The sequence below is a fragment of the Diabrotica virgifera genome, chromosome 1, assembly GCF_917563875.1.
Source record: "Diabrotica virgifera virgifera chromosome 1, PGI_DIABVI_V3a".
Taxonomy (NCBI): domain Eukaryota; kingdom Metazoa; phylum Arthropoda; class Insecta; order Coleoptera; family Chrysomelidae; genus Diabrotica; species Diabrotica virgifera.
Window position 1 is genome coordinate 148,672,534 of NC_065443.1, and position 72,089 is coordinate 148,744,622.

General features: G+C 32.7%; 2 protein-coding genes across 2 annotated transcripts; both read right to left on the minus strand.

The window, feature by feature from the left end:
* Nucleotides 1–11,611: 11,611 nt before the first annotated feature.
* On the minus strand, nt 11,612–16,800 carry LOC114331888 (facilitated trehalose transporter Tret1-like). The gene is made up of 2 exons (XM_028281575.2): nt 16,709–16,800; nt 11,612–13,402 (listed from the first exon to the last, which is right to left on the minus strand). Exons 1-2 carry the CDS (start codon nt 16,758–16,760, stop codon nt 12,069–12,071), a joined length of 1,386 nt encoding a protein of 461 aa, XP_028137376.1. The 5' UTR covers nt 16,761–16,800; the 3' UTR covers nt 11,612–12,068.
* Nucleotides 16,801–36,417: 19,617 nt separating this feature from the next.
* LOC114331894 (facilitated trehalose transporter Tret1-like) lies at nt 36,418–52,487 on the minus strand. The gene is made up of 2 exons (XM_028281582.2): nt 52,232–52,487; nt 36,418–38,202 (listed from the first exon to the last, which is right to left on the minus strand). Exons 1-2 carry the CDS (start codon nt 52,281–52,283, stop codon nt 36,869–36,871), a joined length of 1,386 nt encoding a protein of 461 aa, XP_028137383.1. The 5' UTR covers nt 52,284–52,487; the 3' UTR covers nt 36,418–36,868.
* Between the last annotated feature and the right edge of the window lie 19,602 nt (nt 52,488–72,089).

The following is a 72,089-nucleotide window of genomic DNA, read 5'->3' on the forward strand; positions in this document are numbered from 1 at the left end:
ACGTATGTGGTAAAAGTGCGAGCATAAGACCTGATTGATTTTGTAGCAATTGTTTTTGTTCAATATCTCCGCCATTTTCAACTTTTCGACAAAAAGTGTAAGAACTAAAATTGTTGCAATTACGATTTACTACAATTTTTCGAGAGAACCAGTGGCAGGTCTACAAGGGGGGAAATGGGAAAATTCCCCCAACAGGGTCCAAAATTAAAAAAAAAAATTGATGAAACATCACAGTATATTAGCTGACATAAAACTTAAAATATCGACAGACAAATTCAACCAATAAAACCCGCTAGTTAATAAAATTAAGTGAATTTAATGCATATAATGTCTTTTTATGTCTTTTATATATTTAGTTTGGTTGATCTTTCATTGGAAGTTTCAAAAATTGTATAAAATATAATTCTCTTTATTTTTGTTTATGTACAATTATGTCGTAAAGTTAATAATAAATGAGACAATTCAATAATTATGCTTCCCCTCCGCTTTCATTATTTTCCCCCTTAATTTGGAGAATATTGATCGTATAAAAAAATTGTAGGAAATTGCATTTCCAACAATTTTCTTTCCCACCATTTATGTCGAAAAGGTGAAAATGGCGGAGATATTAAGCAACAACAGTTCTCATTTAAAATCAATATGGCGGCTAATGCAACCGCGGAATTCAGTCGAGATTTTAAATTTACACTACTATTGATCTCTCCTAAAGGATAGAATTATAAAATTTGGGGCAGCTCGGAAACAAAATTCAATTCAATAATTATGCTCCCCCCACCACTTTTTACTATTTTCCCATGTAACTCGGAAAATATCAACCGCATGAAAAAAATTGTTAAAAAGAAATTGTAGGAAATTATATTTTGAACAATTTTAGTTGGAAATGGCGTAGATATTGAACAAAATCAATTGCTATAAAATCAATCCCGTCTTACGCTCGCGCCATTACCGCATACGTAGTACTACCTTAAATATTAATTTTATCAAAAAAATGAAAGAGACCAAAATTGTGTAGAATTTAATTCTCTTCATTTTTGTATAAGTGCATATTTGTTGTAGAACTAATAATAAACGAGATAATTCAATAATTCAATAATTATGCTCCAACTCTCACTATCTTCCCCTCATAACTCGGAAAATATCGACCGCACGAAAAAAATTATAATAAATGAAATTATTCAATATTTTCACAATTTCAGTTTGTACACTTTTTGTCAAAAAATTGAAAATGGCGGAGATATTGAGCAAAAACGGTTCTCTTTTAAAATCAAGATGGCGGCTAACGCAACGGTGGAATTCAGTCGAGATTTTAAATTTATACTAATATTGAACCTCCCTAAAGATTAGAAAAATAAAATTTGGGGCAGCTCCTAATGCAAGCTTAGGCCTGTTATTCGTCTAACCCGACTGGACTATTCATACTGAAGTAAAGTGGCTACCTAAGATGCTTGAAAAGATTTGTGACTCAGTTTTATCCTTTTTGAAAAAGTTTGAACAGTTTCGTTGACTCAAAACATGTGAAGTAACTGATACTGCTTTACTTGTTATTGCCAATCATCTGAATATTCTATCGGCTGATTTCAAAGAACGATTTTTTGATACAAAACATATTGATTTTAAACATGGATGATGCAGCCAATGTTAGAGGATTTGCCTGATATGTATATCAAATGTGAAGTATCAAGAAGAACTCGCAGAATTGCAAAATAATGAGTCAGGTAAAAGTGTGTTTAAAAAAAAAGCGAGGAAACAAGAATAAATATCCAAATTCAACAAAATGTTCAAGAAAGCTACTGCTACCATTTCCATCTTCATATTTAGCTGAATGTGAAATAAGTGCTGTAAATGATATGATTTTCTGGTAAAAAAAAGAAATCGGCTGGATATGACACAACGTCAAGACTTGAGACTGAAGCTTACCAATTTGAAACCTAATATAAAATCTCTGTGCAGCAAGCATCAAGTACAAGAATCTCGCTAAATTAAAATAATAAATTAATATAGAATAATCGATGAACAATAATTAAATTATCCAATATAAAATATTATATTATGTTACATATGGGCGGCGAGGGTGCATAAGAATTTTAGAAAAGCTAACGGAATACATGGCCCAAAAAAGTTGGGAAACACTGATTTAGATGATTTTATGTTTAAGCGTTTTTAAGGTTCTAGGCAAAGCAAGAACAAGGCACGTACACGATGCATTATGGAATAAAACAATCGATTAATCTGCACAAAGTTATAAAAGAACCTGATTGAAATTAATAATAAAGCAAATCTGAAATTCCAGCACTTAATGACAATGAGATACTGCTTACTAATAATTTTAATATTATCGCTTAAGGCCATCGGTACATAATTCGCAAATATTTTACGGCTATCCCTACATTTTCTGTCTTTACACGGCAAATTACGTGTAGTACAATTCACACTGATATGGATATGTAAACATTACTAGTAGAGAGTATTCTACTTGACAATGTCATCATTAACTTTAAAGACGGCTTTTGAATGTTCTTGGATAACTGTTATTTGTATAATTGTATATTATTAATTCAGTTAATAAATGTGATAATTTTTTCACTAACTATGTATTCAGTGATTGTAATAATTTATATGTATAACAAAAACTAATACTCAATCGAGAAAAGAGGAAAAGTGTTAAACTGATTTTTTAATAATATATTGTTACTATGGAACGCTTATAATTTTGAACATCTTTAACAAAAAAGTACTTGGATCACAGAATATATCCTGATCTATTCTCTGCTTGGATCTTCCATAAATAATAATCAATAAATAGCTTTTTATTAAGTGCACGTCTTAAATCAATATTATTTATCAAATACACTATCAATATTATTTAATCAATAACTCAAAATACTCCGGATGCCATGTCAAATATTTAAAACTGTCACTGTCTTGGCATCATATTCTATTTGACTCAGTGCGTTGTATGACAAAGATAGCGCTATAATCGGAAAAAACCATTGTTGGAATTTTTCTCACTTTATGGAAAACTTAACTTAACTTTTTTTGGTTTTATGACCTACTCTTCACAACCCAATAGGTCCCCATAACGCTCGAATAACTGCAAATTTAGCATCCTTTCCCCCCTCCTGTTAGTAGTTTTTTCCGATTTTTAATTTTAAAATTTCATTGTGTGCAGTAGCGGCGGCGCGGGCGTTCGCGATAAAATCTAACAAAAACCGCAAGAAAAAATTGGACGAAAAAACGTACAAAATATAAATTCTAATAGACTCATCTTAGTCCTGTCGTCAGTGGGGGTACAACGGCCTCCTTAATTCAGATGGACTTACCCAAGTTTTTTTATGTATTTTGACCCGTAGAACACGAATTTTTTGGGTAACAGTCGATCCGGATGTCGATAAGATTGTTATAAGAAAAGAACTTGAGGAATCACATAACAGCGATTTTTTGCAATCAAAACATTTTTTTGTATATTTGGGTCATTCTATGCAAAAAATGTTTTTACAAGTTTTTTCGTAGAATGCATAGTTTTCGACATAAACGCGATTGAACTTTCAAAAAATCGGAAAATTGCAATTTTTGAACCCGAATAACTTTTGATTGAAAAATAAAATAGCAATTCCGCTTACCGCATTTGAAAGTTCAAGTTAAATTATATCGGTTTTGATTACTTTCATTGCTGAAAATAATTTTTTTTTATTGGTAAACAAAACTATAAACACATAGTGATTGAATGATATTTTCAATGCATTTCTCATTAAGGCCATTGGTACATAATTCGCAAATATTTTACGGCTATCCCTACTTTTTCTGTCTTTACACGGCAAATTAGGTGTAGTAAAATTCACACTGGTATGGATATGTAAACATTACTAGAATGTCATTCTACTTGACAATATCATGATTAACTTTTTTTCACTAATTATGTATTCAGTGATTGTAATAATTTATATGTACAACAAAAACTAATACTCAATCGAGAAAAGAGGAAAAGTGTTAAAAAGTGATTTTTTAATATCATATTGTTACTATGGAACGCTTACGCTATGGAATGCTTAAAAAAATACTTGGAACACAGAATATATTATCTTGATGTATTCTCTACTTGAATCTTCCACAAATAATAAACAATAAACAACTTTTTATTAAGTTCACGTCTTAAATCAATTTTTTATAAAATACACTATATTTTATGTAGGTATACTCTTTTTCTCATGATCATCTTTCAGTGCGTCACAGTTTTTCGATTTCTTTCTAACGCATTAAATTGTATATGACAGAAAAAAAGGCACGTCGAGTATTACTTTGGTAATTATTTTAGTTCGGTGATTATTCTAGTTGTCGATAGATGGCGCCATAATAAAAAAAGTAATTTTTTTTAATTAGATAATAATATTACAAATATAATCTGTATAATTTATAAGACTATACAAATCAAAGAAAATACCATTTTATAAATGAAAGAAACACATTTGATTTGGTTTTATTCCAAATTGAAAATAAAATCTGACAACTGTCAGATTTAACTAAAATGTCATGTTAGAATAAATGTCATAAATGTGTATTATCACGGACCTACCCTTTTTCCTATCATTTGTTACGCACTGAAAAATGATCATGAAAAGGACAATATCAATATTTTTTAATCAACAACTCAAAATATTCCCGATGCCAAGTCAAATATTTAAAATTGCCACTGATTGTCACTGCCTGACTGACAATATGCTGACAATATTCTATTCGACTGAGTGCGTTGTAAGACAAAGATAGATTTGGAAAATATTACCACGGACATTGTGTTCATTTTTTTAGAATCCTGAAAAAACCAATAAATATTTTTGAAAAATTTAAACGCAGAATGAAAGACTATATTATTGCCGAGGGCAGAAAGCAAGGGCGGATCCAGGAAGGGGGCCAAGGGGGCCATGGCCCCCTCCGAGAAGTTAAAAAAATAGAAGTTTAAATATTTGCAGTTCAAATATTTTCAGATTTAAATACATACTTATATATGCACAAATATATATATGCACATAATCAACTTAACGCCTATATAGGGGGGACAAGAAACACAGAGAGCTGGAAAGTCCTTAAAACGTTGAGAACAGATAAAAAAAGGGATATAATAACACCGATTACTCTGGAAAAGTGGGATGGCTATTTCAAGCAGTTACTAGTAGAAAATAAAGAAGATTTTATTAAAAACGAAGATCATGCAAGTTTCAATGTAATTGTCAGTGGCTCACCGATTCAGTTAAGACTGGAAGAAGTACGAAATGCATGCAAATCCCTAAAAAATAGAAAAGCGTCAGGGCCTGGCGACATAGCACCAGAACTGCTCAAATACGGTAGCAACACCCTGTATGAATACCTAAGAGATCTATTTAATAGATGTATGAATGGCGAAGTCATACCAAAAGAATGGCAATTGTCTGTAATTTCTACAATACACAAGAAAGGCAGTAAAAATATATGCGATAATTACCGGGGAATATCTGTCACAAGCACCATCAGCAGAGTTTACGGAAAAATTATCAAAAATAAAATAGAAGAAGAATACAAGGACTTAGAGGCCGAAGAGCAAGCCGGTTTCCGCGATGGCAGATCCACCACTGACCACCTATATTGTGTAACACAGTTAATAGACAAACAAATAGCCTACAATCAAGAACTGCATTTAGAGTACATAGACTTAAAAAAAGCATACGATACTGTACCACAAAGTAAACTTTGGGAAGCCCTCGAAAAAACTAACATCAGTCTGAACCTCATTAAAGCTGTAAAAAATCTATACCAACATAATATAGCAAAAGTTAAGCTAGGCAAGGAAATCTCGTCAGGATTTGAAGTGAATAAGGGTCTTAAACAGGGCTGCTGTCTATCGCCGACACTATTTAAAATATATTTAGAGCAAGTTTTGAAATCCTGGAAAAGGAAATGTAAGATTATTGGTATACCGCTAAATGATGATAACATGCTATACACTCTATGTTTTGCGGATGATGAGATTCTTATGGCCCAGGATTATCACGATATTGAATATATGACCCGAAAAATCATAGAAGAGTACCGGAACTGGGGTTTAGAAGTGAATACCAAGAAAACGGAATATATGTGCGTTGGAGGTATACAGCAGGATCTAGCGTTGGAAAATGAAATAACTATTAATCACTGTCAGGAATATAAATACTTGGGTCTTACAATTACACAAGATGGAACGTTGGACAAGAATATCCAAGAAAGGTGCACACAAGGAAGGAAAGCTATCGCATTATTGAACAAAATCCTATGGGACCAAAGTATCTCCAAAGAAAATAAACGTAACATCTATAACAGCATTGTTAAGAGCATTATAACATACAGCAGCGAAGTTTGGCCACTTAAAGAAAAATCCGAAAATATGCTCAGAACAACTGAAATGGACTTCTGGAGAAGATCTGCTGGTATATCAAGAATACAAAAAATCAGAAATACAAGAATATTGGAGATAATGGATGTAAAGCATACAATAATGGACGATATAAAAACAAAGCAACTAAGATGGTTTGGCCACGTACAACGTATGGAAGAAGACAGATTACCCAAGCAAGTGCTACGATGGGCACCAAAAGGACGGCGGAAGAGAGGAAGACCTAGGAAAAGCTGGATAGAAGGAATCCATAGGGAAATCGGAGAAAGAGGCTTGAACGAAGACATGTGCTACGATCGAGAGCAATGGCGATTGGGAATCGGAAGACGTCGTAGAACGTTATGAACCGATTATATATATATATATATATATATATATATATATATATATATATATATATATAATTTCCTATTGGTGGATCTCGGGTTGTCCTCGATTTAGTCGGATCTCGCCTTGATATGAAGACGTATATATATATGCACAAAACAGGGGATACATCTTTATGTCTCCTGAGCTATAACCGAACAAAAGCAGTAACGGAAGCTTCAAGAATGATATAGGATTTTTTGTAAATCAAAATGTTGATAGTTTTACAAAGTGCCATTTGTTAGTAAGACTTTGGCAGCCACCACTCGTATTCATTTCATATTCTGTACACACAAAAAATAAAAAAGAGATTAAGCATTACTTGGGTCACCAGCACTTAGAACAAAGGAGTTCGTACTTTCGCACATTAAAAAAGGGATTGTTTTGCAAGTATGTATTGCGTTTTATTTTTCTAATACAACATGTGGTTACAATAAAGGGATGACAGCCCAAAGCCTTGTCACAAAACCTTTAACATATTTCGCCAAAATCATGGGCAAAGACGGAGCCATACAAAACCATAAAGTTATCGCAATCCGCAAAAGTCAGACATTAACCAGATAGACACTCAGATGTCTAGACAGATGCAAGAAAATAGAGATAGACTACGACCAATAGTAGAGGCTATAGTGTTCTTAGGTCGACAAATTATTCCTTTAAGGGTCCATCGTGATGCTGGCTTTCTGCTTCTGGAAGAAGATGCTGGACCTAGCAATGAGGGAATTGTTAAGGTTTAAAATAACATCAGGAGACAAGACTCTTAAACAATACCTATTCCCAGCATCTTCCGAGCGACATACGTTAGCAGAACCAATCAAAATCAATTGATAACATGTTGTGATGAACAAATGATTGAAAAAATAATGAATCAGGTTCAAAGTGCAAAACTTAATTAACTCTATCATATTTGACGAAACGACCGACATATTCCACGAGGAACAGCTTTTTCTAAATATGAGATACATGCACAATAATAACATTCGTGAAGACTTTGTCAAGTTCATTCACGGCTATGAAAAGATAAAAATAATTAGTGAAAATCAAGAATGATGGTAACAAGAAGGCCTGACAGGGAAAGTATTGGGAAAAACAGTATTAATCTTGTTTAAAGAACTGCATTTGGATTGGAAAAAAATGTGTAGGAATCGTTATTGACTTTAATAATACTTTAAAAACGATAAGTTTTGAATGTCTTTATGGCACTCAATGATGTGAAAAGTGCCTTAAAACACACCATTGCAAATTTTTTTGCACTCACCAAATTTTTCAAAATAACCCCCAGACCCCCGGTCACCCCCAAAAAAAAAGTTCATGGCCCCTCCCGAAAATCGGTCCTGAATCCGCCCTTGGCAGAAAGTCCCTTAGAATAAATAAAAAGTTTATTTTGAATGAGATATTTAAAATTAAAAATCGCACTACATTTTCTTTTAGTTTTCACCCCTGTAACTTATTAAAATAAACATTATAGAAGTTCGCAGGGACTTTCGGCCCTCGCTAATAGCGTAATCTTTAATTCTGCGTTTAAATTTTTCAAAAATACTTATAAGTTTTTTCAGGATTCGAAAAAAATGAATCCCCATTTGAATAGCATTGCAGACGAAAATACGTACCCATCCCCTTAATTTGAAATCGAACGAGTAGGCGCGCATACAGACAATTTCTACGTAGATTACGTACATTAAAAACGCATGAATTGGGCACGGGAAACACTATATGTTTATGGCTGTGTTTAACAAATAAAAACTTAATTTTTAGCAATGGAAATAATCAAAACCGATACAATATAAATTGAGCTTTCAAATGCATCAAGCAGAATAGCTATTTTACTTTTAATCGAAAATTAATCGGGTTCAAAAATGGCACTTTTTCAATATTTTGAAAGTTCAACCGCGTTTATTTCGAAAACTATGTATCCTACGAAAAAACATGTAAGATCATTTTTTGCTGAGAATTACCCAAAAAATACAAAAAATCTTTTGTTTTGCGAAAAATCGCTGTTATGTAATTCCTCAAGTTCTTTGTTTATAACAATCTTATCGACATCCGGATCAACTTTTACCCAAAAAATTCGTGTTCTACGGGTCAAAATATGTACATAAAAAAACTTGGTAAGTCCATCTGAATTAAGGAGGCCGTTGTACCCCTCTGGCAACAGGACTATCTGGCGAAGATACAATTCGTTGAGAATGAGAAATATAGATAATTAGTTAAAAAAATATATGATTAAAATAAATTAATGCGGCACTTATGGCTAAACAGTTAGTTTTTAAAATTTATTGTACTAACACACTTCAGATTTGCTGATTTTGAGGTGCTTATCAAACAAGTTCTACATACATAATTAAGCTGATTCTGATTATTCCCATCATTTTTGCACGCAACAACAACGGCAGTCTTCAATCCACACACTGACGTTTTGCGTTATTTTTGGTCGAACAGACTTGTTCATCGAACAAAACTGTCGAGCAATAACGCAGTTTGTGGGCCCCTTTACTAGTACAATCAGTAATAATAATATCGTATGGCATTTTTGCCACGTAAATCCTTTCGGATTGTTCCGGCGACATTTACATCTTTAACCCTGTTTCAAGTAATTAGTGTCGATGTACGCTAGCCCAGGGGGACCGACGGCTTAACGTGCTCTCCGAGGCACGGTGAAATGGCTCGTATCATTTCGCTTCTCACCAGACGAATATGTACCGTTATCTAAATCTTCCTTTGTCTGAAGAACCTTTTTTATCGAATATGGCAGTGTATTGTATAGAAGAGATCGACGTTTGACCGAGTCTGTCAGTCGCTTCTAGGATCGCCTAGGCAAAGCCCAAAACCAATTATTGTTCCTTCGACCTTTAACTGAAAAGTTAGGAACTTCTAGGTTTGACTAAAAACACTTTTGTCAATGGCCAAAAATGGAATTTATTTCTACATTTTTAAAATATTACAAAAACTTCATGTAGTATCCATAGATCTTATTTTATTTTTAACATAGTTTTATAACAAAGTAATAACAATATATAACAGTCTTATTAGTCTGGGCAGATTATCGGTGAATAGGCCATTTTTGGGAAAATTTATTTACCAGCAATTTTATTGCTGGAATCAAATCTTATGATTCTACATATTAATAATATAGCTATGCAAAGCCCGCAGATGATGTGCTACTTTTTTATAAACAAAATGGTGCCCGAAGATCGTGTTTTTTTTTCAATTTTTGCTCTATAACTCCAAAGATTTTAACTTTACACCAAAAGCACCCAAATAAAAATTTACCGTAATTAAATTCTGCATACAAACGTGTTTTCACGATTTAATTCGACGAAAATTTTTCCCGGAAAATGCGCGTTTTTCCAACAAAATCTTTAATTTTCTACTAAAATTTTAGATAAGTAATTGTTTATTAATAATTATATAACTTGGTAATATAAAAGTCCCTTTTGCATAGATTATAATTCCGAAAGCAGATGGAAATTGAATGAACAGTTTAGCAACAATTGAATTGTTGATTAAAAATTTATGGGTTCTATAACAACCACAATAATTATGATACATAAGAATAACTATGATTTTTGTATAAGAAGATACTATACCTACCTAATGTAGTTTACAGAATTTAAATTGGACTATTTAAACGGCCTCAGGAATATTTTAAAATTTAAACAATTTTTTGGCTTTTAAATAAATAGAATATCTCGGGAAATATTAACTTAATTAAATCATGAAAACGGTATTGCCAAAAAAGCGGCAGGACGCTTCTTTTAAAAGAAAAAACGATTAATTCTGATAAGTGGTTCCTGGGATACAACCGGTCAAAGTTGACCGGCATTTACGGCAAAGATATAAACAATAGGATCATATTTTTTAAACCATCACCTTTTTAAATTTGTGCTCTTTCTCTACACCAATTTTTTTCTGTTCTTTCAATTCTTTTTTTGTTCCCAAGTAACCCGAGTAAAGCCATCTAACTAACGCATTATTAAATGTCAAAGTTGCTTTTGTTTTGTTATAACAAATAAATTTATTTATTATAACAAAATTTTTTAAATTGTTTAAACGAATATTGTTTAGATAATTATACAACTTTCAAATGAGAATATTTGTGTTTTTAACTTTGAAAGGTACACTTGTAGTAAGTTTATCTAAAAAAAGTCTGCAACTGGAAAAAACATGTAGTTTTCTTTTCTTATAAATAAATTAATCTATTATAACAAAACAAAAGCAAGTTTGACATTTATTAATGCAGTAGTTACATGGCTCTACTCGAGTTACTTGGGAACAAAAAAAGAATGAAGAAAATTGCTCCGTGAGAAGGCGAGAAAACGCATTTTTTTTTAACGTATACCGATTTTGAACTTTGAGATTACATTTTCTCCAACCTAGTTTTTGATTGGAATTTTGCTATTTTTGGCAATTTTCACTCGTAATATAGATAGTTGTTATTATAATAATATATGTTATGAGTATTTTAACTATATGAAAATTGATGTGGAGAAAGAGTACAAAAATAAAAAGGTGATAGCTCGAAAACTATGATTCTATTGTTTATTTGCCGTAAGTACCGGTCAACTTTGACTGGATGTATCTCAGGAACCACTTATTACAATTAAACCTTTTTGCTTTTAGAAGAAGCGTTCTGCCTCTTTTTTCCAATACCGTTTTCATGATTTAATTTAATTTATTATTTCCCGAGATATTCTATTTGTTTATAAGCAAAAAAAATGTTTATAACTTTAAAATATTCATGAGGCCCTTTAAATAGTCCAATTTCACTTCTGTAAACTACATTAGATAGGTACAGTGTCTTTTTATACAAAAATCATAGTTATTCTTATGTATCTTAATTATTGTGGTTATTATAGCGACGGTAAATTTTTAATTAATAATTCAATTGTTGCTAAACTGTTCATTCAATGATAAACAATTACTTATCTAAAATTTTAGTTGAGAATTAAAGATTTTGTTGGAAAAACCCGCATTTTCCGGGGAAAATTTTCGTAGAAGTAAATCGGGATAAATCGGGACAAACATGTTTCTATGCACAATTTAATTACGGTAAATTTTTATTTGGGTGTTTTTGGTGTAAAGTTAAAATCTTTGTAGTTATAGAGCAAAAATTGAAAAAAAAAACACGATTTTCGAGCGCCATTTTGTTTATAAAAAAAGTAGCACACCAGCTGCGGACTTTGCATAACTATATTATTAATATATATATGTAGAATCATTAGATTTGATTCCAAGTTTTCCTTGTATTTTGCCAATTAGCCCAGAGTATATTTTATTCATCAAAATACATTGATAGCTAGTCTAGTTAGCCATTTAAAATATTTCTTATCTCCTCAAAACTTTTACCTCTAGTCTCAGGTAATACGACGTACATAACACCGAAGCCAATAAAACAAAAACAACTAAACGTATACATATAATAATGAACTCCTAAATATTTGGCTACTATGGGGTAAGAAAAAGAAATAGCAATTAAACATATATTCCCAATTAACAAAGCTATACTCAACCCCAATGACCTAAGTTCATTTGGCAGTAATTCTGCAGCTAAAATACAAGGAACCGCAGTCAAGCCCAAAGCAAAAGATTCAAGAAAACAAATAATAAAAAATACTGGTAACAGTTTAGTAAAACCATTTAGGTAATAGCCGTTGCGTAGAAAATAAAAATAACTACCCAATCCAAATAGAGCAATACCACATAGGCTAGTTCCCAGTAAAAATAAAAACCTTCTTCCTTTTTTTTCCACAGCAAAGAAAACCACGGCAGTAGAAATTATCTTTATTATTATCACAAGAACGGCTAACTTGTCCCCAGATAAGTTACTGTCAGCCTCATTTAGCAGGGTACCTAAAAATGATAATACTAAATAGTTTGGTGCTATTTTTTGCATTACAAAAACTCCAATCGAAAGCGCCATGGCCTTTCTAACAGCACGGTCTAGAAAAAAACTTTTAAAACTAATTTTTGGCCCGAATTTATTATTCAGTATAAACTGTTCTTTTTCATTATACTCGATTTCTACATCGTACGCTGGTTTGGATCTTCTTAACTTTTTTAGAATAATTAAAGCCTCTTCGCGTCTTCCTTTAAGTGTAACATATATTGGTGATTCTGGAATAAATAGTGAACATAATAGAACTAGAAATGGGGGTAAAGCGCAAAGTAAACAGAATAACCTATAACTTGTGATGGCCCCAATAAGTAATGCGTACAATTGTCCAAATCCATATCCAAATGTCATCATTGTGCCCAAATTTCCTCTGTTGTGGTCTTCAGCTATTTCTGAAACGTATGTTGGAATTACAATATACCCTGCAGCTAAATTAGCTGAAAGTATAGGCAAAATTATCAAGAAAAAATACACTTTATTAGCTACAGATAGCGCTACAAAGGACACCATAACAAAAAAAGATAACCAGATTAATGTTTTTTTTCTCCCAATGAGATCGGGAATTTTTCCTATTAAAAGGACGCCAATGGTTGATCCCAAGGGATACATCATGGTTATTGTTGACATTTCTAAAACAGTGATTGGCGTTTCTAAAGGATTTATTATAGTGTTATTTGACTGTAGCTTTGGCAGAACAGGAGAATTCCATACCAACATAGTCCCAGATGAAGTGAAGAACATACTTGCTAAAAGATAAAATTAATTAATTAAGAAAAAAGAAAATAATATTGAATTTTCTATGCAACTTTTCTGTATTATAAAAAATGTGCATAACAATATTTTTAGAAAAAACTGTGATATCTTATATGCAAAGCAAACTAATTCGTTATGTAGTTTTAAAATTGTTTTTCTACAAACGTGTTAAAAATGCAATTTTTAGCACTCCATACGAGCGTTAAAAATGCTACTTAAAGGCACTAGTGCTTTAATAGTTATTTAACCAACAAGTGTATTAATTAGGTCGATTAACAATTGAGATATTTTAACGCGTGCGCAGAGCGAGCGCGTTAATGTTCGAGATTGATAATCGCCATTTTAATTCACGAGTTCGTTACAAAACTTTTCCGTCGACCGTACTTTTTAGAAATAAAGATATATCCATCTTTCGATTTTTCAAATACACAGAATTTTAAACAATAAAATAAATAATGACATACAATGACAGATAGTACTAACAGCGGCTACTTGATTTTAAATTTTTTAGTGGGAATATAAATAGGTATATATTTGGTTGCATATACCACAGGCCACTGCCAATCACAGAGCGTTTAATTAATTTATGCAAGCAATGTATGTTGTGTTGCCTATAATGAAATCGTTCATTAATAGAAAATCATTCATTAGTAGGGGTCATTAATCAATGATTTTGAGGGTGTTAAAATTTATCATAAATCGACGGTCGACGGAAAAGGTGGTTTAAAAGGTTTTTTAAAATTTAATTTAAACTGTACTGTTGCATTTTTAACACGTTTGTAGAAAAAAAAACTATTAAAATTTGTTAGAATATACAACAATAAAAGTAACATGTTATCTTTTTGTTCAGTTCTTGACATTACATCAGTTTTGATGAAATGTCAAGAAAAATATAAAAAATGGAATGTCAGTCAAGTTCAAGTAAAAGCTTTTGTAGATATTGTCCTGTAATTGAGAATGAATAAATTATAATTGTTGATAAAGACGTTTGTAGAAAAAATATTGTATGATATACGTGTTAAAAAGTACATTTTTAAGGCACTCGTGTGAACTGCAGAATTCGCTTCGCTCATTCTGCCAACTTTTACATGCGTACCTTAAACGTGTACTTTTAACACTTATATCATAAATAACTATTACACACCAAAGAGAAAATATTTTGTAACGGTATATTACTCAATGAGCATGTAATGATGGCTATTGCTTGCCTTCGGCTTGGGTCGCAATAGCCATAAACAAAATTAGTTCACCAATATGCCGCCACTGAATTGGTTGCCTTCTATTAGGGGGCGGTTAATATTGTTACAATACAGTGATGAGTGCGATAGTAGCCGTTTAAATAACGTAAGAGAAACAAAACATAAAACTTTGTGAAATTAAAAGAAATAAAACTAGTAGAGGTAGGAAATTTTTAAAGAAACCTATAAATTTACATTATATTGATAGTTTCCCACCTTTAGACCTATCGGAGGAGTTTGGCAACTACCACTGTGAAAGGAGAATTTTATAAAATTTTATAAGTCTGTCCTATATATCCGTCGAGAAAACAAGGGACTAAATATAGTTCTTCTTTATCTCCTTCTTCTCCTTCTTCTTCTTCTTCTTCTTCTTCTTCTTCTGCTTCTTCTTCTTCTTCTTCTTCACTGGCTTTACAACTCGGGCGAGTCTTCGTCGCATCCTCTATAGACATCCACCTTCTATGATCTTACACTTACATTTACCATTATTGTACCATAATCATAGATAGATCGGCTGTAACTTAATCCTTCCATATATTTCTGGGTCGGCTTACTGATCTTCTACCCTCTGATCTCTCAAAAACACTGTCTTTAACACTCTGTCTTCCTCTGATCTTTCCACATGACCTGCTTATCTTATCCGGTTAGCTTTTATATGTCTGGTGATCTTTTTAGTAACATACAGAGCCAACAACTAACTATAGTTACTGTCTAATCTTCGGGCTCAGTGGAGATCTATTGACTATTATTGAAACACCAAAAGCACTATTATAATTTATTGATAGAGGCTGACATTAGGTTACCTCAAAACCCCAGAGAGACCGTAGCTGTACCGATATGTGTTTCTGGCCAATTGTAGAAGATTGGCTGGAGGGAAAGGAACTTTATATCTGGGTCTACTGGAGAGTATAAAACCTCATCTGTGGAATGGAATTTTAAAGTTGTTTTTACCTCTGTTGTTCGAGCCTGCTATCGTACGTAGTACGTATTTTTTAAAAGAAAATGAATTTTCTGTTGCATATGAGGAATTTTTGCGAGTGATTTTACGGATTCGCAGTCGCTTTCAGAGAATTTTTCGTTCACTATCCACGGTGGTATTTTTTTTGTGGCGTATATTAAGTGAGGTATATGGACATGCCCTGTAATCGATTATTGGCCCTATGTACGTTTTGTATGTATGTGGGAGAGATACTGCTAAAATAAACTCCCAAATAGACCACCGATGAACGTAATTCGAGAGTTTCTCCCTGAAGGGTTACGCTAGCTCATTCGTTTCTGGTGCCATTAGGATGTTTGAAGGCAATCACTTGAGTTTCATTTGGGTTGAGTGTAACTCTAAAGGATGAGGTGAGACTGAAGGATGTCTCAGCGTACCGTATGCAGTGCCCGCAGTATTGAGGGCAGTATCATCGGCAAACAGTAGAATAGACTTGGTCTCATGAATGAAGTAAGGGACGTCATTATTAATTTTTATATACAGAAATATCGTGTTTTGGCGATGCCAAGTCGGAAGTATGAGAGCAAGGTTAATAATAAGAGTATTAAAAAATGACAGTATGTCTACCAAGAAAATATTTACCGTTATAAATATCAATAACAAAAGGCTACTGGAAACAACAGAAATGAAACAATTTCGCAGAATTCTCTGAGAAGATACCATAAAATATAGAAAGTTTCAAAACCATAAGACATCCAATTGAAGTCGAGCAATAACTGAATGTAAAAGGTAACAGAGTGAAATGGACAGGGTTAAAGAGAAAAGAATGATGAGAATCGAGACTTGACCTAGTACAGGGGAAAGCTTTTTGTATAAAAATAAGTATGGAATTGGCATAAAATTCAGTAGGGATAATAAGAAAATGATGAGAATGATGAGAATCGCTAGATAACCTAAGTACAGGGGGAATCTTTTGTATGAAGATAAGTAAGCTTTGTCTTTGCCTAAAATATAGAAGGAATAAAACTAAAACAAACTTAAAAAACCTAACTTGCAGGGACTGAAGATCTCAATAACCATAAGAAGTTCAACTAAACAAAATTGACAAAAGTAATTTTTCTTACCTGCAATAGCAGAAAAATACAAAAAGTAATTATTAACATTGTATGAGTCCATATTAACGTTAAATTTTAATAGGTTGACTGCTACTTTAAGAAACTACCTATACGGCAATAAAAATTGTATGTGTGTAATATGAATAATAAACATATTCTTAATAGCCCAGTAAATGAACGGGAAATATTGCGATACCGTGTAATTTTCAAGGTCCACTCCGAATTGCATGAAAATTTGGATAAAGATTCTACGTACCCTCCACATCAAAGTTAAAATTGTGCCGGTGGTTGCATTTGCTTGGGGGATGACAATCACCCCTTGTCTTGGGTGAAAAAACGCGCGTGTAAAATAAGTGCGGATATGTGTATAAACTGACTAATTATAAACAACTTGCGTTCTATAGATTTTTTTAAGTGAGTTAATACTTTTCGAATTATTTGCAATTAAAAATGTTTATTTTTCGACAAAAAAAAAACACATTTTCAGGCGGTTTTTCGCAAATAACTCAAAAACTGAGTATTTTATCATAAAAAATGTTCTTAGCAAAAATATAGCATAAAAAAGCAAAAAGAGATGTGTATTCGTGATGTATACAGACATTGCAAAATCAAAGTAGTAGCTCATGAAAAAAAGTTCTTATTTGTCAAATTTCAATTCGAATATTTTAACGTGAAATAACCAAAAAATTAAGCACGTTTCGGGAAAACCCATGAAATTTTTTTAATGTGTTTAAAAAAAGCTTTTTTTTTATTTACTTATATAAGTTTCTAGCATCAAAACTAAGCAAGTTAATCTCAAAATAAAGTTGGCCCCTTTTTTTATAAAACTAGCATATTTATAAAAGCAAAATAGTATTTTGAAATACAACAAGTGAGAAAAAAGACATATTTCTCACGAGCGCCGAAGTTTGTTGGCACGAGCCGAGGCCGCAAATCAAGCGAGGGAGAAATACGTCATTTTCTCAAGTGTTGTACACTGTACTTTTTCTATGGATGCGGTTTTGTCAAGAGTTCAAACTTCAAAATTAAATAATTTAGGTGCTATTAGGTATATTATATGCATAAATTGAAGTAAAATACGTATATATTATGTAGGTATTTAATAGTCGTAAAATTTATATACGTTTTTTATTTAAAATTCTAATTTACAGTTATTTTTGAAAAGTTTCTAAAGGTAACTCCTGGTAAGTTTTGCTTCAAGGCATGTTAATTTGACAAAAATAATTGTGTTTGTATTGTGCATGTTACCATGAAAACGGCTATAATATGTATGGAATCCGGCGGAGAACCCGTGAGAAAAAATATTTCTCACTGCAATGGCCGACTTTTCTCACGGTGTGAGAAATTTGTCGTTTTGAATGTATGTAAGTAGTAAGAGAAGTTGCACATTTTATAGCATCCATAGAAAAACTACATTTTTTACTGTTTGAGATTTTTCGTATCACTAATACTTTTTAAGTTATTTTGAAAAAAGGACATTTTTGAAGTTATACTTCTTTAGTCACGAGGGTAAATTTTTACATTCCATGGCGCATGCGCACACCGACAGTATATTAGTCAATTATCGTTATATATGACAGTATATTAATTTAGTAGTTCAAACGTTATACGGGATCGTATTGGGTGTGAAAATCATCTGTCAATAATTGTTGGGGATTATAGATCAACAAATGTTGTGTATATTAGTTTTTATTGTTGTGATGGCAGAAAAAAGCAAGTTTATAATTGTAGCGACATTTTAAATAGTTTTTAAAAGAGACAGGTACGTAATAACTGGAAATGTTTCAGTATCCTAATAAAATTACATAGGTACCTATCCATTTGGAAAATTTAAAATGAACCTATCAAAATAGCATGTAATGCTTTGATTTACATAATTTGATTACCATCAAAATTTTTGTCAATATTCACCTAATATATTTTATTGTTTTCTTACTCTATGTTTTGTTGTATTTTAATATTACAATATTCTACAAAAATCAAAATAATTTGGTTAAATTTAGAACTGTCAAAAGTTTAAACCGTTTAGTTCGTCGATCTTCCCACATGATGTAGGTGTCTCCGTGGGTAAAAGTGTAAGATGAAAGAATTCCAATACTAACTGCGCAAGAATAAGCGGGTTCGAACCCCAATAGAAACTTTTATTTTTTGTTTTGTTTTTATATATTTTATGATTGTAAGTATATTTATTATATATATATTTTTTCCGAAAATACGTATTTAGTTAAAAAATTTTCCGACAATTATTGTTCAGAAATCATTTGTGGCATTTTTCGATGTGTTTGTGTGTGTTTTATTCTTTTATTTTTTTAATTTTTGGTACTGTTTTATTAAAATTTTTTGAAAAGTAGTAAGTATTAAAAGTAGTTTAATATTTAAATAAAATATAAACAAACTGTTTAAAGTGTATTAATTTCAAAAATGTATAAATATTCTCAATTTCTTTGCAACACGAAAATGCAGCAGCTGCATAATACTATGGTCAAATCTGAGAGTGCAGGAAGAGTATACGGGTTTCGGGGGTTGTTTTCCCCTCATCAGTAGTCCCATATCCTCCTCTCTCAGATTCTTCCACGTACGACACTTTGGGCCCTCCCGAATTGCAAAGAATTGATATGGGACAACTGATGAGGGGGAAACAACCCCTGAAACCGGTATAGACTCTTCCTGTACTCTCAGATTTGACTACAGTATTATGCAGCTGCTGCATTTTCGTGTTGCAAAGAAATTGAGAATGTTTATACATTTTTAATTCATTTACTCTTTTGTTTGAGTATTAAGGAATCTTTCTTGTTGGAGCTTGTACCAAGCTGAGCAGATGAGTTATGAATCATTTAAAATTCTCTCATTTTAATTTCCTCGGCATCCTGTATGATTTATAAATTTTGAAAATCTCAGGAGGTGTAACCAAACAAAGTATTCCACCTGTTGTCAATCTGGTGGTATGGAGACGATATTTATTGTCGTTTTCTGTGCTATGCGATTGATAACTTACGTTATATTAATTTCGTTGGAATCATAAAATATAATAGAAGTATAAATTCTTACGTGCGTACAAAGTAAACACACATTCTTTTTTTTTTTTGAAAAATAAGCACTTTGAACCGGTCAATCTTACAGATCGTATAAACAATGCACATACATAATAAAGTAAATGGTAAAGCGGTAACAATTTATTAATCTTCTTTGGAATGCCAAATTGGGGGAGATTTTCATGATTTTTTTACCAAAAAAGGGGCAACAATATTTTGAGCGTAACTCGATTAGTTTTGGTGCTAGAAGCTTATATGTTTGACCCACGATTAGTTTACCGTGAATAATATTTCCAATATTTCCAATATTGCAACTTTCTTAAATAATTCATATTGTCAATTGAAATTGTTAAATTGACGTATATTTCATACCTACTGTCATATTGCAGTATATGAAGAAGAAAAATTATATATTGCTCCACAATATTGATATGAAATGCAATTATTATATAAAGGTAAATTTAATTAATTGTATATTGCTTGCAGTACAGCATTTTATAATAACTCTAATTTTATTTACTTAATACAATTGTTTAGGTTTTAATAACATAACCTGAACCTTACTTTTTCTTCTTATTATTTTTTTGGACTATGACTTTGACAATTATCCAGTAATCAGGACTAATATAATTGGCCAATATAATTAAAAGTGCGAAAAATGTTGCTGAGCGTAGAAACCAGGTGCCGCATTGCCGAACTTGCACGGTCCCAATAGAACGAAAGTTGCTTAGAATTAGTCAGTTTATCTGTTTCCAGACTTATTATAAACGTATGTTTTTTCGCCCCCGAGAAGGAAAGACTTTCACCCCTCAAGTAAAAGCAACAATGGGCACAAGTTCAACTTTGAAGTGGAGGATAAGTAGAACCTAAATCCAAATTTTCATGCAATTCGGAGTTGACCCTGAAAATTTAACTCCAAAACGGTCATTTACTGGGCTATAAATCAATTATACTAGTGAGTATGTTATTATCGCGCGTATTTTTGAATAAAAAAAACTAATTAGTTGATTTGCACAGTAATTAGTCTAGGAGCTACGGCTGTTTCTTGGTCGATCAAAGTCCACGGGGTTTCAGAAAGTATTCATACAAAGATAAAAAAAAACGCCAAACGCGATAAAAATAAGTGGCGCGATCTCGTCCCGATTAGAAGTCCTGCGAAAACGGCGAAACTCCACATGACGTCCATCAAGTTAGCAGAACAAAGTCAGCAGAACACTGTTATTCTTATACCATAATTAAGTGTAAATTAAATACAAATTTAATGTTCCAAGAAAAAATGTATTGCTCTTTTCTTTTAAAAGGTATCGCATGTTCTGCTAACTTGATAATCAAGCTAGCAGAACACTAGTTCAATCATTTATAATTTAATGCGAAATTATTCTCTGAATTAAATGCTAATTTAATGTTCCCAGAAAAAATTTATTGCTCTTCTTCTTTAAAAGTTATCGCATGTTCTGCTAGCTTGATTGTCAATCAAGCTAGCATGCTCTGCTAAGTTAGCAGAACAAAGTCAGCAGAACACTGTTATTCTTATACCATAATTAAGTGTAAATTAAATACAAATTTAATGTTCCAAGAAAAAATGTATTGCTCTTTTCTTTTAAAAGGTATCGCATGTTCTGCTAACTTGATAATCAAGCTAGCAGAACACTAGTTCAATCATTTATAATTTAATGCGAAATTATTCTCTGAATTAAATGCTAATTTAATGTTCCCAGAAAAAATTTATTGCTCTTCTTCTTTAAAAGTTATCGCATGTTCTGCTAACTTGATAATCAAGCTAGCAGAACAGTAGTTCAAAAATTGATAAATCATTTATAATTGAATGCCAAAGTATGCTTTGAATTTATTGCAAAAATGTTCCAAGAAAAAATTTATTGTTCTTCTTCTTTAAAAGTTATCGCATGTTCTGCTAACTTATAATCAAGCTAGCAGAACAGTAGTTCAAAAAATGATATATCATTTATAATTGAATGCCAAAGTATTCTCTTAATTAATTGCTAATTTAATGTTCCAAGAAAAAATTTATTGCTCTTCTTCTTTAAAAGTTATCACTTATAATCAAGCTAGCAGAACACTAGTTCAAAAATTTGATAAATAATTTATAATTGAACGCTAAAGTATTCTCTGAATTAAATGCTAATTTAATGTTCCAAGAAAAAATTTATTGCTCTTCTTTAAAAGTTATCGCATTTTCTGATAACCTGATAATCAAGCTAGCAGAACAGTAGTTCAAAAATTGATAAATTATTTATAATTGAATGCCAAAGAATTCTCTAAATTAATTGCTAATTTAATGTTAAAAGAAAAAATGTATTGCTCTTCTTCTTTAAAAGTTATCGCATGTTCTGCTAACTTTATAATCAAGATAGCAGAACACTAGTTCAAAAATTTGATAAATCATTTATAATTGAATGCCAAAGAATTCTCTGAAATAAATGCTAATTTAATGTTCCAAAAAAAATTTATTGCTCTTCTTTTTTAAAAGTTATCGCATGTTCTGCTAACTTGATAATCAAGCTAGCAGAACACTAGTTCAAAAATTTGATAAATCATTTATAATTAAATGCTAAAGTATTCTCTGAATTAAATACTAATTTAAGGTTCCAAGACAAAATTTATTGCTCTTCTTCTTTAAAAGTTATCCATATTCTCTTTACTGTAGTGCTTTTAATGGACTAACTAAAACCTTTCTGTTCTTACGTGTCTTTTTTTTGATATTTTACTTCTTTGTTTTTTATTTACTTCTCTTTCTGATACTTACTATGTTTTCTATTCTAACATTTGCACTTCTCCTATATAGTTGTGTCCCATTAAGCCTCCTTTATATTCATTGTTCATTTGTTATAACTTTGTATTTCACACGATTCATTTATCTAACAATTGGAATTCCATCGAACCAGATCTTTCTAATTTAGTCTGTGATAATCGGCGGGCTGAAAAGTTAGTAGGCTGACACATAGATGGCGCTACTGGTATTAAATCCATATGATTTTTAGTCAGCCCTAACTTTCAAAAGATGGGATTATAAATTTGACAGCTGTCGAACTATTAGTTTATGAAGCATTTATGAAGCATTAACTAGTATTTTAAGTGAAGCAACTTATGTTAGTTTTAAAAAAATGGATAAAAAGGAATTTCGTACCTTAATAATTGATTGCTTTTTGGCGAAGAAAATACTGTTGAAGCCAAAGCTTGGCTTGATAAACAATATTCAGAGTCTGCACCAGGAAAATCAACCGTTGAGAAATGGTTTGCTTAATTTAAACGAGGCGAAATAAGCACCGACAACGATGCATGCAGTGGACGCCCCAAAGAGGCTGTTACCGATGAAAACATCGAAAAAGTCAACAAAATAATTTTGGATAACCATAAAATGAAGTTGTTTGAGAAAGCTGATACTGTAAAGATATGAAAGGAACGTGATGGATATATTGTGCATGTATATTTGAGTATGCGAAAGCTCTGTGCAAAGTGGGTGCCGCGGGAGCTCACAATCGATCAAAAACAACAACGAATTGGTATTCCTGAGAAGTATTTAAAGCTATTCATTCGCAATAAAACCGACTTTTTGCATCGATATGTTACAATGGATGAAACATGGGTCCATCATTTCACACCAGAGTTCATTCGACAGTCTGCCGAGTGGACAGCACGTGATGAACCGACTCCAAAGCATGGAAAGACGCAACAGTCGGCTGACAAAGTTATGGCATCGGTATTTTGGGATGAGCATGATATAATATTCATCGACTATCTTTAAAAGGAAAAACCATTAATAGCGACTATTACATTGCGTTATTGGAGCGTTTGAAGAACGAAATCGCGTAAAAATGGCCCCATTTGAAGAAAAATAAAGTGATGTTTCATCAAGACAACGCACCGTGTAACAAATTAATGAAAATAATTGCAAAATTTCATACATTGGGCTTCGAATTGCCTCCGCAACCACCGTATTCACCAGATATGGCTCCCGGCGACTACTACCTGTTAGCTGACCTCAATAGAATGCTCGCAGCAAAGAAATTTAGCACCAATGAAGAGTTAATCGCCGAAACTGAGGCTTATTTTGAGGCTAAAGACAAATTGTATAATAAAAATGGTATTGAAAAGTTGTATAACCGTCATAATCGTTGTATCACCCTCAAAGATAACTATATTGAATAATAAAATCAAATTTTATCAAAAAAAATTTGTTTCTATGTTAGCCTACGAACTGTTCAGCCCGCCTTTTATATCATTACACTTCGGTTTATCACACTTACATCTCTGTCTATAATCAGAGACAGACTTGTAGATTATATTAAAGTCGAACCCACTTACTAGAGTACCGGTTATAGGAATATCCCGGTTTATGAAATATAAATTCGAGGTCCCGAAACGTTTCCATTTACCCTTTAATAAATTTATCCGTTTATTGGAACATGGTTTTGTAACGTAATACCACTTTTTAGAATATTTTTTTCAGGTCAACAAATAAATTTTTACGTAGGTACAATTTCCTAAAAAATTTAAATTTGCCTGATATAATGGTTTGTCGGTAAGAGCTTCGAAAACCTGCTGTTTTGTATATTATTACGGTTTGTCAGGTACCTAATAAACACTTTATTACTGTGTTATGAGTAAACGCTCTTTTCCCAGAGAAAATTCAATCGTATGCCGACAAGATCATAAAATAATTTCATTTGTCTACAAATTTCTATAGGTACATTTCCACACACTTGGCTGTTTGTAAAAACAGCATTTTTCTATAAGATTATTTCTGTAGCTGGCGTGAATAAGTGGATAAGTACAAAAAAGTAAACTTTCCAGTATGGGCAAATTAGTGTTTAAACATGTCTCCAAAATCAGGTTTTTCCTTAAATGCTGTTGTTACACGGTTAAAACAATAAAAATACGGTAACTTATATAATATTAAACGTTTGTTAAGATATAAATTATTTTAAGGGTAGTTTCATGACTTACCTACTTATGTACGCACACTTGGTACAAAATACAATGAGATGTCTTGTTATTCACGAGCATGGTTAGAGGTTTTGCAACGAAAAAATAAAGTAATTAAACAAATTAAATGTTTATTAAAAGCAACAAACATATGAAAAATCCTACTCTACGTCTGGATCAATTTCTGTTAGGTCTGGATCTACAGATGTCAAATCGTTTGTAACCAAGTTTACGTAAAAATTGTGAAACACATCATCTATCAGCGGCAAGAGTTTAAGGAGGTCATCCTTTTTTCCTTACTGATTGGTACAACTCCTTCATTGACACATGGCAGGACTGCAGGAATAGACTGTTTTCCTCTTCTTCGTAGATTTACTGTTTGAAATCCTTCATCTCTGTTTAGAGAGTGTTTATATTTCAGAGTTCCGAGTTGTTGTGTATATTGTAACCACTGCGTTGGTTGCCAAAGGAATCTATCGCCAACCTCATTAGTTTTGTTAAGCACGAAAGGTCCTTTACCTTTACCTAGACTATTGAAATCAAGAAAATGTTCTCTCTTCATAACCACTACGTCAAATGGGTTTTTTCTTTTGCATGATCTCACGAGTTGATACCAATCATTTGGGTGATTGATATTAATAGCTGTTTTTTTCTTTGCTCTTTCAATTACGGCATGATCAGAATCACACTCCATGTGTGTATGACCACTAACTAAGAATTTTTGGTTAATTTCCTCCAAATTCGGACACTGCTTCATGACGTAAGTAAATATAAAAGCTACGTGGCTATTTTTATTTTTCCTCCGCATGTGTCTGAGTAAAAAGTAACTTTTTCAATATCGGACGGCAAACTACAAATGTGTCAGTAAATGCAAGAATTAATTTGATTTCCTCCTCTACGGGATACAGATTCGTCCCACATATAACATTTCGCTTCATCAGTAGCTAAATCATGCACTGTGAGGTTAAATGTCCACAACTGTCTGGAATAAAATGATTTATTGGTTGTTAGATAAGGAGTGGGCAAACATTCTTGAAGGTCAAAAGCATAAGTTTTATTTAAGTTATTAGTTTTTGACACACATTTGTCACTTTTTTTGCCATGTATGCCTGTTCCACAAGTATGTGATGATCATCCCTCTCCTGAGTCACTAGAACTTTGGCATCGTCATCTGCTACATTTAATTTCATTTGCAACAAATCACACTTGTAACAAGTGTCTTGTTTGGGTTGCTTAAAAGCCAAGTTCAAGTCATGAAAAGTTTTACTATATAATTTTAGTGAAACTGGGCGATCGTTTAATTCTTTGTACATTTCATACATTTTAGTTATTGTTAAGTCAGGTGACAGAAACTTCTTTGTAGTTCGTTGCCGACAATAATGACTTTCATAATGGGGGTAGGAAATAATGTGCTTTCTCACAACATCTATCTCTTTTTCAGTCTTCTTGCTTGGTGGAGATAACAAACCACGACCATCTCCAGGAATAACACCATACAAAGATGTTTTTTCCTTTTTTACCACCATCTCAATAAAACCTTTTGTTTCCACAAATATTTGGTAACACAATTTTGGCAGCAACGTTGTCGGGTTTGTCCAGTTATGATTTCGTAACTGCAGGCATAGGCACTAGGGTGGAGCGCTGTTATATGGGGAAAAATGAAATAACAATTTTCACAAACGCGGGGTGCGGAATCGATGCTACTGTGGGAAAGGATTCGAACAGTTAATTGTCATTTTTTTATATTTTCACTCTAAAAACTGCCCCAACGTGATTTTAATTTTGAAATTACAAAAAAAAATTTTTTTTGCCTTTTTACATACGCGGGATGCGGTATCAATTCGCTTTTAGGATACGAACCGAAAACTTCAGTAACACTTCTTTCTATTTCTATTAGAATAACTGCCCCGGCGCTACTGAAATTGGTCTATTTTGAATTTGCAGGCCAACCCCCGACCTAACGGTGCAAAGAAACAGTTATAACCTGTCACACGAGTGGACCTTCACTCTCCCACTACAGTTCAATTCTAAATAGGTATTAATTATTCACTATCTATTCAGTACTGCTTCGATAATCGGTTGGTTTAGTACCGTTTTCTGTAGCTTCAAAGCTTAATCGTCAAAGTTTAGTGTTGTGACAAATTTTGTGTGAATTCGTTTACTGTTGTTATAAACAACTATGGCATTACTCCGGAGTGAAGTATCTTGTCCAATATTTGGTTCTGGCAGTGAGCTCCCTAAAAATGTGTTACCTACGTTTAAAGATATAATGAAGTTGTTTATATTCGTATCTCAAAACTATAAAAGACAGTATAAAAACTGTGTGTGGAAAACCAGTGAAATTATGACGGAAAGAGTAGAGGAGATGTGGCGCAAAGCTTCAATACCAATCCTAGAACACAAAACAATATTATCTAGAATTATAGCTTACCACGATAAGTATAAAACATTATTGAAACCTTATAAAGGCAGAAAGGACGAAGACGGTTACAAAGCGAAGCTGTTCAAGTTTGGTGAGGATAGCAAGAAATTATTTGATATTGCTACTTGCAAATGTTTAGAGTTCACAGATTGCAACTGTCCTAGAAACCGAAAAATTCCACTACCAGAACGAAATTTCTTAATCGACCAACAAACTGACCGTAAAATGATGATTGGTAGTTTAGATCGTGAAACGACCAAAAAAAAATGAGATGAATTTACATAGATTACACCAACAAAAGCAACGTGAAGAACAAAGAACCTTGCAAATAGAGGTGGAATCTATTCCTAGTACTTCTAAATCACCTACAACTTCAAAGGCACGATCGAATGTTCAGCAGACAGATACATTAAAGAAAAGTGATGAAATTGAGGACTTCCAATCCCAATCTCTTATTTCCACTACTTCACTCACAATGACTGATGTCACATTTCTGGTTGTTGCCAGAACATTAGATCGTTATGGGGTTTCAGATCATGCTGGTGCTGCAATCATTTCTGCAGCTTTCCAAGACATTGGTCTTATTACAGAGAGCGATTCATCACGGGTTATAGACCGCAGCAGAGTTCGAAGAGCTCGTTCTAAAGCTAGGGCTACTATCTCAGATGAACCTACAATTTTTGATACTGACACCATCGGATTATTTTACGATGGTAGAAAGGATAAAACGTTAATACACGAAGATGGTCGTAGAAGAGTGACTCAGGAGGAGCATATTATCATATTGAAAGAACCGGACTCTGAATACCTAGGCCATATTTCTTTGAAAACTGGTGACGCCAAAACGATTTGTAACTCTATTTTGACATTCCTTTCCTCCAAGTCTATCGATGCAAATCAAATAATGGCTATTGGTTGTGATGGGACTGCTGTTAACACAGGAATCAAAGGTGGCGTTATTCGTTTATTGGAAATCAAGTTTCAACGTCCACTCCAATGGCTCATATGCCAACTACACGCTAATGAACTGACGTTGTGTCATCTTTTTCAACATCTAGATGGCACAACAAGTGGACCAAAAGGTTTCATAGGTCCCATTGGCAAGACTGTTACTAACTGTGAAGTATTACCAGTTGTTCCGTTCGATGCAATTCAATGTGCGTTCCCGATATTACCAAATCGACAAAAGAGTTAGGCACCGATCAACTATATCTACTGCAAATATGTCAGTACATCAATAGTCGACATTGTGATGCAAGTTTTGCGAAAAGAAATCCTGGTAAACTAGTTCACTCTAGATGGTTGACAATGGCGAACCGGATTTTGAGATTATACGTCTCAAGTCAAAGTCCGTCAGAAAACCTAATCATATTAAGCACATTTATTTTAACGGTGTATGCTCCTATGTGGTTCAAGATCAAGACTGAGCCAATTTGTATTTTTGGTGCCAAACATTTACATGATACAATAAAATTGTCGCGCTATTTGCCAAACCATTTGAAGGATGTTATTGACCCAGTTATACAAAGAAATGCATTCTTTGGCCATTCAGAGAATATACTACTAGGAATGTTAGCCGACAACAGATAGTACGTCAGAGAACTGGCACTCCGCCGAATATTGAAGATCAGAGAGACATCAGAGATCGGAGTCTTCCGTATTTTCCAGGTATCTACCTTAAATATGCATGCTGATGATTATATCGATCTGATAGATTGGAAAACCAAGACAGAACCTCCACTTACGAAGAGTATTAATACCGAAATAATATCTCAGGCAATCATAGAGCCACAGCTTGTGGAAAATAAAATCCTGAGAAATATCAGAAAAATTCCGTGTCACACACAATCCACTGAAACGTGTGTCAAATTAATTACAGAAGCAAGTGCTGCCGTCTGTGGGTCACAGAGGAGAGACGGATTCATTAAGAATAAGCTCAAATCATGCCTTTTGATGCCTAAGTTTGATACTAAGAGAGACTATAGTTCATAGCGATTTTAATGTTATTCTTCAATTTGTAAGTATATATATTTTTTATTTTATATTTACTATTTATTCTTTTTTCCTCATATTATAGTTCTAATAGCTCTAATAAATGAATAAAAAACATCATCGTTGACTCTATCAAATAAAAAAAAAAATTTAAGAAATTCTAAAATTTCAATCGCAGTGGGGCACTTTTTAGACTGAAAATACGAAAAAATGTCATTTAAGTTTTTCATTCGAAAATGGAAGACGCATCAATTCCGCACCCCGCCAAAATGAAATTCGAAAAAATAAATTTGCGCTCCACCCTAATAGGCACGTGATTTTTGGGATGCATTGATTGTAACCTTTTTAGTTTTTATATTATTTAAAGTAATAAGGGATGCTAAATAGCTGGCACGTTTGTCATGGTTCCCCAATTTCCAATAGGCTTGAAAACAAGCTTTGCAGTCCTCTTCTGTAAATCTTTCAGCACATTTCATCCTACAAGGTGTTAACTGTTCCATTTGTCTAGCACTTACTTCTTTGCCTTTTTCAGATGTGTATGCTTGACCAGTATTTCTTAATATTTTTGCATTCTCTCTTTCTTTTCTTGAACGCCCTTTCTTCATACGTGCATGAATTATCAAATCGTTGTTTTTTTCTGAGGAAGTAATTACAATATTATTATTACAGTTAGTTGACATACCACGTTTTGCTGTTTTATAGTTTTTTATTATTCTCCTATAGCTTGATGTTCTCTTTCTTTTTTTATTACGGCTATTGCATACTTTTTCATTTAAATCAGTATCATCAAACGATTCTGAAGAGGAAGGCTGAAATTCTGGGTCGTTAATACTGTCATCATCTGACTCAAAAATTTCGACAGCATTAATATCCTGTTTATCTTGGTTTACTTGCAATCCATAAAAATTTGCACTCGACGTGCTTGGCTCAAGCTGTTTAAACTGGTAATTTTCAGTTTTCTCAATAATAGTATTTGGTGGCTCATTTTCTTTTGTTTCTGAGCATTCGATCTTTGTAACTTGATGTTGATTAATTTCTGAAACAATACCTACAAAAAAATACCTTTGTAATTTTCTACATTCAACGACTTTTATATTAAATATTAATTTTGTATCTTTTTTCACTGTTTTCATTTAATACAATTATTTTATGCAATTTAATACAGTTATTTTAAAGTGTTTGTAATAACACTGATTCGTTAAGCGTATTAAACTTTTGTGATATTATGCTTTTATAAAACTTTTATACATATTAAAATCTACGTTAAATTACCTAAAAAAATTTTGGTAGACCGGGAATCGACCCCGAATTGTCAGACTTGCTACATTACCTCTTAATAATTACACCACAACGACACTTGTCAACATCCTTCAGTTCGTTGTGGACATACTTACAAGAATAAAATGACTGTCATAACTAATAATAAAAATATGTATAATAAATCCTTATTTACATACTAAGATCAAATTAACGAGATAAATGCAAGTTAATTAAAAATTGATCATTGTATTTATCTATCTACCTATCTCCCCTACAAAAATGTTACTGTACCTAACCTATGTTTTCACTTACCATTTCTTGAACAAGATGTACATATCAACAATATTGCTTGTTTCTGTATTAGCTTGCTTTAAAACAAGGTCTAATATCACTTTACCATGACCTGACATGATTCAGTATTCAGTACTTTATTTCTATTTATTTAGCAATACCAAAGTTAGGCTAAGAACGTTATATTGTTCACTGCTTACTTTTCCACCGTAATGCAGACTATAACAGTGCGTAACAATGGAACTCTAGTATATAGTATTTTTACTACAAAAGCGGTATTACGTAGGTCAAAATTTTTGACTTAAGAGAACTGTCAAAACATTAGAATGTGACTTTTCATTATTGTCATGTTTATTAAAAACATGGCAATAAGGAAAAGTCACATTCTAATGTTTTGACAGTTCTCTTACGTCAAAAATTTTGACCTACGTAATATCGCTTTTGTAGTAAAAATACTATACCTACTTATTCACGGACGAATTCAGTGTGGTATTTTTAATGTAACTAGAGATATCCAGTAATAATTAACTTCAGTCTAAGATACAGTATTTCTCATGATCATCTTTCAGTGCGTCACAGTTTTTCGATTTCTTTCTAACGCATTAAATTGTATGTGACAGAAAAAAAGGAACGTCGGTGATTACATTTCGTCGGTGACATTTTTATAACATTTATTCTAGTTATTCTAGGTGTTGATAGATGGCGCCATACTAAAAATTTTTTTTTAATTAGATAATAATATTACAAATATAATCTGTATAATTTATAAGACTATACAAATCAAAGAAAATACCATTTTATAAATGCAAGAAACACATTTAATTTGTTTTTATTCCAAATTGAAAATAAAATGTGACAACTGTCAGATTTAACTAAAATGTCATGTTAGAATCATAGAGTTATATATTAGCATAGAGAGAGTGTCTTTCAGAGCGAAGTGACGACACCATCTTTTTTATTTGGATTAGTGCTGTTTCACTCTTACGCACAGTAAAGCTGCTATAGTTGTCCTCCTCTTCCGTGCCTATATTCACACTGAATGTCATCATAGATGTTCGATACAATGTGTTAGAAAGAGATGCAGCAAACCAGTCAATGAGATCTTGTCGTCAGGAAGCGCGGAAGGTCTATGTTAATATATACCTCTATGGTTAGAATAAATGTCATAAATGTGTATTATCACGGACTTACCCTTTTTCCTATCATTTGTTACGCACTGAAAAATGATCATGAAAAGGACAATATAGCCAGTAATGCACATGTGTATAAACTGTTGCATACTTTTAAGTGAAGTTACGTACTTATTCACATGGCAGCCCATATATATTTATAAAGCTGTTGGTACAACTTACCCAGTTTTACACAAAACTTGATTTATCGACTTATTAAAGCCAGCTACAGATTTATTACCAATAGTTGATCGTTTGTTCGGAAGTCGTTTCTAAAACCCAATTCCAATTTATTGTCTAATCGTTTCGTAATTATTTTTGTAAATAGATTATAAATTTTTATTGACATAAGAAGACTTAAAACCATATGCATATACATATTGACATAGTATGTACTATTATAACGTATATTCGGTACACTTATTTCAGCTAGTCATCAAAGATCGGATATTAGAATATCCCGCTTATAAGAATATTTTTGCTTGGCACGAAGGCTATTCTAATAAGCGGGCTCGACTGTAATTGTATATTTAAAGTATAAGATCTGTAATTTTACGCTACCTATTCCCGATGTTGACAAAGGCAAATGTGATCCCAGAAACATGATTCGAGATATTCTTCAGACAAATGATGAAGGTTTTTACATAGTTTGCAGATATAAGTAAGCCAAGGATCTAATGGTTAAGAGTTGCCGCTACTAGACATTCAGTTGGATCAGGACTAGGTATTTTCAGATGCAGATACAACAAAAACTGTTCCACAAACAGATGCAAGTGCAAGAAAATATTGATACTCTGCCATTCTAAGTATCGTCAAAACACTCCATGTAAAAATAAATAATTTTAATAATTAAGGATAATTATTATGGCTTTTGTAAAAAAAATAATTTATTATAATATATGATTGTTTGTATTCTTCTTCTTGTAGTGCCTATCTGTTTCTTATGTTGACGACCATCATGCCAATCTGTACTTTGCACACTGCTGCTCTAAAAAGAATTGTGGTTGTTGTGTTCAACCACGTCCGTAGATTTTTCAGCCAGGGAATCCTTCGCGTTCCTCGTCCTCGCTTTCCTTCTACTTTTCTTTGTAAGATTAGTTGCAGCAGTCCATATCTTTCACTGTTCCTCACGATGTGACGGAGGTATTCGATTTTGGCTGTTTTTATTGTGATTAACAGCTCTTTTACTTTTTACATTCTCCGCAAAACACCCTGATTAGTAATGTGGTCAGTATAAGATATCTTCAGAATTCGACGATAAAGCCACATTTCAATTGCCTCAATTTTCTTGCAGGTGGCGCCGGTGAGAGTCCACGACTAAACTCCGTACAACAATATAGGAAAAATATAACATCGTAGTAATCTGATTTTTACGGGTATCGACAAGTCATGACATTTGAATGACTACCATTTTTTGAAATACAGATCTTGCTTTCTCTATCCTACATTATTGGTATTACCAGTTATTATCCATTAGCTTAAACGAAAATCATTATCGTTTTAACTCACACGATGAATTTTTTCTCGTCTTGATGAGGCTTGTAGAATCATATATTTCTTTTTAGCATTCTTTCTTTTTCCCAAATCCTTATTATTAGGTCGTATATTTTCCGTTGTATTTCTTCTCCGCCTCGTTTTTTTAGCTCATTTGGGATTTCATCTGGGCCTGCTGCTCTCTTTTGTTTTAGATTTCTTATCACACGTAAAAAGTCCTCATATGACGGCTTTTCGATTTCGATTTCATCATCAAGGTCTGTTTCTTCTGTATATTCGAGAGAACTTTCTCTCGCCTTAAAAAGCTCTTCGTAGTATTTCTCCCATATTTTGGAATCAATATTAACTGTTGGTTTCTTTTTGTTTTGTGATTTTATATATTTGTAAAGCTTTCCATTATTCTTGCTATTGACTTTCAACTCTTCTATAACTTCATCAATCCATATCTTTTTTTTATTTGTACAGCATTTGTCTGAGTCTTTTTTTTTCTCCTATACTCTTCCAGATCTTCTTCTCTATCTGCCTTCAGCCATTTCTTTCGAGCTAGTATTTTTCTCTGGTTGCTGTTTTGCAGTCTTCGTCATACCATTCTTTTTGCCTTTTTATTTTTTTGTATCCTATTACTTTTTCTGCTGCTATCGAAATGTGACCTTTTATTTCTTTTCACGTTTCTTCTATGTTATTAGAGTTCGAAACTTTTAAATTTGCTTCAAACTCTTTAGAGTAATCTTTTTGAACAGTATCTGAATCTAGTTTCCTTACGTTCCAATTTTTTCTTTTCCTGAATTCCTTTGTATCTTTAATTATTTTCATTTCCATATTTACTACTACTGGAAAGTGGTCAGAATCCGCATTTGCACCACGATACGACCTGACATCTTGAATTGTTCTCCACTTTTTTGAAATCAAAATATGATCGATTTGATTACCCTCCGTTGATCCTGGTATTAGCCATATTATCTTATGTTCTTTTTCGTGTTTGAAGTGTGTGCTCATTATAAATGTGTCTGTTGCTGTTGCTAGGTTACAAAGCATTCTACCATTAGTATTCGTTATTGTGTGGAGAGTTTCCTTACCAGCTACGTCCTTGTTTGTATCTTCCTTTCCTATCATTGCGTTGAAATCACCTAGTAAAATTAATATGTCATTTTTGGGTATATTTTCATATATCTCTTCAAGTTTCTAGTAAAAATCGTTTTTGTCTTCCTCATTCACATTCTCGGTGGGAGCATATGCATTACTGAATGTTAAATTAGATTGCTTGTTCTTTATTCTGACATAAGATAATCTTCCACATATTGCTTTGAAATCTATCACCTTGTCCCTTAATTTGCTGCTAATTAGGAAGGCTGTACCATTATGTCCTTGTGTGGTATCTCCGGAATAAAACATTGTATATTTCTTTTTACTATTGCTCCTTGATCTTTCCATCGAATTTCTTGTAGCGCTAAGATTTCGATTTTGTACTTTTCCATCTCATTCGCCAGCTCATCCATTTTCCCTGCTCTTAGTAAAGTCCTTATATTCCATGTTCCTATTGTGATCCTGTATGTTTTTCGTTTACTTCAATTTTTTTGTTTTTTTGTTTTTTATTATACTCTTTACAACCGTTTCCTTATTCATAGCCAATTTTCGTTCCTGACTTTTATCGTTTGCTGAATTATTTTTTAGTTGTTTGGAGTACTGTTTAGCTTTGTTATCTTTGCTATATTATCTTCTGTGCTTAGGCTTCCCATGGGAGATCTTTGACTAGCATTATTTTTGTTTTCCTGTGATCTACTGTCTTCTCTAATTGTTTTTCCCAGTGGACACATTTCCTTTGCCGGTTCGTTTATTTCGCTCTGAAGTTGCTCGAGTGAATACTTTTCTCCGTTTATCCATAATGTATTGTATCTTAAATGTGCCAGGTATCCTTCCTCTTGCTTTTTTCATATGCTCCGTGAGTTGTTTCTTTCGGCAATTACTTGCTTTGGGAAGTCTTCACTTATATATATTTTTGTTCCTTTAAGATATTTGGACCCTTTCAGTACTTCTGTTCTCTTAGTTTCGCTCCTCATTTCGATCAGTATAGGTCTGTTTTTTATTTTTTGGCCATCTTGCTTTCCTATTCATTTTATATCCGTTATTTCTTGTTCGTGGTCTATCTCAATTCTCAGTGTTTGCATTAATCTGTGTATTTTGCTTTTAAGGTCTGCATAATCTTCTCCTTGTTCTTCCTCTATTCCGTGTACTATTACGTTCTTCCTTTTGATGTTTCGTTCTAACATTTTAATTTTTTCCGTTTGCACTTTAATTGTTTCTTTCATTAACTTGTTTTCCATCTTCAACTGTTCATTAATTGTGGATATGTTCCTTAGGTCCGACTGTAAACTTTCCTTCCACTAGTTTATTGTGTTCATCCAATCTTTCAAGTTTCTTCAGGATTTTATCTAATATCGTGTTCTCCATTTTAGCCTCCGGTGATAGCGTAAGAGAGTTCACCCTCCTCAACTGATCAAAGGCTATTCTCTATCCGACCCCAGAAGAACAAAAATGAAGATCGAAATTAGTCTTCTTTTTCTATATATTTTGTACAGGCTGGCAACACTGTTCAAATATTTGTTAATTTGATAGCTGCTAGTTTTATAACGTTGCGGAATTTGACGATAATAATTAAGTTATTGATCGATTCTAAATTTTCTATATACTTTATTACTCTGAAATTTTCTTGATGACTTCAAGATATATTATTTCTACTTACAGTTTTGTCGCTTTTTAAATTAAATATGCACTATACCCACTTTTGTTAAATTTTCACTGTTAAATTCACAGCTGTTGTTACGTTTCAACACCACGTTGCAGAGTCCGAGAGTGGGTATTTAACAAAGTAAAATATTGTTTTTGAGGTTACGTTATACATTTTTAACATGTTCGTCTCGGAAAGACATGTTCTGAAAATTCGTCTCTCTTTCTCTCTCTTTCTTTCTCTCTCTCTCTCTCTCTCTATCTCTCTTTCTCCCTCTTTCTCGCACCATCACTTCTTGTGCGGTATTGAGCGCTTCTGCTTTTCCTGGCCGGTGATGTAAGACGGCTGATGGCCAGCTTAGTGCATAAGAAAAGGAAAATTTCATAGAGTATCAATAAAAAATTTATTTTTAACATAGTTTCATAACAAATTAGTAACAATGTAAATCAGTCTTATTTTATTAATCAAAATATTGGGGTCGAAGAGATTGAAAAGCGGACTTTGCTCGTGATCGGTAATATGGACAAACTTACCGGGATATGTTGGATTAGTCGTATGCATGACTTGCCAACACGAGCGGAGACGAGGGCAGTTATAAGGGGTAAAAGTTGTGGTTTTATTGTATTTTTTTGTGGAGTTCGTGATCGAGATAATGCACCAAAATTTGGAAATAAATGAGTCATAACTTAACTAAGCAAAATCTCCAGGGGCGGACAGCTCTGTGGGGGACAAAGGGGCGGCGGAAAGTCTTATACCCGACTAATTAAATATATCCTTATATAGTTTGTCCGTATTACCGATCACGAGCAAAATCCCCTTCCAGCTCTTGGACTATACAGCCTAGCCATTTAAAATGTTTCTTATCTCCTCAAAACTTTTACCTCTAGTCTCAGGTAATACGAAATACATAATACTGAAGCCAATGAAACAAAAACAACTAAACGTATACATACAATAATGCACTCCTAAATATTTTGCTACTATTGGATAAGAAAAAGAAATAGCGATTAAACATATATTCCCAAATAACAAAGCTATACTCAACCCCAACGACCTGAGTTCATTTGGCAGTAATTCTGAAGCTAAAATAGAAGGAATCGAACTCAAACTTAAGGTATAAGATACAAGAAAAAAAATAATAAGAAACACTGGCATCAGTCTAGTAAAACCATTTAAGTAATAGCCGTTGTGTTGAAAATAAAAATAACTACCCAATCCAAACAGTGCAACACCACATAGGCTAGTTCCCAATAAAAATAAAAACCTTCTTCCTTTTTTTTCCACGGCATAAAAAACCACGAAAGCAGCAATAATCTTTATGATTTGCACTAGTACGGCTAACTTATCTCCAGATAAATTACTGTCAGCATCATTCAGCAGGGTACCTAAAAATGATAATACTAAATAGTTTGCTGCCACTTTTTGCATTACAAAAACTGCAATAGAAAGCGCTATTCCCTTTCTAACAGCACGGTCTAGAAAAAAACTTTTAAAACTAATTTTTGGTCCGATTGTGTTATTCAGTAAAAACTGTTCTTTCTCATTGTATTCGATTTCTACATCGCGCGCTGGTTTGGATTTTCTTAGCTTTTTTAGAATAATCAAAGCCTGTTCTCGCCTTCCTTTAAGTGTAGCATATATTGGTGATTCTGGAATAAATAATGAACATAGTAGAACCAAAAATGGGGGAAAGGCGCACAGTAAACAAAATAACCTATAACTAGTGGTGGCCCCAATAAGGTATGCGTACAATTGTCCAAATCCATATCCAAATGACATCATTGTGCCCAAATTTCCTCTGTTGTGGTCTTCAGCTATTTCTGAAACATATGTTGGAATTACGATATACCCTGCAGCTAAATTAGCTGAAAGTATAGGCAAAATTATAAAGAAAAAATACACTTCATTGGCAAACGATAGCGCTATAAAGGACACCATAACAACAAATGATAAGCAGGTTAATGTTTTTTTCCTCCCAATGATGTCGGGGATTTTTCCTATTAAAAGTGAGCCAATGGTTGACCCCAAGGGATACATCATGGTAATTGTTGAAGTTTCAAAAATTGTGATTGGCGTTGGTAAAGGATTTATTATAGTGTTATTTGACTGTAGCTTTGGCAGCACTGGAGAATTCCATACCAACATAGTTCCAGATGAAACGAAGAACATATTTGCTAAAAGTTAAAATTAAATAATTAGACAGCACATATGGAACTTTAAAATAACGAAAATAATTTTGAATTTTAAATGTAACTTTTTTGTATTGTAAAAAATATCCATAAATATGTAAAACCAATTATTATATCCTAAGTGAGACCCTCTTCAACACTCGAACATGGCAGACACTATCGGCTCTCCGTTATCAATTATTGCAAAAATTGGATTGCGATAATCGGTGTTCTAAATTGTAAACAAAACAAAATAAAATTGTAGATATCGTTTCTAAATTAGGATACTAGACCAGGACATTTAGCACTTAAAACACCAAAATAAATCGATTTTTAAATGCAGCACCTATAGTCGAGGAAATGAAGCAAAAAAAAGGCAAAACCTCGCAATTTTTTCGTCCAGCATCGATTTGTACAAAAATTTGGGTTTAGGCTCATTACACCCTCTAGTTCATTTTCTATATTGAGCCGTTGTACGCTTTTGGTTTTTTAAGGGTGAAAACTACCCCTAATTGTAAAAAATTATACAATAACATTTTAAACTTTAATATTGTCAACATTTGGTGCTTATTAGCTACATAATGATTGTTTTATGCTTTAAGATATACTATCATAATATTTCAACCCTTAAAACCACCCTTGTTGGAGCTATATATAAAAAATTTACTTATCCTAAAAGATTAATTTCGGCTTGCATTGATTTACATAAAAATTTGGGATTAGTATCATTTCACCCTGTACTTCATATTCTATATCATGCTTAAGGGCGTTGAATATTTTTAGGGGTATAAACTACCCCTTATTGTCAAAAATTATATAAAAACATTATAAACTTTAATATGGGTAAAATTTGATTTTGATTGGTGAAATAATGATTTTTTTATACTTTAGGATATAATATCATATTTCAACCCTTAAAACTACCCTTCATAACATTACAGTTTTTATAAGTAGATATTTTAATAGATCTATACAGAAAAAAAAGTAGAATTAAAGAATTACAAAAACATTTATTTACACAAAAATACGAATTTACAAATACATATGTACAAATGCAAATACAAATACTTTCTTAGTCATCTTCCAGTATACGAACCGGTTCTGTGGTATTGAAAATTACCCATAAGCGGACTATACAAATTTTTCGAAAAATAAATTCGTTTTATAAACATAGCTCCTTCATTTTTGGCGAGAAAAAGTTTTTTCAAATATAACTTTGTAGGATTTTTGAAGAGTTATAAGACAGTGTAAACTAAATTCCGTAAGATGCCTTAGTTTTTAATAAGGGTGGGTTTAAAAGGATCGAATAAGTGGGTGTTTGCTCGTAAATAGAGGTTTTAAACAGCTATATCTCGCTAACTGTTCACTGTAATGAAAATCTATATACAAGTGAATTTTAGTTATTAAAAAAGCTACAATTTAGTAGTGTATCATTTTTTCGTATCTCCAGTGTTTTTGGAGATATTTTGAAGTAAAAGGTAAAAAATGGGAAATTCCAATTAATTAACTCCAATTTTTCTAAAATTAGGCCTTTTAAATAAGACAAGCTTCTTGGGTGTATTGATAATACAAATTTAAAAGGAATTATAAAAAGGTGAAGACCAATTTTTAATTATGAGGGTAGTTAGGGGTTGTTTTCACTGATTTTTTCATAGAGAAAAGCAGATACCGACCATTTTTTTAATCATAAGTCGCTTAATTTTTAGGCTAGAAACGTTTTGTTATTATTTTTTGAAAGGGTTAACTGTATACTTGAAAAAAAAATTTAAGTTTTCCTCGAAAACTTCAAAGTTTTTCCGTTATTTTACTTTGAATATTTCAAATTATGCATTTGACAAAAAAGCTAACCTTTAACATGCCGTATCTCGGTGTGTATTGGTCTTAAAGATACTACAGAAAAAGAATTTGGTTTGTGTTACTAAAAGATACAATTTTGATATCTACATTTTTTTTATTAAATGCATATTTTTCAAGGTTTTCTCAAAAACCCTCTAAAAAGTTGATTTTTTCATCGAAAAACTGTTACTTTCAAGCGCGAATATCTCGAAAAATATTAGTTTTACGAAGAAAATGTAAAAAACATATTTTTCTTAGATTCACCGTTTACATCGATTAACATGGTTAAAATGTAATAAAAAATTCCCGCCCCCGAGATGGGGTGGCAACCACCTCCAAGGTTTTAGCGTAGAGCAGCATGATATAGAAAATAATCCTTGGACTATTCCCCACCTTCTGTAAAAATTTCAAGTAAATCCATGCTAGAAGAAAAAATTGCGAGCCAAAATGCTTCATTTCCTCGACTACCGGAGACTTGCAACTTTCGAATTGTCTTCAGAGTGACGTCAGGAACAAAATCTACATTAGAAAAATGGGTGAAAATGCAGAAGTGCATTTCAAAATGCATAACGCACTTCCAAAAGTACAGAAATTGTTATTCCTTGAGTTTTTGGGGCCACTGAAGACGAATACACAATCAGAACCAACCCCTGATGCACTTGGTGCCCACGGTTACTGCTAAGGTATTAAGCTATGGTAAGGTAACAGATTACTCAAGGGTTTTTTGGATCGCTGAATATGAATACGTCATCAGAGCCGCCTCTGCCGAGATGCGAGGGTTTTTTGCATTAAGTTGATACAAACATATTACTTGGGAGGTTTTGGGGTCTCTAAACCCGAATGTGACATCAAGACCGACCCTTGGAGCGCTTAGTATCCAGGGTGAATGATATACCCGCCATCTTCTAGAATTTCTAGAGAATTAACTTTTCGGAGGTCAGTTCTGATGGCGGATTCGTATTCAGCAACATCAAAAGCCCCGAGAAATAGTAATCTACTTGTTTAGCAACTACAGTAGAAACTCCTGAGTAATATTTTTTATCAATTTAGTGCCAAAGACACTCGCACCTTCAGGAGGTGGCTTGACTAAGCAGTGACTTAGGGCACCAAGTGATAACGTATTAGTATTTAGTAATCCCAAAAACCTCGGAGTAATCTGTTTGCATGAATTGAGTGGCGGAAACCCTCGAGACCCATATGACGTACCTTAGCAGTAACCCTGGACACCAGGTGTTTCGGGGGTTGGTTCTGATTGCGCATTCGTGTTAAAAGGCCCCAAAAACCCCATTAAAAAACTCTGGCTCTAATTATACTGATTTTGACCTGTTTATGCACTTTTGGGTGCATGTTATGCACTTTAAAATGCAATTATACATTTCCAACCATTTTTCTGCTTGTACAAATCAGCTGAACAGTGTAATTTGGTTGACTTATAGTGCGGCAGCCAAGTATTATTTTGCGATATAAATTTACAAGACAAAGCAATCTACAAAAGTGACGAAAAATAGATAATCACATACAGTACACGATCTACCAGAGTGTCAACACTCCATTGATATACAGTAAATACCAGAGCAAATGAGCATATCAAAGACGAACATGTGTAAAAAATAAAAATTTATTTAGTGGTTTCTTATAGAATTATTCCTGTTTTTTTCAACAGTTAACATAGTTTCCTTCAAACGGACGCAAATACGTTAATTTCAGCTTCACAGTTGATTGTTTGTTTCAAAAACGGTCTGCTGCTATGAAGGCTTATTTCAAAAACGAGCACTTCCCAACAGCCCAAGGAGAATACTGTATTGTGATCACATGACCATATAATCAACAAAAATTATACAAAGTGGGATTTTCATAAAAAGAATGATAGCAGTTCTGTACAAAAAAAAATTATCTCAATTTTTTATGTCCGTTTTTGATATAAAGCCACTCAAATGCTATGCTTCTCTCAAGGTATGTTAGCACCAAACACAGCCTATCCCACAATTCCAGTACAATTCCCCTAACCTATATATTACCAACATTAACCCAACCCAATTTTAGCATTTGAATTAATACAACACTGCAGTCTCAGCAATATCTAGGATTCTGGAAAACAGTAACGACAGTTCTGACAATCGAACTAAAAAAGACAATGCTAACAGACTACTTGCTCACAAGACCAACTACGACAGAAAGCAGATCCTCAGGTCTGCACAAAGTGCACAAAGAGCCGGAGAAATAGCGGAACAACTAACAGTGAATCAAGTAGGTCTCCTCCTATATTCAGTCAAAAGGTAACATATACAGGGTGAGTCATGAGGAACTGTACATACTCCTACTTCGTATGGAGGCCCCTATGGGGAATAACAAATGACCATTAAAAAGTGTCTGCTCCCATGTTTTAATAATATACAGAGCGAGTTGTTAATTTTTACAGAAATTTACGATTTTTGAACGGTAAGATCGATGTGTCTCTTATTTGGTCAATCGTTACATTATTTCCACCCAATCAACTGATTTATTAAAACTAGCAAAGAGTCAGGTCCGGCTTTAAAAAATTAGTTCGTTTTGGTCTTAGAACAAATTTCACCCTGTATACGGTTTTTGAAAACTCTAATAAATAAGATATTTACAAATTACACAAATAGGCAATTAAAATAGCATATTTATTTTTTTCCCCACACAATTACTTAATTTTTTATAAAAAAATAAAATTTGACTATGAATTAAAAGTTTGGTAAAGTGAACGATAGTTATTAATTTTATTTGAACGAGTATTATAGTCCAGAAAGCCACTGCGCATCCGCTAGGAAAAATATTCTAAATCGGATTTTTTGCACAATCTTACTCAAAAAGGACTCCTTTTAACAAACTTGCATGTTGCCAGGACCAAAAGTTTTTTAGGTTTTTTGGATCATTTCAAACAGAAAAGGTCTTTAGTGACTTTTCTCTAAAGTTGATAGTTTTTGACACATAAGCGATTAAAAATTGAAAAATTGCGAAATCGGCCATTTTTAACCCTCAAGAACTATGTGAAAAACTGAAAATTTGAATATTGCCAAGGTAGGTAGATATTCTTTAAACATCGATTGATGAAATCCCGAAGAGTTTTTTGCAATACAGTATCAAAAACCCCTTTGTTTTTTAATTTCCAATCAAGCGTGCGCGACAGTATTTTCCACCGTTGCATGTGTATTGTGTATACAGTATGGTGCAAATGAAAGGAATAAATTCGTTATTTCGTAAACCGTTGACTTTAAGGAAAAATCCCAAAACAGGTCGGTTTTTATTTTTAAGTTATGATATTGTGGCATGTATAGTATACTAGTGACGTCATCCATCTGGGCGTGATGACGTAATCGATGATTTTTTTAAATGAGAATACGGGTCGTGTGCTGGCTCATTTGAAAGGTTCTTCAATTCCTTATTCAGTAATATAAATATGTACATAATTATTTATACAGGATGTCCAAAAAATTTTTATTAAATTAAATCATTTGGCAAATTGAAAAAAAAAATAAAATTATTGGACACCCTGTATAAATAATTATGTAAATGTTTAAATTACTGAATAGAGAATTGAAGAACCTTTGAAATGAGCTAGCACACGACCCCTATTCTCATTTAAAAAAAACATCGATTACGTCATCACGCCCAGATGGATGACGTCACTAGTATACCATATATGTCACAATATCATAACATAAAAATAAAAATCGACCTCTTTCGGGATTTTTCCTTAAAGTCGCCCGTTTACGAAATAACGAATTTATTCCTTTCATTGGCACCATACTGCATACACATGCAACGGTGGAAAATAGTGTCGCGCACGCTTGATTAGCAATTAAAAAACAAAGGAGTTTGGAATATTGTATTGCAAAAAACTCTTTGGGATTTCATCAATCGATGTTTAAAGAATATCTACCTACCTTGGCAACATTCAAATTTTCAGTTTTTCACATAGTTTTTTAGGGTTAAAAATGGCCGATTTCGCAATTTTTCAATTTTTAATCGCTTATATGTCAAAAACTATCAACTTTAGAGAAAAGTCACTAAATACCTTTTCTGTTTGGAATGATCCAAAAAACCTAAAAAAAATTTGTTCCATGCAAAAAAATAATTTTAGAAAAAAAAAACAAAAAAAAACTTTTAAAAAATTTTTGACCAACTTTTGGTCCTGGCAACATGCAAATTTGTTAAAAGGGGTCCTTTTTGAGAAGATTGTGCAAAAAATCCGAATTAGAATATTTTTCCTAGCGGATGCGCAGTGGCTTTCTGGACTATTAATTTATAAGTTACCACTAAACTGATTTATTCAAACTAGAAAAAAATCAGGTCCGGATTTAAAAAATTAGTTCGTTTTGGTCTTAGAACAAATTTCTCCCTGTATATGGTTTTTGAAACTTCTAATAAGAATTTTACAAATTAGACAAATAGGCAATTAAAATGGCAGATTTATTTTTTCCCCACAAGATTACTTACTTTTATATAAGAAAATCAAATTTCACCATGATTTAAAAGTTTGGTGAAGCAAACCATAGACTTAAAAAAATAGTTTTTATTGATAAATCTATTTTTTTAACATATATTTAATTTATACATATGTATTAATATTTCAGCAGCTTGTGCTATACGTTGTAAATAATAAAACCCTTTTAGGGTTAAAATAAGGTGATCTAGGTGGTCATGCATGAAGTCCCTCGTGCCATATCCACCTATTTCCACATGAAAATGTTGACGAACAGCAACTGAGAAATGTGGTGATGCCCCATCGTGCATAAAGTACATATCTCGGGCAGCTACATTGGCAAGTAGATTCGGCAAAATATTTTGTAAAATTTGGTAATGCAAAAAAGTACAAATAGTGTAAGAAACACAAATAAATAATAACAATGGCGAACGAAAAATCAAATTATGAACTCAAACTGCGAAAATGTTGAATTATCATTTTTGTACACACACATACATAGTATTAATACATGATAAGAAGGTAGTGACGCAAAAATATTTCTTTTTGTTTAATTTTAGATTTATCTGTTTATCTCCTTTTTGACAGAGAAATAATATACAGGATGATGTTTTAGTATTATTGAAAACAACTTGTTCCTTTTGAAATTCAGGAAATTGGCTAAAAAGTTTGTATTATTTAAAGCGTATAGCACGAGCAGTGGTAGTATTATTACTTATAAATTAAATATTTGTTAAAAAAAATTAATTTTTGTAATAAAAGTAAATTTTTTTAAATCTATCGTTCACTTTACCAACCTTTTAATTCCTAGTCAAATTTCATTTTTTTATAAAAAATTAAGTAATTGTGTGGGGAAAAAAATAAATATGCCATTTTAATTGCCTATTTGTGTAATTTGTAAAATTCTTATTTATTAGAGTTTTCAAAAACCGTATACAGGGTGAAATTTGTTCTAAGACCAAAACGAACTAATTTTTTAAAGCCGGACCTGATTTTTTTCTAGTTTTAATAAATCAGTTGATTGGGTGGTAACTTAAAATTTAAATATTTGTTAAAAAAATTAATTTTTGTAATAAAAGTTAATTTTTTTAAATCTATGGTTCACTTCACTAAACTTTTAATTCATAGTCAAATTTGATTTTTTTATAAAAAATTAAGCAATCGTGTGGGGAAAAATAAATATGTCGTTTTAATTACCTATTTTTATAATTTTTAAAATTCTTATTAGAGTCTTCAGAAATCGTATACATCGTGAAATTTTTTCAAGACCAAAACGAACTAATTTTTTAAAGCTGGGCCTGATTTTCTTCTAGTTTGAATAAGTTAGTTGATTGGGTGGTAATAGTGTAACGATTGGCCGAAATAAGAGACACATCGATCTTACCATTCAAAAATCGTAAATTTCTGTAAAAATTAACAACTCGCTCTGTATATTATTAAACAATGGGAGCAGACACTTTTTAATGGTCATCTGTTATTCCCCTTAGAGACCTCCATACAAGATAGAAGTATGTACAATTCCTCATGACTCACCCTGTATATCAAACCTCTGCAAGATTTACTAGACAAAACATAACCCGAAATATTAGCCCAGTCGGGATACCATTTGACCTTGCATTAGGAGCTGTCCCAAATTTTATTTTTCTAATTTTTAGGGGGGTCAATAGTAGTATAAATTTAAAATCTCGACTGAATGTGAGCGTTGCATTAGCCGCCATTTTGATTTTAAACGAGAACCGTTTTTGCTCAATATCTCCATAATTTTCAACTTTTCGACAAAAAATACACAAACTGAAATTGTTGAAAATGCGATTTTCTATAATTTCGTTTATTATAATTTTTTTCGTGCGGTCCATATTTTCCGAGTTATGCAGAAGAAATAGTGACAGTTAAAGCATAATTATTGATTTATTGAATTAGCTCGTTTATTATTACTTTTACAACAAATTTTAACCCATACAAAAATGAAGAGAATTAAATTTTGTACAATTTTGATCTCTTTAATTTTTTTGATAAAATCAATATTTAAGGTAGTACGTATGCGGTAAATGCGCGAGCGTAAGACCCGATTGATTTTAAAGCAATTGTTTTTGTTCAATATCTTCCCCATTTTCAACTTTTCGACAAAAACTGTAAGGACTGAAATTTTTGCAATTACGATTTACTACAACTTTTCGAGAGAACCAGTGGCGGGTCTAAGAGGGGTGGGAATGGGAAAATTCCCTCCAACAGAGTCCAAAATTTAAAAAAAAAATTGTTGAAATATTAAAATATGTTAGCTGACATGAAACTTAATTATCGACAGACAAATTCAACCAATAAAACCCGCTAGTTAATAAAATTAAGTGAACTTAAGGCATATAATTATTATTTATGTCTTTTATGTACTTAGTTTGGTTGGTGTTTCATTGGAAGTTTCAAAAATTGTATAAAATATAATCCTCTTTATTTTTGTTTATGTACAATTTTGTCGTAATGTTAATAATAAATGAGACAATTCAATAATTATGCTTCCCCCCCGCTTTCACTATTTTCCTCCCTAAATCGGAGAATATTGATTGCATAAAAAAAATGTGGAAAATAAATTGTAGGAAATTGGGTTTCCAACAATTTTAGTTCCTACCGTTTTTGTCGAAAAGTTAAAAATGGCGGAGATATTAAGCAACAACGGTTCTCCTTTAAAATCAATATGGCGGCTAATGCAACCGCGGAATTCAGTCGAGATTTTAAATTTACACTACTATTGATCTCCCCTAAAGGATAGAAGTATAAAATTTGGGGCAGCTTGGAAAAAATATTCAATTCAGTAATTATGCTCGCCCCACCACTTGTTACTATTTTCCCACTTAACTCAGAAAATATCAACCGCATGAAAAAAATTGTTAAAAAGAAATTGTATGAAATCATGTTTGGAACAATTGAAGTTGAAAATGGCGTAGATATTGAACAAAAACAATTGCTACAAAATCAATTGAGTCTTACGCTCGCGCCATTATCGCATACAGACTACCTTAAATATTAACTTTAGCAAAAAAATGAAAGAAACTAAACTTGTGGAGAATTCAATTCTCTCTATTTTTGTATAGGAACATTTTTGTCGTAAAACTAACAATAAACGAGTTAATTCAATAATAATTATGCTCTATTTATACAGGGTGTCCAGAAACTCTACCGACAACCGAAGACAGGAGATCCCTTAGATAATTTTAAGATAATTTAACCCATTTCACCTAGTCCGAAAATGCTTCCTAAGGGAGCTAGAGCTCTTTGAAGATGGCGTCATGTTATTAGTTTTTCTTAAATACCTCCAGAAAGCTTCCATTTAGAAAAGCGAAAATTGGTATACGTATTTACTTTTCAGAAATGAATCGATTCCATCCATTGCGAATTTCTAGTACAGGTCATAGGCGTCCGTTTTGGGTAGGGCAACGGTTTTTTTATCGCCTAACCTTTTTGTCTTTAATTTTTAAGCATTTTTTACTCTGAATTATTTAATTGTGAGTTATTCTAGTACTAAAAGGTACTCTTATTTTAAGTCGATAGGACACACCGTTTTCTAGAAAAATCGATTTGAAAATTTTTCGTTCCTTGAATTAAAAAAAAAAGATTAAAAAAACTATTTAGAAAGATGAAAACTGGTACATTTATTTATATTCCAGAGATTAATCGATTTCATTAATGGCGAATTTCAAGTACCGGTCAATGGCGTCCGTTTTGGGTAGGTCAACAGTTAGTTTATAGCATACCTTTATTGTCTTTAATTTTTACGTATTCTTGACACGATATTATTCAATTATGAGATATACGAGTACTAAAAGTTACTCTTGCTTTAAGTTGGTAAAATACATCGTTTTTTTTTTAATTTTTTTAAACTTTTTTTTTCAAATTCCCAAAACTAAAAACTTTCAAATCGATTTTTCTAGAAAACCGTGTATCCTATCGACTTAAAGTAAGAGTACCTTTTAGTACTAGAATACCTCACAATTTAATAATCCAGTATCAAAAATGCTTAAAAGTTGAAGACAAAAAAGTTATGCAATAAAATATCCTTTGCCCTACCCAAAACGTACGCCTATGACCGGTACTAGAAATTCGCAATAGATGTAATCGATTCATTTCAGGAAAGTAAATACGTATACCAATTTTCGTTCTTCTAAATAGAAGCGTTCTGGAGGTATTTAAGAAAAACTAATTACATGGCGCCATCTTCAAAGAGCTCTAGCTCCCTTAGGAAGCATTTTCGGACTAGGTGAATAGGGTTAAATTGTCATAAAATTATCTGACGAATCTCCTGCCTTCGTTTTTCGGTAGAGTTTCTGGACACCCTGTGTATAACTGTCAATATTTTCCGCTATAACTCGGAAAATATCGATGGCACGAAAAAATTATAAAAATAGAAATGATAGAGAATTACATTTTCAACAATTTTGGTTGTTACTACTTTTTGTCAAAAAGTTGAAAATGGCGCAGGTATTGAGAAAAAACGGTTCTCGTTTAAAATCAAGATGGCAGCTAACGTAATGGCGGAATTCAGTCGAGATTTTAAATTTACACTATTATTGACCCCCTTAAAGATTAAAAAAATAAAATTTTGGGGCAGCTCCTAATGCAAGGTTAGGCCTGTTATTCGTCTAACCCGACTGGACTATATTGGTACACCTTGAAAAGCCTGACTAATAATCAAGTTAAAAAACAGCTAGACGCAGCAGAACAGAAACAATATGTTAAAGCGTTAACCGAAACAGAAACACGAAGTTTCACATTTATCAGCTAAGCTAAAACATTGCCGGGAATTCTGAGTCGTTGTTAGAAACCTGCACGCCCTGATGAGAGACAACAGAGTAACCCGTCAATTAAAAAGGTCCTGCAAGAACCCAAAGAACAAGAAGTAAATTATTTTCTCGAAAACCTGTCAAGCTTTGGAAAAAAATTACTACTCCTTATGGAAATTATCTAACAACAACAAACTAAAACACCGATTAGAAAAAATGATAGTAACTGAACAGAGTGATAATACTCTCGCTGAACATCTTTACACATTTTTCCAAATCTCACAACATAGAGGTTTCAGAGAACGAAGAGAAATTTATTACCGATATATTCAAAAGAGAAAATTCAAAATTACTGAAATCCAAGAAGTAATCAAAAACCCAAATACAAAAAAATCTCCTGGATACAACCTCATAACAGAACTAGTACTTACAGAAAGAACTACCTGAAGAAGCAATAAAGCTACTAATGTACAGGGTTATTCATTATATTTTGACCCCCCTGCAAACTGCATTATTTACAGAATTAGAAGAAAAATGTAAAATACAAAAGTTATTCGATTTCTAAATTATGATTTTTTAACATATATATCGTACTACTGACGTCATCCATTTGGGCGTGATGACGTAATCGACGATTTTTTTAAATTGAACTTTGAATTTAAGTGAAAAGTAATGTTTATTTGTTCAATAAACATTTATTTCTCTTTTCTGACAGCAGTAGAATGTATTTTGAATTAAATAAGTTACATACATTCTTCTTTTGTGTCAATTAATTTAATTAAAAAAAAATTTGGAGACCCTGTATAATTAATCATGTTAATGTTTACATTACTGAATAGGGAATTGAATAACCTTTCAAACGAGCTAGCACTCGACCACTATTCCCATTTTAAAAAAATAGTCGATTACGTCATCACGCCCAAATGTATGACGTCACTAGTACGACATATATGTCAAAAAATCATAATTTAAAAATCGAATTACTTTTGTATTTTACATTTTTTCTAATTCTGTAAATCAAGGAGTTTACAGGGGGGTCAAAATATAGTGAATAACCCTGTACTTGTACTTGTACATATCCAATGCTGTCCTAAGATTGTACTACTTCCCCTCCCAATGAAATGTAGCTGAAATTATCCTAATCCATAAACTCAACAAAAACTAAACCCACCCTTTATCCTATCGCCCTATTAGCCTAGTGCCATTTCTTTCCAAAGTGTTTTGAAAGGCTTCTTCTGAAAAAGAATAGACACTGTTATTACAAAAAAAGCTAATACCACATTACCAATTCGGTTTTCAACAATTCTCGCAGAAGACAGAAAAATTTACGAAACCACGAAGACATACTCGTGCGGTCGATCAATAACTTACCTGGGTGTAAAAGGAAACATAGTGAAATGTACAGATTAAAAGAAAAAATAATGGTGAGAATCGCGACTTGACCAAATATAGGAGGAAGCCTTTTGTGTGAAGATAATAATACACTCTGGGCCAAAATTAACCGACCGCCTTAAAAATTAGTCATTTTTGATGTCTTATATCTCCTAAACATGTTTTCCGATTTAAGTGATTTTTTAACGTGTTATAGCCTTATTACTTGACAATATCGTTATAATAATATTGTTGCTGAACAGGTAAATTTTCATTGTATACCATGTGTACGAATCAAACTGTGTTTTTTTCTTAAAGTTTGCATCACCCTGTGAAATATTCTAGCATTTGTAGAATACTGTTATTAAAACCTAACTATAGCCTCATCATTTCTCAATATTTTGTTGTTTGACTGATTCGTTTATGTTGGATAATAAAAAAGTTAGGTGCTTTAACAACTAGACAGGTTTTTTATCAATACAGGGTGTTTTTAAAAAATTTTGGCAAAGTTTAAGGGGTAGTTCTGCATGAAAAAATAATGACAGTTTGCTTTATAAACTTATGTCCGCAAATGCTTCGTTTCCGAGAAAGGGGGTGTTTTTCTGACACACTGACGATTTATTTATTATTTTAAAACCGGTTGAGACATGCACATGCAATTTGGTGGGTTTAAATACGTAGTTATTGCACATTTTTGGCATACAATTAAGAATTTAATATTCACCATTGGAGCGCTTACGGGTAATATGATGGCTCATTTATGTCAAAAAATATGCAATAACTACGTCATAAAACCCACCAAATTGCATTTGCATATCTCAACCGGTTTTAAAGCAATAAATAAATCGTCAGTTTGTCAGAAAAATTTCAACACCCACTATCTCGGAAAGAAGCATTTGCGGACATAAGTTTATAAAGCAAATTGTCATTATTGTTCCATGCAGAATTACCCCTTAAACTTTGCCAAAATTTTTTAAAAACATGTATTGATGTATGTACATGTGATGATGTATTGATGAAAAATATGTCTAGTTGTTAAAGCACCTAACTTTCTTATTATCCAACATGAGCGAATCAATCAAACAACAAAATGTTGAGAAAGCATGAGGCTATAGTTAGGTTTTAATTTCAGTATTCTACAAATGCTAGAATATTCCACAGGGTGATGCAAACTTTAAGAAAAAACAAAAAGCATACTTCAAGAACTGTTTTATAAATAACTATTTTATAACGATATTGATAAGGAATAAGGCTATAACATATTAAAAAAATTACTTAAATCGGACAACAGGTTTAGGAGATATAAGACATCAAATATTACCCATTTTAAGGTGGCCGGTTAATTTTGGCCCAGAGTGTATAAGCAGTTGGCCTAAAATAAAGAAGAGATAATAAAAAATAATGAGAATAATGGGAAACGCGAGATAACCTAGGTATAAGAGCTTCTGTATGAAGATAAATATAAGTAAGCATTTGCCTAAAACAGAGAAGTAATAATAAAAAAACTGGGAAATAGAATATTGTACAAGAACTTGCAAGGCCTGGAGAGCTCAGTAACCATAAAAAATTAAATTAAAAAATATGTAACAAAAATGTTTTTTCTTACCTGCAATAGCAGAAAAGTACAAAAAGTAATTATTAACATTTTGGGAGTCCATACTTTAACTTTATTATGTTGAATGTTATTTTTTGATATTTAATGCAGCTATAAACATTGTATCAGTTAACATTAATATCAAATGTATTCTTAAATAAAAAGATACCGGTTCATATTTTTATTATCGCACATATTTTTAAATAAAAAACTAATTAGTTGATTTACACATTAATTAGTCTCTGAGCCACGTCTGTTTCTTGGCCGATCAAAGACCACGGAGTTTAAGAATGTATTCTTATCCATTTTGTCGCATTGAATTCTAATTTGAAACTTGTTTTTGCGGCGGAAATGACGTGACACCACTGATTATGATTCGTAAACTAACAAATATAAATTAATAATTTGAATAAAATATAATTTGTTCCTTTAAACGGCGAAATTTGTTTTTTTTTATTTTAGCGAAAGAAGATTGCTCAACGATGTATTAAGACTATATATTTTCGGAAAATAAAGAAGGTCCATTCAGGAGAAGAATAGTAGAAAAAACATGAAAAGAAGCCCTAATACAATTTGGAGCAAAATGACCAGTATTATTAGAGAGACTGCAATTCAAATACTTGGGAAAACGTCAGGGAAAAAGTTTGAGGATAAAGAGACTTGGTGGTGGTCAAACGAAGTACAAGGAAAAATAAAAGAGAAGAGAAAATTATATAAAAAGTGGCAAGAAACCAGATCCGACACAGATCTTCAAAACTATATGGTGGCGAAAAAGGAAGCGAAACTAGCTGTAGCAAAAGCCAAAGCAGAAGCGTATTTAAACCAATACGATCAACTTGATACCAGGGAAGGCGAAACGAAGATATATAAAATAGCCAAACAGAGAGCAAAGAAAGCAAAAGATTTTCAAAAGAAGCACTTCAAAAAATAAAGACAGGAAAAACGATAGGATCAGTTGATATTCCTGGGGAAGTATGGAGAGCATTGGGAGAGACAGGAACAAGGGGGCTAGCAGGTATATTTAATATAATTATGGAAGTTGGACAAATGCCAGATGAATGGAGAAGCAGTATACTGGTACCTGTTTACAAAAACAAGGGAGATATACAACAATGTAAAAACTACAAGGCTATAAAACTGCTTAGCCACACCATGAAAATATGGGAAAGAGTAATTGATAGACGGATACGTGAAGAGACCGAAATATCCGAGAATCAATTTGGCTTTATGCAGGGAAGATCAACAACAGATGCAATTTTCATTATAAGGCAGTTGATGGAAAAATACAGGAGTAAAGGAACAAACGCTCATATGGTATTCATTGATCTTGAGAAAGCATATAATAGAGTTCCTCGAGAGATTCTGTGGTGGGCACTCAATAATAAAGAAGTCCCTGGTGAATATGTAAAGATTGTGAGAGATATGTATGAGGGAGTAACGACTAGTTTTAGGACAGGTGTGGGAGAGACTGTTAAATTTCCTGTGAAAGTAGGATTGCACCAAGGCTCCGTGTTTATTCTCATTAGTTTTGGAGCAGGTAACAGCGAAACTACAGGGTAACATTCCATGGTGCTTAATGTATGCTGATGATGTCGTATTAGTAGGAAATAGTGAAAGAGACTTAGGACAAAAACTGGAACAGTGGAGGCAAGCTCTGGAGGAACAAGGTTTAAAACTTAGTAGGACAAAAACAGAGTATTTGGAAAGTTCATTTAAAGATGGAGTTACTACAAATAAAATGGTATCTTTGGATGGTGATCTGATTGTAAAAAGCAATAGTTTTAACTACCTGGGATCGGTATTACAGAGTAATGGAGAAATATATGGAGATGCATGCAGTAGAATTAGCGCTGGATGGATGAAGTGGAAAGAAGCGAGTGGTGTGTTTTTTTTTAATGGCATGGACTTTATGTCATTCAGCCAGTCACAACATGAGGTATCTAGTGTCGTGTGTAGTGTGTGTGTTGAGTAAGTGTCTTGTTACTTTGCAAAGTCGACGTCATTGTCTTTGCAAAGAGACGCTAATTGTATCCGAACGTCTGCAGTCCCTCCGGTGAGTGGTGTGTTGTGTGACAGAAAAATTCCAATAAAGCTGAAGGGAAATTCTATAAAACAGCCATAAGACCGGCTATGATGTACGGAACTGAATGTTGGGCAGTGAAGAAGAAAGAGGAATAACGAATGCATGTGGCGGAAATGAGAATGCTTAGATGGATAAGTGAGTAACAAAGAAGGATACAATTAGAAATGAGTATATTAGGTATAGTATCCTCCTCTATTTATAGTAGTTGTTATGTTATGTTATATATAGTTATGTCAGTTCATATTTTATTAGTTGTCAAAATATATTTATCGAAATGTCCTACTTATTCAATCTGCAGATATAATAAATTGGCGACGGGGTGGGTAAATCATTGAATAACCAGACGTTTAAAATACATATTAAACATGGATCCAGATCAATTCAAACAATTTATGAAGGTAAACCAGGAAATTTTAGATCAACTGCAGAAAAGTTTGGCAAGTACTTCAAGTTCGACTAATAATCATTTTATACCTTTATTCGAAAATTTTAATGAACAAAAAGAAAAACTCACAGTATACATAGAACGTTTCGAAAACTACCTTAAAATCAAACACGTTTTCGATGACAAGAAATTTGCTTTAGACTTACTATTGAATTCTATTGGCTCTGCAACTTTTTCAATGCTTTCATCCTTAGTTGCACCTCACAAAATTAGAGATTTTGATTACAACACCATGGTAAAGAATCTTGATAATCGCCTGAATCCAAAGAAAAATATTCTTGTGTCGCAGCATAAATCTCTTTCCTTATATCAACAAGAAAATCAGTCAATTTCCGAATATACTACTGCTCTAAAGCAAGCTACTCTTGAATGTGAATTTATCTCTACATGCAAATGTCAGGCAAACATTTCTGAACATTTTTTACGAGCTCAGTTTATTCGAGGCATCAAAGATAACTTAATTTGAGAACGTCTGCTGGAATCCAGTGAAAAATCATTTGAAAAATTAGAACAAAAGGCTTTAATCTTAGAATCTTCAATTATCGACAGTAAAGAATTTTCATCAAGTAACAATTCTTTAAATATCAACCAAATCAATCATTCTAGACAGAGACCAAATTCAGCGTTTTATAATAGGAAGCGTTCCCAGTCTAGATCAAGAATCAGTTTTCAAGAGTTGGGGATAGACAATCGATGTTTACGATATGGTCAGCAACATCTTGTTAAAAACTGTAAAATCAATCCTAGACGACTTCTTTGCAAAGGTTGTAAAAAATATGGTCACGTCATTTCAGTCTGTATTTCAACGCTTTTAGCAAACAAAGATAAAACTAACTCGACCCATCATCTAATTAATGAATATCAACCATCAACCAGCGAAACAGAACCAGAGGATACTTTTGGCATTAATAAAATTGTAGATATTTATGAAAATCAATCTTACACGGATGCTCAAAAATTTATGTGACAGTCCTTATTAAAAACAAACCGGCAACATTTGAAGTTGTTTCTGGAGCAGGATTTACACTCATCTCAGAATCAAAATTTAAAGAACTAGATCTTGATTTACCACTTCAAACATCCGATATTGCCTTTAGATCATATACAAAAAACGTATTTTATCCCTTAGGGAAAGCAAAAACATTAATACAATATCAAAATAAAATTTCAATAGAAGAATTTTACGTAGTTCCTGATGAATTAGGCTCCTTGTTAGGGCGTGTATGGATAAGACATTTAAATATTAACCTTTAAGACATCGATAGCTCAACAGGAATCAGACAAATCAAAAATATACCGGCTAATGAAGAAGAATTTGTTCAAAAATATTCAGACATATTTGAAGAATCAATTGGACTTATGTCAAATTTCAAAGTAAATTTCCAACTGCGTAAAAATGCCAAGCCAGTCTATTTTATAGAACGAGATGTACCTTATGCACTTAGGGAGAAAGTTGAGAAAGAACTTGACAACTTAGAAGCTCAAGGAATTATATCGAAAGTCAACCATAGTGATTGGGGTTCACCATTGGTTGTTATTCCAAAAGTGTGAGACTTTTTGTAGATTACAAAATTGGTGTTAATGAGAGAATTGTGTCCGCAAACTATCCAATCAGAAAAATCGAAGATATATTGAACAGCTTAAAAGATTCACGATATTTTTGTCGATTGGATCTGTTCAAAGCATATCTTCATCTAGCAGTACACGAAGAGAGCAGTATTATCCAAACTATATCAACACATCGAGGAACATATCGAATTCATCGACTGTCTTTTGGAATTAAAACTGCCCCTTCAGAGTTCAATCGAATTTTTGATCAAATTCTATCCAGTCTATCAAAAACTCACTCATACTTTGATGACGTAATTGTTCATGGATCCAGTAAACAAGACTGTCGACAAAATCTTGACGCATGCCTTCAACGACTAAAAATAATCAATCTACATCTTAATCGCAAAAAGTGTGCTTTTTTCGAAACCAGTACAGAATATCTCGGTCATCTTATCAAGCACAACAAAATTTTAAAGTCTCCAAAAAAGATTCAAGCTATTCTCGACATGCCACGACCTATAGATGTGGATGGAGTTCGAAGGTTTCTTGGTATGGTAATGTATTATACCCGATTCATTCCTAATGCTTCAACTAAAACGTACCCTCTACGGAAACTTTTACAGAAAAGAGCAAAATTTATTTGGAATAATTCATGTGAAACAGCTTTCAACAAATTAAAAGAGGAAATTGCGAGTGATCAAGTTTTAATTCCATATGATCCAAGTTTGCCCGTAGTATTAGCTTGTGATGCAAATCCAACCGGTGTTGCAGGGGTACTATCTCATGTTATTGATGGAATCGAAATTCCTATCGCATTTGCTTCAAGATCTCTTATCAAATGTGAACAAAATTATAGTCAGTTAGACAGAGCAGCACTTGCAATTATGTTTTCAGTAAATCACTTCTTCATGTATCTTTTTGGGCGTAAGTTTAAACTCATCACTGATAACAGCCCTCTAAAAAGAATTTTTCATCAAAATTCAAAATTACCTTCAATGACTTCTGCTAGACTACTTCGATATGCATCATTTTTATCAGGATTTGATTACGAAGTCGAATACAGAAAATCTTCTGATCACGTTAACGTCGACTGTTTTTCTAGAGCCTCTATCAATCAACCTTCATCTTCTTTAGAAAAAATTCTCAACGAAGAAATTAGATCTATCTGTCAAGAGTCAATAAAAGAAATTTCAACATACGATCTAACCTATCAAAATATTAAAGATGCCACAGACAAAGATCCCATTTTATCAAGAATTAAATCTGATTTAAATCACAAAATCAAAACGAACATGATTTCACTTTAGAAGACGAGATCCTTTTTAAAGGTCAGAGAATTGTTATTCCAACTCAACTCCAACGACTGGTCCTATCAGAACTCCACAGAACTCACATAGGCATTACAAAGATGAAACAACTTGCAAGAAAGTATTGCTATTGGAAAAACATAGACAAAGACATTGAAATTATGGTCAAGTCATGTCAACCTTGCGCTGAAATTCGAAAATCACCTTCAAAAGCTCCACTACACCACTGGGATATTCCAACAGAAAATTGGGACCGCATTCATATTGATTATGCGGGTCCATTCTAAGGTTTTTATTTTTTTGTTGTGGTTGACGCTAAATCACGATGGGCTGAAATCAAAGTTCTTAGGGATGCGCCAACATCAGAAAAAACCATCGATCTTCTGTTAGAGATATGTTCTACTCACGGATATCCTCAAGTTATGGTGTCAGACAACAGCCGTGTGAAGTTGGCACCTCTAAATACGATTTTTTCAAAAATTTTGTTTCTTTTTAATTGTCCATCAAATGCCCACTCTTGTCCAGCAAAAATTTTTTTGTGTCCACTTTTTGTTTACGAGATACTAAAAAACGTAAAATAAGGCCCAACACCCCGAAGTCAAAAAAACGTCGTAAAAACTGATACGTTTGATTGTCCAACTGTTGTCCACACTTGTCCAGGCATTTTTTTAATTGTCCACCTTTTATTTATTTAAATTAGCAATAATTATCGTTTGTTAGTAAAAATGCCAAAAAATGAGAATTTCTGGAAATTTTTTTCACGTTTGATTGTCCATCGAATGCCCACCCTTGTCCAGCAAAAATTTTTTTTGTCCACCTTTTGTTTACGAGATACTAAAAAAACGTGAAATAAGGCCTAACACCCCGAAGTCAAAAAAACGTCCTAAAAACTGATACGTTTGATTGTCCAACTGTTGTCCACACTTGTCCAGGCATTTTTTTAATTGTCCACCTTTTATTTATTTAAATTAGCAATAATTATCGTTTGGTAGTAAAAATGCCAAAAAATGAGAATTTTTGGATTTTTTCACGTTTGATTGTCTTTCAAATGTCCACGCTTTTCCAGCCAAAAGTTTTTTTGTCCACCTTTTTTGAAAAATATAGTTTAAAATAATTTTTCGGACCGGGAAAAAGTACAGTTTTCCGAATTCGAGATAAAGTCGTCAAAACTGACATGTTTCGATTGTCCAATAGTTGTCCACACGTGTTCAGGCATTTTTTTACTTTTCCACTTTTTTCTTCATTATAGGAATAGTTGTAGTTTTTTAATAAAAATGTCAAGAAAAAATAACAAATCTAATATTGTCTCGTATGATTGTAAATCTCGGCTTCGCCTCTGTGTACAAACTTCACACTCGTAAATAAAATAAGTCCTAGTTATATAATATACTATTTTTGAAAATATTTTTCATATTTGATTGTCAATCGAATTTCCATCCTTGTTTAGCTAAAAGTTTTTTCTCTCTACCTTTTGTTCAAGAGATTTACTATTTTTACCGACACTTTTACTATTATCTATAAACTTATAGAAAAATGACATGTTGAATGTTTACAAAAATCCTACAGAAGTTTACAATAAACTCACTTATTAATTGTTAGTCGTCTAATTGTCTATTTCTCCGTGATTCTGAAACCTATCATGCATTTTTTTTTTCAAAATATGTAAACATATATTATTTTTCGGTTATCCAATCAACATAACTTGAGCATAGTTTCTTCGAATTTTACAATTTAACTTGTGCCTTATTTTTCATTCACAATCAACTATTAAAATATATGACAAGTAGTGCGTATTAAAATGAGTCATCTTTTTAAAAAGTAAGTAACCCATGTGAAAAGTTACAGATGACATACTATTCTCAAAAATGTTGATCATCAAGAAATTTTTCATCCTCGCCTTCAAAACAGAAAATTGTCAGCATTTAACGCATCAAATGAATTATACTTCCGAGGAATTTTCTAATATGTTATTACCAAATTATAAATAATTGCGATCAACAAAAAAAAAAGAAAAATAGAAAGTGTACAAATAAAAAAAATGCCAAAATATGTCTAGACTTCAGTTGGACAGTCAAATCTATTAGATTTTACGACCTTTTTTCAAAGTCCAGGTGCTTGGCCTTATTATGGGTCAAATATATATATCATTTTCTAATTATCTCTAAATGGACAACAATAATATACTTCTTCACTAGTGTGGAAAAGTTTTTTAAACGAATCTGAGGGTTGCAATGCGAGCCGAAGGCGTGCATTGTAATCAGTTGAGTTAAAAAAACTGTTCCACACTAGTTAAGAACGATATTTTATTCAAGAATGTGTGAAAATGCGAATATTGCATCGCTCGAGCGTGTGGAAAAGTAACCTTTCCTACACGGCGTTGAATAAAAATATCATTTTTTGGAATTCGCATTCATGATCCATTGTTGCTACCAAACTAAAAAATATTGCTGAGAAAAAACCAATGTTTCACAAGTAATGAAAATGTCAAAATATCTGAACATGAATGGACAACAACTATTGGACAATCCAAAGCTGTTAGTCCTGACAACTTTTTCTCGAATTCGGAAACTTGTACTTCTTCCCTGTCCAAAAAATTTTTTTCAACTATTTTTTTCAAAAAAGGTGGACAAAAAACTTTTTGTTGGACAAGGGTGGACATTCGACGGACAATCAAACGTGAAAAAAAATTTCCAAAAATTCTCATTTTTTGGCATTTTTACTAACAAACAATAATTATTGCTAATTTAAATAAACAAAAGGTGGACAATTAAAAAAAATGCCTGGACAAGTGTGGACAACAGTTGGATAATCAAACGTATCAGTTTTTACGACGTTTTTTTACTTCGGGGTGTTGGGCCTTATTTCACGTTTTTTTAGTATCTCGTAAACAAAAGGCGGACAAAAAAATTTTTGCTGGACAAGGGTGGACATTCGATGGACAATCAAACGTGAAAAAAAATTTTCAAAAATTCTCATTTTTTGGCATTTTTACTAACAAACGATAATTATTGCTAATTTAAATAAATAAAAGGTGGACAATTAAAAAAAATGCCTGGACAAGTGTGGACAACAGTTGGACAATCAAATGTATCAGTTTTTATGACGTTTTTTTGACTTTGGGGTGTTGGGCCTTATTTCACGTTTTTTTAGTATCTCGTAAACAGAAGGTGGACAAAAAAAAATTTTGCTGGAAAAGGGTGGACATTCGACGGACAATCAAACGTGAAAAAAATTTCCAAAAATTCTCATTTTTTGGCATTTTTACTAACAAACGATAATTATTGCTAATTTAAATAAATAAAAGGTGGACAATTAAAAAAATGCCTGGACAAGTGTGGACAACAGTTGGACAATCAAACGTATCAGTTTTTACGACTTTTTTTTACTTCGGGGTGTTGGGCCTTATTTCACGTTTTTTTAGTATCTCGTAAACAAAAGGTGGACAAAAAAATTTTTGCTGGACAAGGGTGGACATTCGATGGACAATCAAACGTGAAAAAAATTTTTAAAAAATCTCATTTTTTGGCATTTTTACTAACAAACGATAATTATTGCTAATTTAAATAAATAAAAGGTGAACAATTAAAAAAAATGCCTGGACAAGTGTGGACAACAGTTGGACAATCAAATGTATCAGTTTTTATGACGTTTTTTTGACTTCGGGGTGTTGGGCCTTATTTCACGTTTTTTTAGTATCTCGTAAACAAAAGGTGGACAAAAAAAAATTTTGCTGGAAAAGGGTGGACATTCGACGGACAATCAAACGTGAAAAAAAATTTCCAAAAATTCTCATTTTGTGGCATTTTTACTAACAAACGATAATTATTGCTAATTTAAATAAATAAAAGGTGGACAATTAAAAAAAATGCCTGGACAAGTGTGGACAACAGTTGGACAATCAAACGTATCAGTTTTTACGACGTTTCTTTGACTTCGGGGTGTTGGACCTTATTTCACGTTTTTTTAGTATCTCGTAAACAAAAGGTGGACAAAAAAAAATTTTTGCTGGACAAGACTGGACATTTGACGGACAATTAAAGAAAACGAAATTTTTGAAAAAATCGTATTTAGAGGTGCCTACTTCACACGGCTTCAGACAACGCTACAATTTTTGTAAGTGATCAATTTAAAAAAAGAATGTGTGTGTACTTTGTACGCACGTAAGAAGTTATACTTCTATTATATGATTATAAACGAAATTAATATACTTTTTATTTATATTTTATTTAAATATTAAACTAATTTATACTTACTACTTCTCAAACATTTTTATTCAAACAGTGTCAAAAATTAAAAGAATAAAACACACACAAACACATTAAAAATGCCACAAATGATTTCTGAACATTAATTTTCGGAAAATTTTTTAACTAAATACGTATTTTCTGAAAATAAAATTATATAATAAATATACTTACAATCATAAAATATATAAAAAAATAAAAAAATAAAAGTTTCTATTGGGATTCGAACCAACTTATCAGCGCGGTTGGTATTGGCGTTGTATTGGGGTTCATTCACATTAAACGCTTCGCCACGGAGACAATGTGTCATTATGTGCGAAGATCGACTAACTAAACGGATTAAACTTTTGACATTTTTGAATTAAGTCAAATTATTTTGATTTTGAATTGAAATGATTTAGAATTAAAAAAATACAACAAAACATAGAGTAAGAAAACAATATATTAGGTGAATATTGATAGAAATTTTGATGGTAATCAAATTATGTAAATAAAAGTATTACATACTATGTATTTTGTTAGGTTCAAATAGGTAGGTCCTATGATACATTTACAATTTTTACGTACCTGTTGCTTTAAAAACTATTTAAAAGTCACTACAATTATAAACTTTTTTTTCTGTCCTCACAACAATAAAACTAATATATTATACATTTGTTTACCTTCATATTGGACAATTATTTATTATTGACAGATCATTTCCACCCAATCAGAGCCCTTATAACGACTAATAACATACTGTCGGTGTGCGCATGCGCGCATATTAATATAAATTCACCCTCAATCTCAATCGCGCCTAAAGAAGTATAACTTCAAAAATTTTCAAAAACTCATGGTATTTTTCAAAAGTTTATTGCTCCTGGGCATCCTGCTACAAACGGCTTAGCTGAACGAAACGTTCAAACCCTAAAAATGAGACTAAAAGCTATGTCTACTGATCGTTTACCCATGAGTAAGAAGAAGAAATTCTTTTAAAATATAGAGCGACACCACTTTCCTGTGGAAAATCACCAGCTGAAATGTACCTGAACAGATGTTTAAGAATCAAACTCGACGCTCTACGTCCACCAAAACTTAGCAGATCAGAAAATCAACCCAATGGTGCAAGACAATTAAATTTGGGTGAGAGAGTACAAGTACGGTATTACCAAGGTAACCAGGAACTTTGGAAATTTGGCACAATTGTTAAAAAGTATGGATTGTTACATTACCAAGTCCAACTTGATAATGGCTATTGTTTAAAACGTCACATTGACCAAATTCGTAAAACCATGGTACCTACAAAGAATGTAACCTTTGTAAACGAACCAGAAGTAATTCATTATCAGCCACAGTATCAAGAGTCTCCCTTGCATCTTCTGCCATCTATCCAACCTCCAATCAATTTACATCCAAATCTTATCAACGAAAATGTAGATCCAATGATAGAACCTGATCATCTTGATAATGAACTGGTACCCATTAATGAACCTGCTGCGGTAACCATTAATGAACCTGCTGCTGAAAAACGTAATGATCTTCCACAGTTAAGAAGATCTGAACGGATTCGACTTTTCAAATCAAGACTTTGGATTTCGGTTTTAAATTCTTTTTCGGGTGTAACAAAAATACAGGTCATAAATTAAATCACATATTCTGGGACCAAAAATAGTTCGAATGAACCTAACTTACCTTAGTACAAATATGCACATAAAAAAAGTTATAGCCCTTTGAAGTCACAAAATGAAAATCGATTTTTTCGAATATATCGAAAACTATTAGAGATTTTTTATTGAAAATGGATATGTGGCATTCTTACGGCAGGAGCATCTTAAAGAAAAATTATAGTGAAATTTGTGCTCTCCATAAAAATTTTATGGGGGTTTTGTTCCCTTAAACCCCCCCAAACTTTTCTGTACGTTCCAATTAAATTATTATTGTGGTACCATTAGTTAAATTCAATATTTTTAAAACTTTTTTGGCTCTTAGTATTTTTTCGATAAGGCAGTTTTTATCGAGTTGCGGCTTCTTTTTTAATATGTTTACATAAAAATTTTATGGGGGTTTTGTTCCTTTAAACCCCCCAAATGTTTGTGTACGCTCCAATTAAACTATTACTGCGATACCATTAGTTAAACAAAATGTTTTTAAAACTTTTTTGCCTCTTTGTATTTTTTCGAGAAGGCAACTTTTATCGAGATATGTCTTCTTTTTTAATACGGTTCAAAATATACCTAAAAATGTAAATCATACATAAATTTTCATATTTTTACCAAGTCTCGATAATCGTACTTAACCATTTACAAATATATGTGGTGGATTTGACAAATATTCAAAATATCTCGAAAAAAACTGATATTTCGAAAAAGTACTAAGAGCCAAAAAAGTTTTAAAAATATTGTGTTTAAGTAATGGTACTACAATAACAATTCAATTGGAACGTACACAAAAGTTTGGGGGGGTTTAAAGGAACTAAACCCCCATAAAATTTTTATAGGGTGTCCAAATTTCACTATAATTTTTTCTTAAGGTGCTACTGTCATAAAAGTGCCATATGTCCATTTTAAATAAAAAAGCTTTAATAGTTTTCGATATATTGGAAAAAATCGATTTTCATTTTGTAACTTCAAAGGGTTGTAACTTTTCTTATATGCACATTTGTACGAGGGTAAGTTAGGTTCAATCAAACTATTTTTGGTCCCAGAATATGTGATTAAATTTATGACCTGTATTTTCGTTACACCCTGTATATAGTTATGTCAGTTTATATTTTATTAGTTGTCAAAATATATTTATCGAAATGTCCTACTTATTCAATCTGAAGATATAATATTAGGGGAAGTCTAGGTGTGGCACCAATTGATGCCAAAATGAGAGAGCATAGATTAAGATGGTTTGCTCATATTCAACGTCGAGACGTTAATCACCCAATACGAAGAATAGCTGAAGTGCAGATTCCTGGAAGAGGAGTAGGAGAGGAAGACTAAAGAAGACCTGGGGGTAGACGATAAGGCAGGACATGTTGGTAAAGGGGATTGACATTGATATGACCCAAGATATAATTGTGTGGAGAAATGCAATTAGGGAAGCCGACCCCGCCTAGGGATAAGGCAAAGAGAATGATGATATTTTCGGAAAATAAAAAAAATGTATGATAGAAATACATTTTATTAACAAAAATTTGATTGTTACCATACGGTAACGCTAGCCTAATACGCAGTACAAAATTATTTGTTATGGAATAATTCATTACATCCCATACATAGCCCAACGTCACATTTCAAACATTTTGTACGTACATTAGATGAACACCCTTTTCTGGCACATCTTCGTTTTTTATTTTTATTAGGTACCAGTAAATGTCTACGACCATTAGATCGTAGATCATCTGACACTCTGTTATGTCACACTGGAACGTGATATTGCTGGTTTTACAGCGCCTTTAGGGGGAGCCCCATATTTGGTAAGATAGGCTTGTACTACTTATCTCCTAAAATCTAGTTTAGATATAGAGTACGTCTTCCTGTAAACATTCCATGCATTTACCATAGTAACATCTAACAACCATGTGAAGATTGCGGACCACCAGTTTTTACGTCTGATACTACTTATCCCATATCTTGAAAGATTCTTATGGAGTAAATCAGTACCTCCCATAAATCGGTTATATTCAGTTATAATTGATGGACGATTGATTTGAATAATGTTTTTCTCTGTCCTTGAACATTTTTTTACACTACTAACAGGATTTAGCATGTAGTAGACGCTGCAGCAACTGCATTGTTATCTACCCATTTAAAGATAATTATGTCATCATTCTTGTTTAGTATTGAACTATAGCCACCTCTCACAGTTTATTTCAAAAATCTTTCTTTTGAGGCAATGGACAAGATTTGGGTATGTGGTTTTCCCCATTTGTTCCTGTTCTATCGTATCCCAATTGTTTTAAATAAAATCGTCTTCATCTGAGTCTTCATCCGTTAGAACATTTGATTCTGGAGGTTCTATAAGAATATCTTGACTATTATTCTCATTATCATAAACCATATTCAATGCCTCTTCTAACGTAAAGCCTAGCATGAAACAAATAAATAGTAAATTAACATTAGCACCTATAACTGGCTAGCATTACCATAAGGTAACGCTCTACGAAATTGTACTAATTATGAAGCTGGTAAATTTTAACATCAAAATAATATATCATAAGTAGATCGAAATTGATCTATTAGCAATCATACATTACCAATATTTTGACAATTATGCTTAAAATAAAATATTTCTAGCACTTACTATAGACAGAAGTCCACTAATTGAGATTCCATTTTATACAACAAAGTCAGAGCCTATTTTACTTCAAATCAGGCCCGAGACACTACCCAATTTTCGGGCCCCTAAATATAATTGAATAATGATAAACACTTTTTTAAATGAATTAATTATTGTTTACGGCCATCTGTACATAATTCGCAAATAATTTACGACCATCCCTAATTTTTCTGTCTTTACTCGGCAAATTACGTGTAGTAAAATTCTCACTTGTATGGATATGTAAACATTACTATTTGACAAAGTCATCATTAACTTTAAAAGATTTGAATGTTCTTGAATAACTGTTACTTGTATAATTGCAAATAATTAATTCAGTTAATAATAACAATTTTTTAACTAATTATGTATTCAGTGAATGTAATAATTTACATATTGTACAACAAAATCTAATACTCAATCGAGAAAAGAGGAAAAGTGTTAAAACGATTTTTTAATAATGTTTTGGTATCGTTATTGTTATTTTATTGTTATTGTTATCACAGAATATATCCTGGTCAATTATCTGCTTGGATCGTCCATAAATAACAAACAATTAACTTTTTATTGAGTTCGCGTCTTAAATCAATTATTTATCAAATACACTATCAATATTATTTAATCAACAACTCAAAATATTCCCGATGCCATGTCAAATATTTAAAATTGTTACTGTCTTGTCATCATATTCTATTTGACTTAGTATATGACAAAGATAGCGAATGTTCAATTTGGAAAATATCACCACGGACCAATTTTTTCAAATCCTGAAAAAACTAATAAGTATTTTTAAAAAATTTAAACGCAGAATTAATAACTAAATTATTGTCGAGGGCCGAAAGTCCCTTAGAGTAAATAAAAAGTTTCTTTTGAACGAGATATTTGAAATTAAAAATCTAACTTCGAAGAGTTTTTAAAGGATTTTTAACTGTAACAATGGATAAGTATATTTTTACGTTTATACATTGTTTATTATGAATTTTGACGTTTATCATTTCTTTCAATGACAGTATTTGCGTATACGTAGACATTAGCGTATTTGCTGTGTTTATTGGAATTTACTTATAAATTATATTGTGTTTTGTGTTTATTTTATAAAGTTATTTTGTGTTATAGTATATTGTGCAACAAGTGCAGAAAGGTACTAATTTCTCACGAGTTTGAAAAGTTGCGGTACGAGCGCAAGCGAGTGCCGCAATTCAAACGAGTGAGAAATTACCTTTCTGCACGTGTTTCACATTATACTTTTTCTACGAGCACAGTTTTTCCTAAAAATAAAAATCACAATTTCCAAACGACGATTAATTATAATAGGTACCTATGTGATAAATTTTAAACTGTATTTAATTAATACCTACTAATCAATTTAAATTCCTTATACCTAAATAAATTGCAGAGAAATCAGTTAAAAAATTAATGCACTGCCTTAATTTGTTTAAATTTAAACAATTATTACACATTATTGACATTATATTTATGCAGTCACGGATTTACACAAAACCTACTTCATTCGACATCTCTTGCACAGGTTGCTAAATCCTTATTGGTTATTTGATAATTATAAAATGTTTAATAAGAATAAAATTGTAAAATAAAACAGTTGTAACATCCATAATTTAGTTTCTATGCTATAGTTAAATATAACAATTGTCTTATAGGTTATGTATTTGTCTAAATTTTAACCACGGATGTAAACAGAATATAACGTTACTCAGAATGCGGTAGTCCACGGATGTAAACAGAATATAACGTTACTCAGAATGAGGTAGTCAACTGTGCAGAAAAGAACTTTGCGGCACAGAAACGTCACTTTGCGGCACAGAAACGTCACTTTTCTGCACACTAATGTCAAATATCATACTGTGAGAAAATATCAAGTTTGCTAACATAAAACCGTGCAGAAAAGTGCACTTTGAATAGTGGTTGTAGAAAAAAGTACTTATGTAAAATAAAACAACACAGTGTAACCTACAAATTATGACCTATGCTCATTTTCCAATCTTTGCGCCCCAAAGCCACAGTGGTGGCCCAAAATCAATTTTTGCGTATTTTCGCCACCTACACGCATTTAATTGCAATAATGCTACATTAATAGCACAATATTTACCCTTAAGTGGTTGCTAAACAGTGGCGGATCCAGGGAGGGGTGATGGTGGTGATCACCTCCCCCCCCCCTCTCAAACCAAGTGATATTATATTCAAAGATTATAAAAATATTCATTTATTTTTATAGAAATACTTATATTATATTATTATTTTTATAAGAATGGCGTACTTTTTATGCTTTACCGACAGTGGAGGATCCAGCATCGTTAAGAGTGGGGTGCCAATTGGCTAAATTTCTATAAAAACAAAAGAATGTTTTTATAATCTTTGAATATAATATCACTTGGTTTGAGAGAAGGGGGGGAGGTGATCACCCCATCACCCCTCCCTGGATCCGCCACTGCTTAGCGACCACCTAAGGGTAAATATTGTGCATTAATTAAATAAAATGCGTGTAGGTGGCGAGAATATGCAAAAATGGATTTTGGGCCACCTCTGTGGCTTTGGAGCGCAAAGATTGTATAATGTGCATAAGTCATTATTTGTGGGTTACACGGTGTTGTTTTATTTTACATAAGTACTTTATCAATAATACGAACAGATGACGAAAAGAAAACAAAAACTGGAGCCCGCCAAAGCATATATGAGGTTTACGGTGCCACTGTGCCGTAACGGTTGCTTATACGAAAAAAATGAATAGAACCTAATTTTTAGAGTAAATAGTGGTTTTAACCTTGCATAAGTTTTGTTTAAAAAGAATAAATAGGTCATGAGAAAATCGTAAAAACATGCTCGCCAAGGGATAGGAGTAGTTTCTGCAGTATATTTTCAAGGATAGGGGTGGATTCTGCAGGGATGTTGAAATAACCATATATATTTTTGAAAAGCACTATTGATGAAGCATATGCCCATATGGATAAAAAAGCAAAAAACAAAAAAATTTCAACCCCCATTTTATTTATTTTTTTGTCTACAGGGGAAGGAAATCGCTTTTGGTGTCTATGCATGGGTAATAATAACGTGCACAAAATGATATATGAAGCATATTAATAAAGGGCATTGTGTGTGAAGGATACCAAGAAAATCACTTTATTTATTAATTCTTCTTTTTTTTGGGTGGTTCCGGGGAAAAATGGGGGCGCATTATACAAATTTGTAAATATCACCAGTACATGGGTAATTGCTGAAAGTCTTTTTACTCTACCATAAACGGTTCAGATGGTATAAAAAGTGGTTTTTAAAATGTAACACCCCGTAATTAAAAAAAAGGGCAATTACCCTTAAGTGAAACTTATACCAAAAAACCAACCAATTATTTGTGAATAATTGCCGAAGGATTCCTTCTTAATTTCCGTTACAGTTAGGTGAAAATATATATTTTTTAAAAACATCTTTTTTAAAAACTTGTCAATTTTGGGGCGCCACCCCCGCTAAACGGTGGATGATAGAGAGATGCTTTCGGGAAATGAATCGTAGAAAATATAGTCCTCTTCATATTTCTATAAAAGAAATTTTTTCTAAAAGTTACAGGAAGGGCTACGTTCCGCAAAAACCACAAATTACCCCCTTTAAAGGGGTGAAAAGGGGGTCCGGGGCGAAATTTTTTTATAAAAAGTTAGTCTTATAATAAGCACCCCTTGATATACCCGAAAAAAAAAATAAAACCGGACTTGTGTCCATTTTGCAAGGTTCAACCTTTGTTGCCTACATTATAGGTATTATCTCCGGTTCTAATAATTGGATCAGATTTACCAAACATCAATTTGTAGGTATTTTTATTAAAAAAATTTATTATTATAATATTTATAATATTTTCTTTGTTATTAAAATACATAACAATACACTCTGAAACTCCATTGACTTTGATCGGAAGCGAAACAGTCCTGGCCTCTGGACTAAATAGCCGTGCTTTTAATTATTTTAAATGACAGTATGTATCAATAATTATTATAAAATACGAGGACTATCCTGAAGACTCTCAATAAAAAATAAATCAATTATGCAGGATGGCCAGGCGAAAACGAAACAGGTAGGTAGTATCAGGAACTATATTTTTAATGACAATAATGACAATGGGTGTTAAAAATGATATTTTTTTAAAACGCTTGCAATTCCCTGTACTTCTTCTTCTTCTTGTTCCTTCTCCCATCGGAAGTTGGCTCTCATTACAGCTATCCGTACCATATTGGCAGCTTCTCTGAAAAGATCTACTGAGCTGAAACTATACCACCCTCTTAGGTTTCTCAGCCAGGAAATTCTCGTATTCTATGGATCTTTTACTCTTAATTTTACCTTGCATTATCAGCCTTATTGTCTCATATTTTGCACCTCTGGTAATGTGTCCTAATAGTCCGTTCCTTAAGGTGATACAGTAGCGATCAACAGGTAGCCAAAACGCGTTCCAAGATTGCGGCTATAATTTTGAATATTTTTTCGAGATATTTGACACACGTATTCGTAATATAATAAAGAATGGCGGTACAGAGCCCAATTTGAAAAATATATTAATATGTGGAAATTACTCTCTAATTAAATACAATATTAAAAAAACGAGCCTGTACCGCCATTAAGAAGAACAAAAAATACACTTCTTCAAATAAACTTTTTTATCCGATGCGTAGATTTTGTGTCATTTTGGAACTACTAATGAAATAAAAAATTTTAGTAGTTCCAAAATGACACAAAATCTAGGCATCGGATAAAAAAGTTTATTTGAAGAAAGTGTATTTTTTTGTTCTTCTTAATGGCGGTACAGGCTCTTTTTTTAATACTGTATTTAATTACAGAGTAATTTCCACATATTAATATATTTTTCTCGAATATCTCGAAATATCTTCGAATAATATCTCGAAAAATTATTCAAAATTACAGTCGCAATCTTGGAACGCGTTTTCGCTACCTGTTGATCGTTACTGTTTCCTCTTAACGGTAAAATATTGCAAAACCTCTAAATTTTAAAGAACCGCTTGGATTGACATGAAATTTGGCCGACACATAGCTAACAAGTCAAAGAAAAAAAGTGATATTGTGCCGATATGTGCTTTTGCCCTAGGGGTGGTTTTCACCCCCTCTTGGGGGTGAAAAAATATTCGTCCAAAGAAAGTCAGGAAATGGATAAACTGGCTAGTCAGAGTGGAGCCAAACCTCAGTTGGCGTGCCTAGGCATGCCGGTCGAGGGGCAAATTCATCATCAGCCCCCCTCGTCATCGATCTAGCACTCTTTCACTGGTTGGTCGCACCCGCGCTCCGAATCGCTGATCCGACCAACCAGTGATGTTCGGCTCTTTTTGCTGTGATGTTTCAGCAGACAATATCGGCGTGTTAGTATTATCGCTCGCACCCGTTGCGTAGCTACGCCACTCCCAAGAGAAATGCTCTGACATTAAAAATTAGCGAGGTAAAATAATAGATAATGGACCCCTTACGAGAACCGGTCAAAAATGGCGTGAAGCGCCGACATTCACAGTAACATAAAGACATGCACATAACATTAATTAGTCTTAGTGGGTAAAGTTTAAAAATATGACCCTGACGAAACGTATATCCCCTCTTAGGAAAAGCCGGGGGGATTACTCGAAGTAAGTTTCATAAGTGCACTCATTAGGATTTCATGAAGTGACTATGAATGAACAGGCTGCCTTGAATGGTCTTTAGAATGAGATTCCTAATGTCTAGCCGTGATAGACTAAGAATTCGCTGAATCTTCGAATTCGATTGACACCAAGTACCTCTTGCCCCTATTATGAGAGGTGCCATGCAGATGATTTTCCCAGGATACCGGGCTTGCATGGTCTGAAGGAATAAAGGCTCCGTATATTTCGCCGTCTTATGTGCGGCGGCGACACTTAATGGATCTGGGCCTTCCCAGTGAACGCCAACGTCTGCAACCAGTACTCTGTCACCCAGCACA

Bases quoted from the DNA above. Each gene is read 5' to 3' on its own strand.
- LOC114331888 (XM_028281575.2), bottom strand. From the start codon at position 16,760: ATGGACTCATACAATGTTAATAATTACTTTTTGTATTTTTCTGCTATT. The intron at 13,403-16,708 runs GTAAGAAAAATT...TTTATCTTTTAG, and splicing joins GTATTTTTCTGCTATTGCAG to CAAGTATGTTCTTCACTTCA.
- LOC114331894 (XM_028281582.2), bottom strand. From the start codon at position 52,283: ATGGACTCCCAAAATGTTAATAATTACTTTTTGTACTTTTCTGCTATT. The intron at 38,203-52,231 runs GTAAGAAAAAAC...TTTAACTTTTAG, and splicing joins GTACTTTTCTGCTATTGCAG to CAAATATGTTCTTCGTTTCA.